Here is a 72,089-nt window from a genome sequence, read left to right on the forward strand (position 1 = left end):
CGGTCACACGCGCGGACATGTTAGGGAACGAGCGGGGGCGGGAGCGCGCCTCCGGCGGCGCGTGCTCGACCCCTAGAGGCTCTCAGGCGAGCGACGTAGTACTATGTCACTTTGCCTGTGCGGGGCTGACTGCCGCCGTAAATAGTCGTGCGGCGGTCGGCAAGTGGTTAAAACCTATACTATATAATCCAGCCAAAACTTTCTTTTGTCTTGGACAGAGTGGGAAAGTCATAGAACCCCTGTTGGGTTTTTACTGTTATCCAGGGCTCTCATTTTTGGTCAGCGTGACTGCAGTTTCACCAGACAGGAAGGAAAATTCTGAGGGGTAATCTCTCCAATGAAGCCCCATAGGGGCATAGGTTGCATATTCCAGGTGTATTTTGGCGTTTTTCAATACACGTTTTTGATCCATTGACGTCTATGGAAACAAAAACACAACCTGGTGGTCCCTGGCCCTTTCCATAAAATGCACAGAATGTGACTCAGAAAGGCATGTTAAATGGACTGTAGTGTGTTTCTACAAAACTGAAAACTCACTAAAAAATGCATAGGTGTGAACCTAAAGTATAAAAAATGTACAGAGCTAAAAAAATCCCTACCTGAACAGACAGTATAAAGAAATTCAGCAGTAATGATGATTGATGCATTTATTCTGATTGGGAGGGATTTTTAGTATTTGTTTTTTACTCATATCCTTATGATATAGTTACAGCTGATTTTTAGGTTTCCTGGTTAGATGGAGCACAGAATTGCTTTGGTCTTAGCAGTAAGTTGTTTTAGGCCCCTTTCACACGTGGAAAACTTTGGGAACGACATGTTGTGCAACTCTGATGTCCAAAGTTGCATGACAAGTTGCACACTTGTCATGCAACTTTGGATATCAGAGTTGCATGACATGTCGTTCCCCATGTTTTCCAACGATACCCATTCATATATGCGCAACTTAAAGTTGCAGCAACTTCAAAGTAGTTCATGCACTACTTTGGTTGGACTTTCATGCAACTTGAGGGCCATAGACTTCAATGGTAATCCTCAGACGTGTGCAACAGTTGTCCATTAACTGGTCAAAGCCAAAGTTGTATCCAAGTTGCACCAATCCAAAGTTGCACTCCAAAGTTGGCGCAACTTTGTAGCAGTACAAGTGTGAAAGGGGCCCTAATCCTTCCCTACTCCATCCAAAGTTTTGCCAGGACATAAGCGTTAAACTTTCATAAAATATGCAATTGGAATCCAATTACGATAAAGACTTGGGCTCCTTTCAGACTTGTGCGACTTGGGATCCGACTTGTGAGACCCCAAGTCGCAGGACATGTAAAATTATTATCATAATATAGGATTTATATAGTGCAACAGTATGCGCATCGTTTTACAGCATGAGGACAGACAGTACGGTTACAATACAATTAAAATACAGGAGGAATCAGAGGGAAATGCCATCTATCTCTATGACAGCCATTCCAATTGACACAACTGAAGTCGCTGCAACTTCAGAAAAGGTTCCTGCGCTACTTTGATCTGGCTTTGACACAGCTTTAGTGTAAGGCTCCAGACTCCAAAGTTGCGCTGACTTTGGAGCGCAACTTTGGATTGGTGCAACTTGGATACGACTTTTGCTTTGACCAGTGATAATGGACAACTGTTGCACACAAATTGCATTGAATAACATTCAGATAAAAATTTCATGCAACTTCTGAGGGTTAACATTGAAGTCTATGGCTCTCAAGTTGCATGAAAGTCGGACCAAAGTAGTGCATGAACTACTTTGAAGTTGCTGCAACAGTGCCTTGCAAAAGTATTCACCCCCTTGGCATTTTTCATGTTTTGTTGCCTCACAACCTGGAATTAACATGAATTGTTTGAGAATTTGCATCATCTTATTTACAGAACATGCCCACAGCTTTGAAGATGTTTTTTTTTTTTTTTTTTTTTATTGTGAAGCAAACAACAAATAGGACAAAATAACAGAAAAAGTCAATGTGTATATCTATTCACCCCCCTTAAAGTCAGTACTATGTAGAGCCACCTTTTGCGGCAATCACAGCTCCAAGTCGCTTTGGATAAGTCTCTATGAGCTTGCCACATCTTACCACTGGGATTTTTGCCCATTCCTCCTTGCAAAACTGCTCCAGCTCCTTCAAGTTGGATGGTTTGCGCTTGTAAACAGCAATCTTTAAGTCTGACCACAGATTTTCTATTGGATTGAGGTCTGGGCTTTGACTAGGCCATTCCAACACATTTACATGTTTCACCTTATACCACTCAAGTGTTGCTTTAGCGGTGTGTTTGGGGTTATTGTCCTGCTGGAAGGTGAACCTCCATCCTAGCCTCAAATCACGCACAGAGTGGTACAGGTTTTGCTCAAGAACATCCTTGTATTTAGCACCATCCATTTTTCCCTCAACTCGGACCAGTTTCCCAGTCCCGACTGCTGAAAAACATCCCCACAGCATGATGCTGCCACCACCATGTTTCACTGTGGGGATGCTGTTCTTTGGGTGATGTGATGTGTTGGGTTTGCGCCAGACAGCATTTTCTTTGATGGCCGAAAAGTTAAATTTTAGTCTCATCAGACCAGAGCACCTTTCTCCATACATTTTGGGAGTCTCCCACATGCCTTTTCACAAACTCAAAACGTGCCATTTTGTTTTTTGCTGAAAGTAATGGCTTTCTTCTGACCAGTCTGCCATAAAACCCAACTCTATGGAGCGTACGGCTTATTGTCCTCATATGTGTGGATACTCCAGTCTCTGCAGCTCCTCCAGGGTTACCTTAGGTCTCTGTGCTGCCTCTCTGATTAATGCCCTCCTTGCCCGGTCTGAGTTTTGGTGGGCGGCCGTCTCTTGGCAGGTTTGCTGCTGTGCCATGTTGTTTCCATTTGGTTATGATAGATTTGATGGTGCTCCTGGGGATCATCAAAGATTTGGATATTTTTTTTATAACCTAACCCTGACTTGTACTTCTCAACAACATTGTCCCTTACTTGTTCGGAGAGTTCCTTGGTCTTCATGGCAGTGTTTGGTTAGTGGTGCCTCTTGCTTAGGTGTTACAGCCTCTGGGGCCTTTCAAAAAAGGTGTGTATATGTAATGACAGATCAGGCGTCACTTAGATTGCACACAGGTGGACATCATTTCACTAATTATGTGACTCCTGAAGGTAATTGGTTACACCAGAGCTTTTTATGGGCTTCATAACAAAGGGGGTGAATACATACGCACATGCCAATTTTCTCTTTTCTATTTCTAAAAAATAGTTTTATGTATATATTTTTCTCATTTCACTTCACCACTTTTGTGTTCTGATCCATCACATAAAATTCAGATTAACAAAACATTGAACTTAAGGCTGTAATGTAACAAAATAGGTAAAAGGTCCAGGGGGGTGAGTACTTTTGCAAGGCACTATATATGAATTGTTTTTATTGGAAAACACGGGTAATAACTTGTCGTGCAACTATGATGTCCAAAGTTGCATGACAAGTCGCACAAGTGTGAATGGAGCCTTAAGAAGTAACCAATGCAATAACTGTTCGCCCCCTTTCACACTTGTGCGACCTGAAAGTGGCGCGACTTTGCTGTGATTTTTTTGCTGCAACTTTGACTGGATTTGAAGCAATGACTGTGTAATCTTGAGGTCTATGAACATCAAGTCATATCAATGTCAGGCCAAAGTAGTGCAGGGACTACGTTGAGGTCGATGTGACTTGAAGTTGCACATATTTGAACGGTACTCATTGGAAATCAGGGGGTAGGACTTGTAATGCGATTTTGCAATCCCAAGTTGCAGGACAAGTCGCACAAGTGTGAAAGGGGCCTAACTGAGATATGAAAAGTGAAACTTAGGCCCAACTCAAAGAAATCTACCTCCTTGAACCAGCTGCAGGGAAATTTCCCTATGTGCTGGTCATGATCTTCGCTTCTATATTACTGCTCATTCACTGGCTTATGTAAAAATCCACTTCTTGCCGTTGAAGCTCATTATAATCACAGTAGGTGGCTGGCACAGCTTTAGGACTTTGACTTTAAATATATTAAAAGTACATACAGCATCTAGTTTGAGGAAATAAAAAATAAACTTTGGATCAAAGTTTAAAACATAACATCAGTCCATCAGCAAGAGGTAGAATACTTAAAAATATACGAGCGTCTCGTAGGATGGCTTCATTCAGTTGATGCATTCCCTGTACACACTCAGTCTTGGGGCTCATTCTCAGTACACCTCCACTGCACAGGACCTGCAAAATAGTAGAAAAGACTTGAATGGACAACTTCTCAGTAGGAAAAAATCATTCAGTAAACTGTCAATGCTGTTCTAGAAATACTGCTGCTATGGCAAAACTGACAATATTTTCCCATGATCCCTAGCAGCCAAACTGATCATGGCTTTTAGAGTGCTCCTGGGAAGGATCGCAGACTATTGGAAGCCATCCTTTGCAATCTTCCTACTTTAACATTTGTAGCTGCCCACGCATGTATGATTCAATTGAGATGCAGATTAGAGTATGTTTTCCCCACAGTAGTTTCAGATTGGCAGAGTAGAGAGATTGAAGTAATCTAGCCTGCTCATTTGCAGGCTAGATAACGGCCAGAACCTGAAAACTAGGTTACAAGTGACCACAGGGATTTGCAGGGTGGGTAGTATGAAGATCAGACTATCAGGAAGAAAATTAGAGAAACTAGAGAATGTTCTTCATGTCTATATGAATGGCAGATCTCCATGTTCACATGTTCAACCACCTTAATACCAGGCAAATTCTGACACTTCTCACATGTGTGTAAAAATCTACTGTGTAAAAAAAAAAAAAAAAAAATTATTATATATATATATATATATATATATATATATATATATATATATATATATATATATATATATATATATATATACACACATACATACATACATATATACACACACACACACACACATATATATACATATACACACACACACACATATATATATATATATATATATATATATATACATACACACACACACACACACACACACACACACTTACACACACACTCTAAATCACAAAACCTCAACACATTAATGGCTAAACCTCTGGCAACAAAAGTGAAAATGTCCAAACTGGGCCCAATTAGCCATTTTCCCTCCCCGTTGTCATGTGACTCGTTAGTGTTACAAGGTCTCAGGTGTCAATGGGGAGCAGGTGTGTGAAATTTGGTGTTATCTCTCTCACTCTCTCATACTGGTCACTGGAAGTTCAACATAGTACCTCATGGCAAAGAACTCTCTGAGGATCTGAAAAAAAGAATTGTTGCTCTACATAAAGATGGCCTAAGCTATAAAAAGATTGCCAAGACCCTGAAACTGAGCTGCAGCACGGCAGCAAAGACCATACAGCGGTTTAACAGGACAGGTTCCACTCAGAACAGGCCTCGCCATGGTCGACCAAAGAAGTTGAGTGCAGGTGCTCAGTGTCATATCCAGAGGTTGTTTTTGGGAAATAGATATATGAGTGCTGCCAGCATTGCTGTAGAGGTTGAAGGGGTGGGAGGTCAGCCTGTCAGTGCTAGGACCATACGTTGCACTCTGCATCAAATTGGTCTGCATGGCTGTCATCCCAGAAGGAAACCTCTTCTAAAGATGATGCACAAGAAAGCCCGCAAACAGTTTGCTGAAGACAAGCAGACTAAGGACATGGATTACTGGAACCATGTCCTGTGGTCTGATAAGATCAAAATAAAAATGTATTTGGTTCAGATGGTGTCAAGCGTGTGTGGCGGCAACCAGATGGGGAGTACAAAGACAAATGTGTCTTGCCTACAGTCAAGCATGGTGATGGGACTGTCATGGTCTGGGGCTGCATGAGTGCTGCCAGCACTGGAGAGCTACAGTTCATTAAGGGAGCCATGAATGCCAACATGTACTGTGACATACTGAAGCAGAGCATGATATCCTCCCTTTAGAAACTGGGCCGCAGGGCAGTATTCCAACATAACGACCTCAAACACACCTCCAAGACGACCACTGCCTTGCTAAAGAAGCTGAGGGTAAAGGTGGTGGACTGGCCAAGCATGTCTCCAGACCTAAACCCTATTGAGCATCTGTGGGGCATCCTTAAAACAGAAGGTAGAGGAGTGCAAAGTTTTTAACATCCACCAGCTCTGTGATGTCGTCATGAAGGAGTGAAAGAGGACTCCAGTGACAACCTGTGAAGCTCTGGTGAACTCCATGCCCAAGAGGGTTAAGGTAGTGCTGGATAATTTGGATCCAATAGTCGCACTCCCAGATTGCGGCTCTCTGGATGCGTTTAGGAAGTAGAAAAGTGCCACATCCTTTTAACTAGGGTTGAGTTGGTTAGTGGACAAAACATGGACTTTATCGGCACAATAATATGATAAAAATAAACGTTTTATTATTATATGTTTAAAAACAAACACAACGCCTGTAAGGCAACCATATGCCAGCAGTTCTGTGATTGACAATCAATGTAACACAAATACAGTATACATAAACACATAGATAAAATTATTATTGCATGGTTATCTGTGATGAGATCCACATGACAGTGATCCGTCAGGGAAGACAGGTGGGTGAGGCTGTCCTACGATGGAATCTGTCGATGTGTTCACCACAAGTACATGTAATAGATAGAATCTATTGAGCTAGAACACTCAAAATGTTTCGCAAAATTGCTTCATCTGGAGTTTTAGATTAATTTCTCTGTAATATCCTTGCAATAAATGTATTCAAAGAAAAACAAGGGAGGTGAGACCAGAGGAGCCAGGAACTAAAATTACTAGGAATCATGGACACTGATTCCAATTATAATATGGACTCATGAAAATCCATGGCCTGAATGTCACAGATATAGCCCACTCAGAGAGGAGAGGGTCGGTGACGTTTATTGCCAATAGTCTCCAAATATCTAAACTGGGGTAACACGAATATGTAAAGAAGGCTATAAAAACCTTAAGCTGGCTCCTATCTGTCTTATCCACATCCCCAGGGCGGGGGGCTTGCCACTAGTGGCAACCTGGAAAGCTCCGATGAACTCCAGGCCCAAGAGGGTTAAAGCAGTGCTGGAAAATAATGGTGGGCACACAAAATATTGACACTTTGGGCCAATTTGGACATTTCCACTTAGGGGTGTACTCACTTCTGTTGCCAGCGGTTTTGACATTAATGGCTGTGTGTTGAGTTTTTTTTTGAGGGGACGGCAAATTTACACTGTTATACAAGCTGTACACTCACTACTTTACATATGAAAGGATATAATAAAATATTTACAAAAATAGGAATGAGGAACTAAAGTAAGTCTACTTCTGTGACCCAAAAGAGAAGTGAAGTATAGCCAAATAAAAACAAAAAACACTTTGACCTTACTTCTCTTTAGGTGTTTTACACACTCAAAACCATCGTCCTTGTACAGTATAAAGGCAGACAGTTAGTATTCCGTGAACAGCTTAAGGAATCGGAGAAACCTGTCACGGCTTGTGTTCATTTCTCTTGCAGTAGGAATTTGGCAGCTTTTCAGGTTACCTGCATACAATATACCTAAAATATATATAAAATGGAAGAAAAGCTGCTTTTAAGCTGGCCATAGACAAATCGTATCTTGACTGATTCCTACTGAATCAGCTTCAATTTGAGCCATGAGTGACCCTGTCAGCACCACGCAGCTCAACACAATTCATTTTAAAGGATACCTTTGGGGACATGTTACATGTTGCACCCACTTTTATGGTGAAACATGTAACATGTTCCCACTCCTGCAACGGCTCCCTGATCCCCCGTTCTGTGACAGTGGGTCAGGGATCCTCTCCCCGGTGTCGCTATTTGAAAAAAGTGCAGCCGTGCGGGCTCCGCCCACATAGCTGCATCATTCATCCACAGAGTTCTGTGAATGAATGAACTACAAGTACTGACAGCCTTTGCGGCTGACAGGTTGTACTTATCAATGAACTGGCAGGGCGCTGTAAAGGCGCTCTAGGTAGTTCATTGATTCTTCTTTTCATTGTGTTATCTGCCTTCCCATACGAGGTACGAGCAGACAACTTACATTGACAGTCTGCAGGAGCCCTGCTTTGCACCCACCATCTGCTGATTACTGGTGCAATGATTTCCATACTCCTACAGAAAAAAAAAATTGTACATGCATATTTTTTTTTACCTGCAAAAAAATGTGCACTTATTGATTTATTTTTTTTAAAAAAAACTTATCCTTGAAAGCTAAAAGGGGTTGTATATAAAAACAACAAACTGCCTATACTTATCTGCTCTGTGCAATCATTATGCACAGCGCAGCCCTGATCCTCTTCTTCTTGGGTGCTCCCCCCCCCCCGGCGCTTCAGGGCCCTACTCTTCATCTGGTGCCCCCACGGAAAGCCGCTTTCCATTGGATCAACCGTGCGGGCTTGCTCCTGAGTCCCGTTGCTGCATTCATTGATGCAGAAAGTGGGACTCGGCCCGCCCCCCGCATCACTGGATTTGATTGACAATGGCAAATGGCTCCTGCTGCTATCAATCTGTCCAATGAGGAGAGAGAAAGCGGCTGGAGCTGCTGCACTCGTGCACATCGCTGGATCGGATCGGGCTCAGGTAAGAAAAAGGAGGGGGGGGGTGGAGCTAAAGCACCTAGAATGCAAGGAGGTAAAAAACCTTGAGGCTTTACAAGCACTTAACCACTTGCTGACCGCTTACCGCATATATACAGCAGCAGTGTGGCTCTCCCAGGCAAACCGACGCAGGTATACGTTGGTCGCCTGGTGGCAGCTAGGGGGCGAGTGCGCTCCCGCTCATCAGCGGGGAAGGCAATGCAGCGGGCAGGCGGCTCCGATTGCCGCCTGACACCGGCAATCGTTCCCCACTGAGAGAGAAGGACGGTCAGCTGTTGTAAACACAGCCGACCGTTCTTTTCCCTGGAATAATCATAGAGCCCATGTGATTCTTGCTATATAGGATCACATGTCTCTATTGTCATTTTAGAAGCCCCCCCCACCCCCCCACAGTTAGAATCACTCCCCTAGGGTCACAATTAACCCCTTGATCACCTATACTGTTAACCCTTCCCTGCCAGTGTCATTATTACAGTAACAGTGCATATCTTTAGCACTGATTACTGTAGTAATGTCACTGGTCCCCCCAAAAGTGTCAAAAAAGTCAGTTAGGGGTCAGATCTGTCCACTGCAATGTTGCAGTCCCGCAAAAAAATCGCAGATCACCGCCATTACTAGTAAAAAAAAAAAGACAAATTTTAATGTAGTTAGTAGACACAATAACTTTTGCGCAAACCAATTAAAATATGCTTTTTGCGATTTCTTTTACCAAAAATATGTATCAAAAAACAAATTGGCCTAAAATGTTAAAAAATTTTGATTTTTAAATATTTTCTTTTGGGAATGTCATATAGCAAAATGTGAAAAATATATATATTTTTTTTTTCAAAATTGTCGCTATTTTTTTTGTTTATAGCGCAAAAAATTAAAATCGCAGAGGTGATCAAATACCACCAAAAAAAAGCTCTATTTGTGGGAAAAAAAGGATGTAAATTTTGTTTAAGTATAGTGTCGCACGACCGCACAATTGTCCGTTAAAATAACGCAGTGCCGAATCACAAAATAGGGCCTGGTCAGGAAGGGAGCAAATCCTTCCGGTCTTAAAGTGGTTAAAGTTTAGCTAAAAAAAAAAAAAAAACCTACAGCCTTAGTCACATCACTTACCAGCAAAGAAGTATGTCCCACATTAAGCAGGTTTTTTATATCCTGGATAAATCTTCACTGCAGGGATGCCGGTCCTCTTCTTGTCTCTGAACTTCTGGCACTACAATGGGTTACAGCTTCACCTCTTTAAGAAGAAGAACAGCAGTACAGATGGTCTGATGCCCCTTCCTTCCTTTTCCTTCATTGAGAGAATTTCTTTCATTGAATAAAATCTGTGAATGAGGAGAGAAACCTGTGTATGAATCTCACCCATTCACAGATTGCTGATTATTGTTACAGGCAGTGTAATCAGTGAAAGAACCAGATCTTCTGTACTGCTGTTCTGCCTGAACACCTATTAACCATTGCAGCACTAGAAGTTCAGACACAGGAAGAGGACGGGCATCCCTGCAGTGAAGTTTTCCCTAGAATCAAGCTGCCTGAAAAGATGTGGGGCATTCTTCATTACAGGTAATATGACTAAAGCTGTAGGAAGTTTTTTCTTTTTTTTTTTTTTAAGCTAAACTTCAAGTGGTAATAAATTAAAAACCAAAAATGTTATATTGTGCGCTTACCGATCATTAGATGTGGTGGCTGCATTGGTTTTCTTTTGTGCGTGTTTCCCTTTGTTCTCACCTGGTGATCTGGCCAGTAACACACCTCCTGTATTAGAGCACCCCCACTGTGAAGGAGCATAGGGCGCACCAATGGACAGCAGCATTGCCATGGGGGAAGGGGAGTGTTCGATGTACTAGCAGATTTAGATACACTAACACATTGAAGCCAAACTAATTTAGAAAAAACAGTTTTGTTCCTTTTGGGATAAAGGATTGCAGAAATAAAAGCTGATCATTGTATGCACCCCTATCAGTGTTAAAAAGTTTCTCTTATCCCTTTAACTGGTACATGCAGAAGAGCTTGTTCTTTTGAAAAACCACAGACTTACTAGCCAGATCACCATTTGAAAATAAAGGAAAAAGTAAAAAAAAAAAAAAAAAAAAATGAAGATAGCGATCACATCCAAGAATTGGTACGCTGCAATATAGTCAATGTTTGCACGTTTATTAGCTTTAAAAATTTGACTGAAGCAAGTGGAATAGCGACTGCATCTTAAAAGTTCTTTAGGTATTAAGGCAGCCAACTAAAAATCTACAAATTAAAGAGACAGTATGAATATGTATAAACCAATCATAACAACCAATGAAAAACATGCAAAATATTATTTACAAATTATATACATTTTTTTTTGCAACTAACTACTTAACTTAACCACTTGCCTCCTGGGCAAAGTGACGTACCGGTATGTCACTCGCCCACGAGCCTCTAGGGGGCGAGCGCTCCCGTCCCCGCTCGTTCCCTGACATCCCCGCGCGAGTGACCGGCGGCTCTGATGTCCGCCGGCCACTCGTGATCTCCCGCTGGAGAGGGAGAAAGGCAGACGGCTGATATAAACAAAGCCGCCTGTCATTCTCCCTGATGTAACTGCAGAGATCATACGATCTTGCTACGTGGGATCGTATTTCTCTGCGGTTACATCACAAGCCACGCCCCCCCCCCACAGTTAGAATCACGCCCCTAGGGACACATTTAACCCACTGATCACCAATAAAGTTAACCCCTTCTCTGCCAGTGTCATTTTTACAGTAACAGTGCATATGTATAGCACTGATTACTGTAGTAATGTCACTGGTACCCCCATAAGTGTAAAAAAGGCAGTCAAGGGTCCGATCTGTCCGCCGCAATGTCGCAGTCGCCACCATTACTAGTTAAAAATGACATAAATCTTTCCCGTAGTTATTAAATGCAATAACTTTTGCGCAAACCAATCCAAAAACGCTTATTGCGATTTTTTTTACCATAAATATGTAGCAAAAAACAAATTGGCCTAAAATGTTAAATTTTGATTTTTAATTTTTTTTTTTTTTGGGGAAATTCATATAAAAAAAATGTGAAAAATATTGTTTTTTTTTTTCAAAATTGTCGCTCTTTTTTTGTTTATAGCGCAAAAAGTAAAAATCGCACAGGTGATCAAATACCACCAAAAGAAAGTACAGTGTCGCACGACCGCGTAATTGTCCGTTAAAGTCACGCAGTGCCGAGTCGCAAAATAGGCCCTGGTCTTTGAGCAGCCAAATCCTCCGGTGCTTAAGTGGTTAAATAGTTGCAAACAGTCCATAGCAATGGACTATAACAATACAATTTCAAGATATGGTAGCAGTAACTTCATCACAGTCCATATAAATAGTAAGCAGTCCTATGTAAGGGAAATTCTTTATTAAAATCCAGCAAAGTGGGAGGAGGGGGCATTGTGGTGCATCAGATTTTCTTTAGTTTTGATTCGAGGACCACAGGCCTCAGCTCCAGGCTAGGCCTCTACCCCGAAAGGAGAGAATCCATACAACCTTCTACATCCCAGTTTCTCCCCTCCTGTACTACATTGCCATACAAAATATTTGTATTACATGTGCAGCAGGGAAGGGGCAGAGGGCAGTTAAGGGAATCTTTTTTGTTATCATGCAGGATTAACCACCTGAGCTCCGGAAGGTTTTACCCCCTTTGTGACCAGGCATTTTTTTGTTATTCAGCACTGCGCTCCTTTCACTGGCAATTTCGCTGTCATGAACACTGTACGCAATATAAATTTGTATCATTTTTTTTTTGGTGGTATTTGATCGCCACTGGTCATTTTGATTTTTTGCAATAAATGAAAAAAAGACCAAAAATTTGGAAAAAAAACCCCAATATTTTCCTTACCTTCATGACCAAGCCCTGTGGGTGGGGCAAAACATGTTGGAGGGTGTGGCCTGCATGGAGTTAGGTTAAAGCCCCGTATACACGCTACGAATTTCCGCCGACCGGTCGTCCGTCTTTTGTCCAGAGAGGTGTCTGTTGGTTGGAATGTGCTCTAGACTGCACACAAATTTTCCCGTACGACAGAATTCTACTTCAGAAGTGATGTCATGTGTTGGATTGCTTTCTATGTGTTCTTTAGTCTCTGAGCATGCCTGGTCTTGCTCATAAGATCTTTCCCCGTCGAAATCTGTACTAATGAGATGAAAATCGGACGTGTGTTGACAGAAGACAAAAATTTTAATGCCTGCACATCAGGATTTTGTCAGCCGAAAAGTCGGAGTCGGCTGTCAAAAGCACCATACTAACAATCCGAAAATCGGCAGATCGGTCGTCGGACGAAATTCCCCTTCCGAATTTCTTATCGTAAGTACGGGGGTTTAGGCTGTTATCACCTATTATGCGCTGAGCTTGTATGGTGTGCAGTGGCTGAGATTTTTCTCTCCTTGTTCTGCAGATTAGATGGAGTCACGGTGGACTCCTAGCCTGACCTGCACCCTCAGTGGAATAGACTGAATAGGGGACATAGATGCCAGAGACCCTAAAGTTGGCTAAGACTATAGTTTGAAACTCACCCCTGAAGCAACAGAAAATGGCAAGACCCTCAACTGCAGCTGCCATGACACCAATCCTTGCCACAAACTTACCTGTGGCCCAAAGGCCCTCCTGCCATCAAGCTGGCAGATTAAACACATGAATCTGTTGCCTCGCCAACACACTCTTTCATGCTGTCGGCTGACATCACAGAGTCGGTCCAGGCTCAGGAAAAATCGCGACCACGTAGTCAGGATCTGCCCACATGCCTGGACTAGTACCCGGCTCAGCCTCTCAGTCAGTGAGCCGCTGAGAGCCTGAGCCAGCCGCTCCCACCCCCTCCACAGCCCAGCACTCTAGTAAGTGCTGGGGGGGATGATGCATCCACCTTGGTAAGTATGATTAAAAACACATTTCATACTTCTCTTTTAAGCTACAGTCTCACCCTCAACTGTGTAGGCCATGGCCCTCCATCATACTCCCATGAACTTTTCCTTTCAGTCAAAGTAGTAGACCTGAATCCTTGTTCTAAAGCTGGTTTTGAACCCACAAAAGGTATGCATTCACAACCTTCTGTTTACCCATTGGCTGCCTTTGCCAACTCTAACTGAGCACTCTGCAAATAGACATCTATAAAACACAGGTGTGGATCCTATTCCATAGTGTCTGAGCCATCTTGATGCCCTCTCTTTCTCACATTTCAGATAGATTTCAAAAACAAATCTGGGAAAGTTACATTTTATTTTTTCATAAAATATTCAAAATGGGAATTTAAACTTAATTTGTACCTATTTTTGAAGTTTTGACTTCACTAAAGTGAGCCTAAATGTGATTGTCTGGTGCTTTTCTAACAAAGCTGACTGGTTCAAGACTGGGTGGATGATAACCCTAAGAAAAGTGATACCAATTTTTGTTGCTTAAGACTCCGTTCACTCCGTGACAAGTCGCGCTCCCTCGCGGTCCATGCACTGCTACAGGACCCGTTCTAATAGGAGTGACACAAGTCGCTCCGACTTAGAAAAAGGGTCCTGTACTACTTCGGGGCGACCTCGGAGCGACTTGCATAGACTTCCATTATGTGAAGTCCTTGCAAGTTGCTCCGAAGTCGTGGTGCATGGGAATGCACAAGTCGCCCCCGAAGTAGTACAGAGTCGTGCCGCCCCAGTGTGAACCGAGTCTTAGAGTTGAACTTCCACCATCTTCTGAGATGAACACTCTTACTAATTAAAATTATAATGTGTACGGTTACAGCAATGGTACTTTAACATACCCCATCTATAGCTAGTATTCCTCCACTCCTCAAGAGACGCAGACATTTTTCATAGCATTTTCTGCAATTCTGTTGATCAGCCATATTGATGGAAATGAGGTCAAATGTACCAGCTTGTCCAGTAGAGAGTAGGTCATCTATACACAAAAATAGAACATTTTAAAGCACTGAAACCTTTAAACACTACTTTTACAAACTGATCTGATTTATTTTAACTAGACAAACTTGTTTAAGATTATAGGATCTGACATTATAGGATCCTACTCACACCAGCAATTTTTGAATAACGAGGTATTCGTAAAACGATGATGAAGAGTTTTACAACTCACAACATTCTCATTAATCATATGTGTGACAATAACCATACAATCCAGATTTTACTGCAGCTGCCGTAAAATTCTAAATGACTTTGCTGAATAAGTGATAAAGTGTTCTTTGTCAAGTGAAAAAATGGGGGATAACCTTTCCTTCAGAAAATGTTAGTTTCCTGGCTGTTCTTTTGATGCTTTCTAGTCATTGACCCAGTGAAAAGTAAAATGTTTAGAGAATAAAAGATAATAGTAATAGGAAATAATAATAGGAACAATAAGGAATTCCAAATTTTCTCCAATTTTCATTTGCTTATTCGTTTTTTTTACTAGGATTTGACACAGAAATGTAAAACTAGATACAGCTGGGGAGCTATCATTTTCAGATGAAAGGCAGCTATCACTCTCGTATGCACCTTAACCGAAAAATGTCCCCACTGCAGCTGGAGGTTTTGCAGAGCAGCGTTGTCATCTAGTGCACATGCTCAGTTTTCAGAGTATTTTCTACCCTGAGCATGTCCTTCCTATCACATCTGAGCAGTATATTGGACTTTAAAGTCACACAGTGGTAAATGACAGCCTTCTCCCTCTCTCCTAACCAGGGGGTTGGAGATTACATCTTGATTGACGGAGGCTTCGCCTCCCTCTTATTCAAAGACATAGGCTGGAGAGGCGTAACACAGCCTGTGACTGGCAGAAGTCTGCCCACACCATGTTATTGCCAAAAAATAATCAATATTTAATTTCAAATATATACTTGTATGACAATTAAAAAAATAATAATATGAATTATTTATTTTTACAGCTGTGATCAGCAGCAGAAGACTAGAAGTTCCTCCTGCCACTGTTTTCCTACAGACAGGTTGGGAAAGAGCTGGGTCATGTGACAGCTGCATATTGATTAGGAAAAAGGTATTTAATGTTTTTTATTAAAAAAAGTTACAGTGCCATCATCTATATACAGAAAGAGAAAGGTGAATGTAAATTTACCAGTGTGTGTTTGCTTAGTATCACTTTAAGGATAACCCAGCCAGGGCAACTTGACAGAGCCAATGTGTGATAACCCTGTTGCAGATACTACAAAAATAGTTAATGTTGGCTGGTGTTGAAGCTCAAAGGGCGAAGTAACATCTCACCCTCTGCTATGTGACAATGCTGAGGCCATTAGGCCTGAGCAAGGCATTATGGGAGAAGGTCACTTGCACCCCCATACCTGGAAGCATCACATGCTTTGCTATGGCAGCCACAAAAGGAGAGGTGGGGGGGAGTGCAAGAAAGAGTATATAGTGGCTGGGGGGGTGGTATACCGGTTTTACACTGACAAGCCACTGTGCCCTGGATGGGCAAGGTTACAGAGTCTACTTAAGTATAGAAACTCTGGACATACTAAGGTAAGAATATTTCAATCTGGCTGCAGAAATGCACATACAGCTTTAATAAAAAAATACCATTTATTCTCCATTTTACCCTTGAGTGGGCAGTACTAGGGTTAGTTGGACAGGATGACCAAGAATTCTCTAATAGCTCCGGACACCTAACTCTTACCCTATTAGCGGTCAGCTGAAAAACAATTCTTTAGAATTGGATCCTACAAGATCCTTCTCTACATCAATTCCAACAAAAACTCCAAAATACCTTTTAAATAGAATGGGTAGAGGTCGTTCTAAATGAACAGACCCTTACAATATACTTTTAAAACCATAGAAAACCTACATTTTCAGATACCAGTCTACCTAGTATCTAAAAAAAAAATGTATTACAGATGTGTCAATATTTCAAGAATAGTCTGACACATATGTTAATATTCTTAGAAGGCAAAATAATAGGGCCCTTACATACACAATACCCCAGTGAGTAATTATTAATGTCTAGCTACATACTGCCTTATTTTTGCTTACTGTTCAGCTATACTCCAAACAAAAACTATAATGTGTGCACAATTAGGCAAGTTGTATTTTTAAGGATTACCTTTAATATTGAACAACTACAGTGCCCTTGGTCAATCCAAAATGTTAATAAACCTCAAACCTGAATATTTAAGAAAGTAAAAGTATACTTTTGGCTTTCTTAGGAGAATATCTATGTGTGCACAATTATTTTGCAACTAAATGAAAAACAAACATTTTACCATCTCACTTGTTTATTTTCACCTTTAAGGCTCGGTTCACACTGCCACGACTTGGGATCCGACTTGTGAGAGCCCAAGTCGCGTGACATGTAAAATCCCATGTTAGTCAATGAAAGCTGTCTTAATTAACACTACTGAAGTCGCTCCGACTTCAGAAAAGGTTCCTGTACTACTTCAAGGATATTTCTATCCGACTTTTAATCTCTTCTCTTCTATAGTTTTATCAGAGTAATACTCAAGTCCCCTGGCAAAGTCGAACTGCAAGTTAGGGATGCACCGAAATTTCGGCCACCAAAATTTTCGGCCGAAAATGGGCCTATCCCATTTCGGCTGAAAATGGGTTAAAAATGCCGAAATTAATGGCCGCCGTGAGGAAGGAGGAGGGCGCATCGCAGGTTTGAAAAGTCCCGCCTCTGGCCGGCCGCCCGCCTCTCAATGATGTCCCTACTACTACGATCTGTTCATGAATGAACTAACAGACCGGGCGGGAGGGCGGACGAGCGGCCGCTAATAGCTGTATGTGAGAGCTTCATTTCACTTCCCTGTCAGCGGACGATGTGCATGAATGAACTGAACTGACACACCGGACGGGAGGGCGGGGGGAGCGGCCGCTAATAACTGTAACTATGTGAGAGCTTCACTTCCCTGTCAGGCATGTATCTCCTCTGACAGGGAAGTGAAGTGAAGTGAAGCTCTCACATCCTTACAGCTATTAGCGGCCACTCGCCCGCCCTCCCACCCGGTATGTCACTTCATTCATGGACAGATCGTAGTAGTAGTGACATCACCGGGAGGCGGGCCGCCGGCCAGAGGCGCGTCTTTTGAATGAAGGACACCGGAGGAGCACAGTGAGTAGGAGAGGACGCTGAGGCGGGGGGGAGGGGGAGGGTGTACTGACGAGAGGGACGCTGAGGCAGCTTACTAATGGTATTAGTATTAATTATGCAGCATGAGGGGGTTAAGGTATTGTCACTGCTGGTCACTGATGCATTAGTGACCGACCAGTGGCAGTTAATTAACCCCTTTGTGCTGCATTAGTGCAACCAGTATCAGTGCAACCAGTGTTAATTAACACTGATACTGGTTGCACTAATGCAGCACAAAGGGGTTAATTAACTGCCACTGGTCGGTCACTAATGCATCAGTGACCAGCAGTGACAATACCTTAACCCCCTCATGCTGCATAATACTAATACCATTGGTAATTAAATTAACCACTTGCCAACCCATCACAGTACATATACTGTGAGAGGGTGGCAGCGACAGGTGTACGTCGCTGCCTGTTTTTGGTGTATGCCCCTCTTCTATCTATTTTAAAATTATTTGGGGAAAAAAGTAATTTTCGGTTTCGGTTTTCGGCCAAGGGCATCTTGCATTTTTGGTTTCGGCCCAAATTTTTCATTTCGGTGCATCCCTACTGCAAGTCGCACGGCTTTCAGGTCGCGGCAGTGTGAACCGAGCCTTAAAGTAAGGATAATATCCAAACAACTCAAAATTTACAAATAAAAAAAAAAAAATAAAAAATAAAATCAGTGACCAATATAGCCAGCCTTCTTTTCAACAGAACAGTCATAAGCCTTCAATTCATGGATTCTTTGAGTTTCTTGATCTGGTGATGATTAACTTTTTGTGCAGCAGCAACCACAGCCTCCCAGACACTGTTCAGAGAGGGAGGTGTACTGTTTTAATTCACTGTAATTCTCCCATTTAAGGAGGGCCCACAAGTTCTCAATAGGGTTTAGGTTAGATGAGGAAGGGGGCCATGTCTTTCATCTTTAAGGCCTTTACTGGCTAGCCACACATTGGAGTATTTTAATGCATGTGATGGAGCATTGTCCTGCATAAATATCATGGTCTTCTTGAAAAATGCAGACTTTTCCCTGTACCACTGCTTGAAGAAAGCGTCTTCTAAAAACTGACAGTGGGATTGGGAGTTGATTTTGAGTCCATCTTCAACTCTAAAAAGGTCCAACTAGCTCATCTTTAGTAATACCTGCCCACCTCCATCTTGCTACCATCTGCCGAAGAGGAGCTCTGTGCCAGTTACTGATCTAGCCACAGGCCTATCATCTGGTCTGTCAAGAGTCACTGTCATCCCATCAGTCCATAAAACTTTTGAAAAATCTGTCTTCAGATATTTCTTAGCCCTGTCTTGATGTTTCAACTTATGGGTCTTGTTCATTGGTGGTTGGGTTTCAGCCTTCATTACGTTGGCCATGTCTCTGAGCACTGAACACCTTGTACTCCTGGGCACTCCAGGTAGGTTGCAGTTCTGGAATGACAGCACTGGAGGATAATGGCTTCACGTTTGATTCTTCTCAAATCTTTGGCAGGTAATTTGTGTCTTTTTTTCTCTCTCAACACGTTTCTGCGACCCTGTTGACTATTTGCAACAAAATGTTTGATTGTTCTGTGCTTACGCCCTAAAATCTTAGGAATCCCTCTGAAGGACTTTTTACAATTTTTGACTTTTCAGAGTCAGTTAAATCTCTTTTTTGGCCCATTATGCCTGAGGAAAAGAAGCTGCCTAATAATTATGCACACCTTGATATAGGGTGTTGGTCTCCTTAGGCCACACCCTCCCTCATTACACAAATACACATCACCCGATATAGATAAATCCAATAAACAATCCAGTTTATACAGCTTGGAGTTGGACAATATGCATAAAAAGGATGATTTGGTCAAAATACTCACTTGCCTAATAATTGTGCACACAGTATACTTATCAATAATTCTCTGTGAAGCTTTTGAGATATGATAACTTTGCTTGTCTTTTTGAATAAATATTTTGCTTGAATTACCAATTTACCACAATAAAAATATTTGGTAGAACATTACTATTATTCAGTCATCGTAGTAAAATAAATTACCCAGGGTCTGCTCTTCAGGCTGCACTTTAACATCAATTTTATCGTCCACACCGGCCTTTGAAAAAAATAAAAAAATAAAAAAGTGATTTTCAGGTACTTGAAAAGTCGCAGATTAGAAATTTAAAAAGAGAAAAATCAATAAACGTCAATTTTATTTTTACTATTTTGAGTTAGGATATTTTAAATAGTGATCGACCAATATCGGTTTTTCCTTGCCCGGGTTTCCAGCTGGGACAGAAATAGGTAATCTTTCTTCTACACTGATGTGGGCTGAGGAGGCTGCACTGATGGGTACTGATAGGTGGCACGAGAGGTGTGGTTCATGCAGGACGTCCATGACCACCCTCCCGGAACTGGAAGCCCACGCTGTAGCCATCTTTTGGCTATAGGTCGGTCAAGAAGTATTTAAAAAGGTCCTAAAGGCAATCAGTTTTATACTGACACCTCTCACGATCCAGCGCTGTCCTGGCCGGCAGCCCCGCGCTTCTGTCTCTCTGGATTCACAGGTTGTGCAGAGCAGTGGGAGCCATTGACTCCTGCTGCTGTCAGAGGAGAGAGCGGGTGACCTGGCCGAGCCTCACTGTATGTATCTACGGATCCACAAAGCACAGCTTGGGATTGTGCCCATGCGGGTCCCTACACAGCACAGGGCTTACTCTGGGGGCACCCACAGGAAGAAGGGGAGAACAGCACCGGCAGGGAACTGCCAAAAAAGGGGTAAGGGGCTGTTCTGTGCAATATTGTTGCACAGAGAAGTTGAGTTGAAACCTTTTTTTTTTTTTAATAAAAACTTAAAAAAAACATCACTATTAGCCTTTATAACCACTTTAAACCAGGGTGAATCCATTTTTCAGATCCTTCTAAGTTTTCTAAACAGAATACAGCAGTAGCTTGATGGTCTCTCTCTAATATAATCTCCTTCTAAACAGGGCAGGCATAGGAAAACAGCGAGGTGGGGTAGAGGGTTAGAGGAGTTTGTCACCCCAGCTGTTTTTTTAGCAAAGAAGTTAGAGCAGAGCTCAGGATATGCATCTATATATATATATATATATATATATACACACACACACACACACACACACACACACACAGATACATACATACATACATACACATACACACACACACACACACACACTATAGTCTAAACAGAGAGGCGGCTCTCGAATTAGGCAAATTAGGTGGTCGCCTAAGGCCTCGTGCTCACAGGGGCCTTGCGACCACCTAATTTGCCGAGTTAAAGAGCCAGGCTGGCTCTTTAAAGAGGTTGTAAACCGAAAATTATTATTTTTATTTTTTCTACCCTGAAAGTGAAAACACATAATAAGCTAGTATGGACATGTCGCCCGTCTTCCGGGATCGCGGCATCCGGCCATCTGATTGGCCGGAGCCGCTGTGATGTCACTCCTGCGCACGCGCGCGGGAGCCGACGGTTACGGCACGGGGCTCTGAAGGAACGGCACTGGCGGCCGTTCCTTCAGAGCGCATGCGCCAGTGACATCACTGGCTGCATGCAAGGTAAATATCTCCTAAACTGTGCATGTTTAGGAAATATTTACAGTACCTATAGGTAAGCCTTATCATAGGCTTACCTGTAGGTACAAGTTGCAGAGGAGGGTTTACTTCCTCTTTAACTCCCTGGATCTCCCTGCCATCAGCACAGTCCCGGCCGGTCTGTAAGTGGTACAATCCGCTACGATTCGGGGCTGCAAACAGAAGCAGCTCACCGAGGAATGCGGGCTCACTGACAGCTCCGGATCACAGCTAGATACTGGAGCCGTGGCGCTGACACTTCCCCCTCCCTCACAGACCATAGACGGGGGAGGAGAGAGAGATGCTTCTGCTCCTGTCCTTTCCACCTGTGCTTGCCCCGCCTACACTCCCCGACAGTTTTCTCCTCAGAGAAGATGGGGTGTGGGCGGGAAGATTGCAGACCAGCAACCAGAAGAGGAAAGATGGCGCCCAATCTATCCCTTCTCCTTCCAGTGAGTACTCTGATGTAAGGGGCACCCTTCCTCCATCTCTCTCCATTCCTTTCTTTCTCCCTCCCCTCTTTCTTTCTTTGTTTCTCTCTTTCTTTCTCCCTCCCCTCTTCTTTTCTTTCTTTCTCCCCTCTTCCTTTCTCCCTTTCTCCCCTCTTCCTTTCTTTCTCCCCTCTTCCTTTCTTTCTCCCCTCTTCCTTTCTTTCTTCCTCCACTCTTTCTTTCTCCCTCCCCTCTTTCTTTCTTTCTCTGTCCCTCCCCTCTTTCTTTCTCCGTCCCTCCCCTCTTTCTTTCTCCGTCCCTTCCCTCTTTCTTTCTCCTTTCTTTCTGTCTTTCTCCCTCTACTCCTTTCTGTCTCTTTCTCCCTCCCCCCCCTCCCTCCCCTCTTTCTCCCTCCCCCCTCCCCTCTTTCTCCCTCCCCCCTCCCCTTTTTCTCCCTCCCCCCTCCCCTCTTTCTCCCTCCCTCCCCTCTTTCTTTCTCCCTCCCTCCCCTCTTTCTTTCTCCCTCCCTCCCCCCCCTCTTTCTTTCTCCCTCCCCTCTTTCTTTCTTTCTCCGTCCCTCCCTCCCCTCTTTCTTTATCCCTCCCTCCCCTCTTTCTTTCTCCCTCCCTCCCCTCTTTCTTTCTCCCTCCCTCCCCTCTTTCTTTCTCCCTCCCTCCCCTCTTTCTTTCTTTCTCCGTCCCTCCCTCCCCTCTTTCTTTCTTTCTTCTTTCTCTCTGTCTTTCTTTCTCCCCTCTTTCTTTTTCTTTCTTCCTCCCCTCCTTTCTCCCTCCCCTCTTTCTTTATTTCTTTCTTTCTCCCTCCCCTCTTCCTTTCTCTCTCTCTCCCCAATCCTTTCTTTCTCTCTCCATTTTTTTTCTTCCTTTCCTCCTTTCTTTCTTCCTGACCCCCCTCCCCCCTTCTTTCCCTCATGCGAGCACAAATACTTCTTTTTTTATTGCTATACAGAAATTCTGCCTAAGGCCTCACAAAGCCTAGCGCCGCCTCTGTCTAAACACCAGAGTCCATGTGTATCCTGATTTGAATGTCAGTGTGCTTTGTGTATTTCTTCCAGATCGGTGTAGTAATTCAGTATGAAACTTTTCCTGTGTGCAGGGGACTCCTATAATAAAGACCGGCCTTGTGCAGGGTGACTGGTCTTGTCTGAGGGTCCCACCCACAGCTCTGCACAGGCTATGTGCAGCATAGTGATGATGTCAGTACTATATTTGCAAGTTAATATCTGTGTTTGCAAAGACATTTAGTGCACACAAAGTGGATTTTTATTCTTTGTGGCTACTGATGAATATATTGAAATTAAAACTTTTGTGCCCGGAGATCAGTAAAAGGGATATTAGCTGATTTAATCACTTACCAAGTATGCAGCTTCTTCATCTTGTAATCCTTGCCTATGTTCCTATTTAAGCTGGTGCCCCGACCACTGCCTCGGGTTTTCTGTTTGAGTGGAAATTTTCTCTTGAGTTAGAGCTGTGCCTCCCTACACTATGTGCATCAACAGAAACACACAGCCCCATTGCCTAGGATGGCAATACCCTGCTTGTTCCTCCTTGTTCTGCCCCATCTCATCTACAAGCTAACAGACTGACTGGAGACTTCACTGTTCACTGTTATAGTGGAAGTAAACTTCATTTGCTGCCTTTTACCTAAAGGTAAGGCTATAATAAGGACTTTACATTACATGCAGGCAGTGAGATCACTGGCGCATGCGCTCTGAAGGAATGCTCACCTGTGCCTTCCCTTCAGAGCCCTGTGCTGTAAACGGCGGCTCCCGTGTGCATGCACGGGAATGACGTCATCGCGGCTCCGGCCAGACCCATAAGCAAAACAGGTGAAGATGGGAGTGCCTGCAGAGCTGACTTCTCGGTGCGGAAAGGCTTCTTTTTAAGGTAAGTTTAACATAATGTGCATTAAGATTTTACCTTGCAGGGTAAAAAAATAAAAATCCAGCGCTATACAACGGCTTTAACTCTTTCCTGCGAAGACTGGAAGTTCATGGAAGTGGCAAAGACCCAAAGATTTCCCAGCACACTAGCCTGCAAAACAACCAAATTGGCCCTGTCTAACAAGTCACATTAAAAACAGAGGATTTTGTTTTCACACATTTGCAAATATATGCATAAATTGCAGTGCCCCCGTCTATCCACTGCATTATGTGCTCCAACTTGGGAGACTCTGAAAATGATAGAGTTAGGATCACAGTATACAGAGGTGCCTTGATGTGGGCACTGCGGCTTATACATATATTTGCAAATGTGTGAAAATAAAACCCTCTGTTTTTAACGTGATTTATTAGACAGGGCCAATTTAGTTGTTGTACAGGATGGCTGGTAAGTGTGCTGGGAAATTCTTGTGATGTGCATTGCCCTCCAAGTGCCCCTTGCTACAAAGGCTAGTTATAGGTGGGGTGCCACTTTCTTGTAAAGCAGCACAGAGAGTAGCATTGAAAGTTGTAAACTGCATTGCCACCTTAGAGGCGGCATACAAAGTGCAATGGTGGTACTGGGTTCCAGGACGTATTGCCTGTGCCATCCGGGCTTTTAATGATTGTTGCTTTTTGGTTGCATGGCCATCCTGGAGATATTTTGCATATATGGTGGACCTGCCTGCGATTGGTGGGTTCCTGGTCCCGAGTGTTTGGTTTGCTGTATTCTGTTTCATTTGAACATCCAAAAGGAAGCTAAACTTGCTTTGCTACATTGCCTTATCCCAGGCTTATTCACTCGTCAGCAGAAACTGGCAACCTACTTGTTTATAGCTGCTAAAAGGATGATTGCCCAGGCATGGAATAAACCTACAGTCCCTTGGAAGTGAGAGACCACTTGACATCCATGATGGTAATGAACAAGTGTCCAGTATTCTTAAGAACACTCATGCTAAGTTTCCCAAAGTTTGGGAACCATGGTTGAAGTATGCCTTCCCCGATCTCTCTCTGGCAACTGAAGGTCAGCTTTACCTGGTATATGGAGTGACCCCGGGTCCCCCTATTCTTCCACACTCTCCTTTACTTTGTCCTTTTCTTTCCTCCCTGTTCTCCTTTTTCTCCTGTTGGGTTTTAAGCCATCTTTAGTTGTCTACAGATGCCCAGGACTATTTACAAAAAAGTTATTAGGATTTGGGTCCTGGACTTTTTTGCACGCTATGGGGTTAACCCCAAACTATATGTATGTTGCACTTGATTTTTGTGCTTGTTTAGATGGGAGACCTTCCCTTCTTGGTTTGTGTTGTTTATTTTGTGTTCTTTATGCCGCCAGTCATAGCCCCTGCGAGGGCATACTTGGTGCTTTTGATATTACTGTATGTGTTAATGGCATACCTACAGTAAAAATTATTGAACAAGAAAGTTGTAAACTGCAAGTGCTGGGGTTAGAATTTTAACAATTAGTTTACTGGGGGATATTTATTTTATTGTGCTTGCTGTGGTAATGTAAAAGTCTGGTCCAGACCTACTGGATCTAAAACATGCTCCCACCTCCATTCCATACCCTATAACAGGGGTCTTCAAACTATGGCCCTCCAGTTGTTTAGGAACTACAATTCCCATCATGCCTAGTCATGTTTGTGAATGTCAGAGTTTTACAATGCCTCATGGGATGTGTAGTTCTGCAACAGCTGGAGGACCATAGTTTGAGGATCCCTGCCCTATACTAACTAGCCTATAAAAGGAAAGATGTGCATACTTTCCTAAACTAAGCACACTCCAGTCCAGTCATGTGATTGGTTCCCAGCGCCGGCTTCAGGGAATAGCAGAGAAAGTGGACAACAGATGCCCCATAGTAAGTCTAAAGAGGAAAGTAAATTATTTTCTGCCCACCCCAGGATTTTTGTTGCCCGCAATGGAAGGGCCTTGCTTCTCGTGCTCCCCCTGCTTGTTCTAATAGGCCACGGCAGGCGCATTGTCTGATAAAATCTGCACATGGGACCCCTGGAGGTTTGAAGAGAAGGCAGCCAACGTTAAGGCGACTGCCTTTAACTCTTTCCATATTTCTTAATTTCTACTAAAAAACACAGCCAATAAAAAATTTTTAAAAATCTAATTTTCTCACCAATTTAGGCCAATATGTATTCTGCTACATATTTTTGGTAAAAAAAATCCCAATAAGTGTATATTGATTGGTTTGCGCATATGTTATACAAACGATGTGATATTTTTATGGAATTTTTATTTATTTTTTTTATACTAGTAATGACAGCGATTTTTTTCAGGACTGCAACAGTGCGGTGGACAAATCAGACATCTGACACTTTCTTGCTAAAAGAAATGCACTGTCACTGCACTAATGACACTGGAAGAGAAGAGGTTAACATCAGGGGCAATCAAAGAGTTAAGTGTGTCCCTAGGGGGTGCACTAATTGGGGGGAAGACAGAGATCTGGGTTCCTGTCTTAGCAGAAACACAAGATCTCCATCTTGTCCCCTTGCAGAACGGAGATCTGCCTTATTTACATTGGCAGATCGCCGTTCTGCCTCTCCCGGGGATGATGGCGGGTTGCCGGCGGAGACCCACTGATTGACATCCCGCTAGTCAATCCTGGCACAATTGCACCTCTGGTGGCGCAATGGCACCCTCTAGTGGCTATTGAACAAAAAGACGTACAGGTACGTTGTTTCGCGCAATAGAGCCACACTGCCACAGAGAATACATGGCGGCCGGTTGGCAAGTGGTTAAGAGAATCTTGTGGGGACCCCTAGGTCACCAGAACTAGTCTCCTCATTGGAAAATCTCCCTCTATTACTTTTCTGGGAACAACCCAAAATGATAAAATGATAATAGTAAACAGGACAAATACTAGAAAGAGTGAATCTCCTTAAAGCGGGCCCCGACAGCAATAAAAACCTGACATGTATTCTAATCCATCTCCCCTCTATCCAGAACTAAAAGAAAGTTTTGCCTTTTGGTACACTTTAATTGAACAAGCTGAAGTTAGAAGCTGATTGCCTACCATGCAGAGCTGCACCAGATTTTGCACTCACCGGTTTTAGTAAGTCACCCCCAATGCTTTCAATGGTACATTTAAGGGAGCACATAAGAATAGGTTTTTCATTTACCTTGATATTTTAAATAAACCTGAACAATTCGCTGTCATAAACATGTATGGTTATGTACCTCACTCCAGTATTCCTTCGCACTGCTGACATTCTCTGTGTATCGAACATTTGCCACAACCTTTCCATCAGATGGAAGTACCAATGCCAGGATCAAAGGATTGTAACCATAGCTCCACCCTTAGCAAAAGAGAAGACGGAGCTGGTTAGCAAAGAGATTTAAAAATATTACATGTACTTTTACACAGTGGCGTTGCGTGGGCTGTCAGCGCCCGGGGCAAGGTAAGTAATTTGCGCCCCCTACACAGACCACTACAGAGACCTACCTTATTCCTACACTGACCTACCTGATTACTATACTGACACCTACACTGACCTACCTGACCACTACACAGACAACTACAGAGACCTACCTTATTCCTGCACTAACCAACCTGATCACTACACTGACCTACCAAAATTCTATACTGACACCTACACTGACCTACCTGACCACTACACAGACCTACCTGACAATTACACTGACCACTACAGAGACCTACCTGATTCCTACACTAACCTACCTGATTACTATACTGACAATTACACAAAATGAAATGAATGGGCTGCCTACATGCAGAACACAGGTAGCAATGTTATAAACCTAGCCTCATATCCTTCACATCACATTCTGTCATTACATCAGTGTTCTCAGCCCCCTGCACATCACAACCCCCCTTTCACATTACTGTCCTCAGCCCACCTTCATATCCCCCCCCCCTCACATCCTTGTCATCACCCGCCCCCCTTTACATTCCTATCCTTATGCCCCTTTATATCATGCCCCTCCTCCTTCACATTTCTGTCCTCAGCCCCCTCTATATCACCTCCCTTCCACCTTTACATTCCTGTCCTCACCCCTTTACATTCCTGTCCTCACCCCCCCCACCCTTTTACATCCCTGTCCTCATCCCCAGTACCCCTTTACATTCCTGTCCCCCACTACCCCTTTACATTCCTGACCCCCACAACCCCTTTACATTCCTGTCCCCAAAAACCCCTTTACATTCCTGACCCCCCACTACCCCTTTACATTCCTGACCCCCACTACCCCTTCACATTCCTGACCCCCACTACCCTTTTACATTCCTGACCCCCACAACCCCTTTACATTCCTGACCCCCACAGCCCCTTTACATTCCTGACCCCCACTACCCCTTTACATTCCTGAGCCCCACTACCCCTCTACATTCCTGACCCCCACACCCCCTTTACATTCCTGAGCCCCATTACCCCTTTACATTCCTGTCGACCACTACCCCTTTACATTCCTGACCCCCACTACCCCTTTACATTCCTGACCCCCACAACCCCTTTACATTCCTGACCCCCACAACCCCTTTACATTCCTGTCCCCCACAACCCCTTTACATTCCTGTCCCCCACAACCCCTTTACATTTCTGACCTTCACAAACCCCTTTACATTCCTGACCCCCACAACCCCTCTACATTCCTGACCCCCACTACCCCTTTACATTCCTGTCCCCCACTACCCCTTTACATTCCTGTCCCCCACTACCCCTTACATTCCTGTCCTCAGCTTTACCCCATCTTCAGATTCCTGTCCTCAGCCCCCCCCATCTTCAGATTCCTGTCCTCAGCCCCCCCCCCCCATCTTCAGATTCCTGTCCTCAGCCCCCCCCCATCCCCCATCTTCAGATTCCTTTCCTCAACTGCCTGTCCTCAGTTTCACCTTCACAGCACCCTCAGCTTCCTTCACAATGCACATTACTCACAGAGGAGACAGCAGTGGAGTGGACAGCTCTGCATGGATGGCAGCAAGCATGAAGCTGACATCAGAAGCAGGACAGCTCTGGAAGGAGGGCGGGATCTACACAACTTTTCCCGGTAATCAGCTTGTGATTGTTTGCTAGCAACCAATCACCTGCGAGTTAACTTGAAGTCCCGCCCTCCATCCGGAGCTGTACTGGCTTTAATATCAGCCTCTTGCCTCCCGAGTCCCGCGGTTCATGCAGGGGCTTGTTCAGGATGGCTGAGCAGGCTCCTAAATGGCAGCATTACACTGCGCCCCCCCAGATTTTGCGCCCGGTGCGGCTGGCCCCCCCAGCACCCCCCACGCTACGCCACTGCTTTTACAGTTAAAAAACAATTAGCTAAATTAACATTTTTGCAGTGGACAATGAAAATATGTCATATACCAATGTTTGGGATTTTTTTTCTTTTTTAGAGAATCATACTTACCTAGCTGGATGCAGCATTGGTCTAAAGCTGCATCTGTGACACATGGCTCTAACACTGAGAACCAAGCGATTATACCCTGCCGATCGCATGGTTCTCAGAGCTCCCTAAAACGGTCAGTCTCTGGCTCTCTGCTCTGCCCCCTCCCCATTCACTGGAGCGCTGAACTGTGGAGGGGACGGGAGCCGCTGGCTCAGGCTCTCAACGGCTCGCTGAGAGCCTGAGCCAGATGCTGGTCCAGGGATCTAGGTGGATCCGGACCACGTGCTCATGATCCTTCCCAAGCCTGGATCGGCTCTCACATCAGCAGACAGCAGACTTTAGCCCACAGTCTACTGAAAACAGCACATCTCTCCCATGTAAGGAGTAAGTATCTCCAATGGTATAGAGAGGTTGGGTTTATCCTTCATTTTATGGATAGTGTAGGACCCACTGACAATGGGGTACTTTGACGTAGTGGTGGGCTTGAGGACGATATGGCCATATGGTGGGACTAAATCCCCATTTTTACTCATTTTAAATGTCTTGTTTTATTTGATAGTCATTTCCTTTGCATGTGTGCGCTATCCACTGTAGATATATACTGTATGTATGAAGAAAAAAGGGGGAGGTATATGGCGCTGCCTGTGAATCACTTACTACCAATTGGCATGGACCTAGATAAAGTGCAATATCCTTAAAAAATAATACAATATATAACTCCTTAAAAATGAATAAAATGTGAAAGTTTTAATATTGTGAGAATAAATAATGTTGTGCTGTGCAAATAATATGTGAAAGTGCTCTGTTGTCAACCAAGTATCAAAACCTAATATCTTCAATAACTAGGTTTGGTGCGATACTCTAAATCGCTGTGAGAATGGTGCAATTAAAAAAATCAATAATAATGAATAACTATGTGCAATGATACTGTAAAAGGTGAATGGTGCTGCTAGGTAAGTAAATATAAATAACACCCCTAAAAAGATAAATAAAAATACAAAGGTGTATATAAATCCTATTCCTAGGTTTAGCTAAGTAGAAAACGATCTGAGAGATACGCAGTATAAAAATCAGCAGGGAACCACATATGAATAATAGATAACATACATATTAAAAACTAGCAGAAATTAGTATCAAAAGGCGGGGATGACGCCACTCCTGATGACGTCGGGCAGACGAAACGCGTAGAGCGTCATCACATCACATCCGCCTGGTTGGAACACATATCTGGTTTGTGGTACGCATGGCGTCCCGAAGTACGCGATCGCTATTGTCTTTTACCTGCTGTTTGATATTGTTACAATTGTATTATTTTTGGATGTAATAAACTTTTCTGGATCATACAATACTACTCTGTGAGGCCCTTTCTTCCCCATAAATACCCGTGGATTACATATGTAAAGTGCAGAGAGACCAGACCCGGGCAGGTTATAGCTAAGATATCCAGAGGACAGCCCCCTGAGCTTGTAGGACCGTCCAGGGAGACCAAAGGGCATCCGAGAAGCATAAGAGGCAATACTATTCTAAGGCCTGTTACCCCTGCAGGGGTAATTAATTCTGGTGAGTGTGGTCCTGGGGGTGCGAGGAGCACAGAGTGATCACCGTATTTGGCACCCTTGAGAGATATATTAAGGCACCTGCACTGAAGTCACTTTTGGAATATATCATCTTGCACTGAAGTCACTTTTGGATATTCCCTTGCACCTTACATTTTGTGATATACTTGAAAGAAATTGATTGGACTTTTTGGACTATATATTTTTAATACAATAATGTTGGGATATTTTTGATACTAATTTCTGCTACTTTTTAATATGTATGTTATCTATTATTCATATGTGGTTCCCTGCTGATACTGCGTATCTCTCAGATCGTTTTCTACTTAGCTAAACCTAGGAATAGGATTTATATACACCTTTGTATTTTTATTTATCTTTTTAGGGGTGTTATTTATATTTATATTTACTTACCTAGCAGCACCATTCACCTTTAAGGCTCCGTTCACATCTAGGCGTTTTGGGGCGTTTTTGGGGCGTTTTTCTGCTCTAGGATCAGCTCTCAAAACGCCCAACAAGACAAATCCTATTCATTTCAATGGCCCCTGTTCACATCTGAGCGTTTTGACGCTGTATACAAAACGCCCAACGCTCAAAAAAGTACATGAGCTTCTTTTTGGGCAGATTACAGGCGTTTTCCATTGATCTCTATTCAATCTAAAAACGCCTGCACAAAAATCGCGGTAAAAATCGCGGTAAAAAACGCCGCAAAAATCGCGGTAAAAAACGCGCGAAAAACGCTACGCTCAGGTGTGAATGTAGCCTAAGTCCCCGTTCACACTAGGGCGACCTGGTCGCCTCACAGGTCGCCTCCCATAGGGAAGCTGCGGACCCGTTCTAATAGGAGCGACACAAGTCGCTCCGACTTAGAAAAAGGGTCCGGAGCTTCTTTGGGGCGACCAGGAGGCGACCGCCATAGACTTTAATGTTATGAAGTCCGTGGCGGCCACTCCGAGGTCGCGGCGCGCTGCTCGCACCGCGACCTCGGAGGTCGCGGTGCGAAGTAGCGTCGCCCCTATGTGAACGGGGCCTTAGACCCCGATCACACTGGGGCGACCTGTCAGGCGACCTGGACCTGTGGACCCGTTCTAATAGGAGCGACACAAGTCGCTCCGACTTAGAAAAAGGGTCCAGAGCTTCTTTGGGGCGACCTGGAGCGACCTGCATTGACTTCAATGATATGAAGTCTGTGCCAGCCGCTCCGAGGTCGCGGTGCGCACCGCGGCCTGTGAGGTTGCCCCGGCAAGTAGCGTCGCCCCAGTGTGAACGGGGTCTTACAGTATCATTGCACAGTTATTCATTATTATTGATTTATATAATTGCACCATTCTCACAGCGATTTAGAGTATCGCACCAAACCTGGTTATTGAAGATATTAGGTTTTGATACTTGGTTGACAACAGAGCACTTTCACATATTATTTGCACAGCACAACATTATTTATTCTCACAATATTAAAACTTTCACATTTTATTCATTTTTAAGGAGTTATATATTTTATTATTTTTTAAGGATATTGCACCATTGCACTTTATCTAGGTCCATGCCAATTGGTAGTAAGTGATTCACAGGCAGCGCCATATACCTCCCCCATTTTTCTTCATTCTTTACTATATATCCTAGGATTATAGTTACAGAGGTAGGCTGCAGCCGGTGATAGTTGGATTCTACTATATCCTAAGCGCGGATTTTTTTATACATATACTGTATTTATATTGGTTTTTAGAGCAGCACCAGCTTAAGAAATGCATGTTCAGGGTGTGCCCCCCCCCCCAACCCTTTGTCTGCTGAAAACAGGTCACATGAGTGCAGAGCAATCTGCACCTCTTGTGGTCTATAGGAGAAGTACAGTAAAATGAGCTTTGGCTTTATTTCTCCTCCAACTTCAGTCCTCAAGTATATCCAACAGGTCATGTTTTCAGAGTTTCCTTTACCTCGCACCAGTAGTCTAATCGGTTTGGTAGATGTAACAGCCATTTCATGGAAGAGAAGGCCTCACCACATCACTTGCTGGAACTACTTGAACATTGGAGTTGGGAAGCTCTGCTATAGGGTGTGCAAGAGTGAAGCGGCTATGGAAGAAGAATTGTAGTAATAAAATCCAAGAAAGTCAATACAATAATCTAGGGCAAATGATAATGTGTATTTGTTCTATACAGCATGTGACAGAGCCAATCAATATTACAACACAGGAAATTTTTATGGAATTTGTACTCTCACAGATGGTCACAGAGGAGGTCCACAGTCAGGACAAGGTAATTAATACAAAGGTACAGGTGAAACAAACTGAATGATGAGCTAATCTGATATAGGATCAACTCTGGGATCAAGGTACGGGATAGGAAGGAAATGAGCACAAGGCAACACATAAAAGCAGGCCATGCAAGATAGCTAAGCAAACCAGCACAAAAAAGAAATGAAAAGATGAGGCCGATTTACTAAAGCAGTTGAGAATCTTCACACAATACAATGTGTATTTTCACTAAAATCAATCAATAATATGAAATACAATTTCCTATTTACATATTTCACTTGCACATCATTGGATAACTGAAGTGATCATTCACACAATTTATTACGGGTGACGATCCTCAACCTAATAAATCTGCCTCGTCGTGCCACAAAGAAATATATGTATGTGTTTGATTTAGATTTTCTGGCAATGTTCTATGCATCCTTACCCATATCTAAAATCTTCTTGGATTTAATTATTTTAGCCAGGTTTGCCAATAGTTGGATGGCATCGCTGCTTATATCCTGTGGAGTGATCCTTGAAAGATGCTGAAAACACAAGTCATCATTACTTTACAAGGTATTTTTTTACAGGAGAAAGCTGTCATGCATTTTTTCCAAGGGAACTCATTAAAAATTAAGCATGTCGATTAAACGCCTACCTGTGATGTGTCATAAATACCTTAAGAGTAATGTCAGGCAAGGGAGCTGACATTCAGCTCTACTTAATAGAGGAACGTGGTGTGTCTGACTCCCACTGTGCTACATAAGCTTCCCGCTGAAATAAATTGAGATTGCTCTCCCTTCAAGTAAAAGTAAACCAAACCGAAAACTAAATTTCTAAAGCACAATAGGGTCAATTCACGTGGTGAATATCGACTGGAAAAAATGTGTTAAAATATTGCATGCAGAAACAATTGTACAAATGTTGAATTCACCAAGAATTTGCTGGTAAATAGCTCATGTGGTAAAATAACGGTAATGTGGTAATTACCGCATATTTTCATACGGTATATTATTGCATGACAGTTGGTTGTTTGAGCGGGCCAGGAAACGACGCATAACTCATCAGCTGTCAGTGGTTTTCCCGGAAATTAAAAATTCTGAAACAAAAACAGCATGGAGGTCACCCCCCCATTACCAGGCTATTCAGGTTAGGGATGGATCATAAGGAGCAGGACCACACCAGTATAAAAATGAAAAATAATGGTGTGGGACCACCCCTAAAATCCATACCAGACCCTTCTCCGAGCATGCAGTCTGGCAGGCCGGGAAAAGGGGGGGATGAGCAAGCACCCCCCCCAGACGATACCAGACCACATGCCCTCAACACGGCACCTTGTGGGGATGACCACAACCCTGGCTGGTGGCTGTTGGGGGTCTGCAGGCGGTGGCTTATAAGAATCTGGAAGCCCCCTTAAATAAAGGGGACCCCCAGGTCCTGCCCCCCCCATGTGAATAAGTATGGGGTACATAGTACCCCTACGAATTCACCAAGAAAGTGTAGAAAGTAAGTAAAAAAACACCACAAGTTTTTGACAAAACCTTTATCAAAAAATCAAAAATGTAAAAAAAAAATAAAAAATGTCCCCCGGTGTAGATCCACCGCTAATCACCCACCAGCACGGCCGACTACAAAAGCGCACTTTGAATTGCGCAGTCAAGTGACACTGTACCCATATTAAACTTTTATTCTTTTTTTTCCCCCACAAATAAAGCTTTCTTTTGGTGGTATTTGATCACCACTGACTTATTTTTTTGCGCTACAAAATTTAGAAAAAAAATGTTTCTTTGTTTCTGTTATAACATTTTGTAAATAGGTAAGTTTTCTCCTTCACTGATGGGCACTGATGAGGAGGCACTAATATGCAGCACCGATGGGCGCTAAAAGGCGGCATTAATATGCAGCACTGATGGGCAGCACAGATGGGTACTGATAGAAGGCAATGATGGGCACAGATAGGCGGCACTGATGGGCAGCACTGATGAGGAGGCACTGACAGGCATTACTGATGGGCACTAACTGGCATCCCCGATGGTCACTGATTGGCATTACTGGCAGGTACTGGTGGGCATCACTAGTGGGGCACTGATGGGCAGCACTGGTGGGCATCGCTGATGGGTCTGCACTGATAATCAATGCGCTAATTATCAGCGCAGACCCCCTGTCAGGAACTGCTGATCGGATCTCCTCTACCTGCGCCTTGTCAGTGCAAATGGAGGAAAGCTGATAAACAGCACTTCCTGGTTACCATGTGATCAGCTTACCATGTGATTGGACACAGCTAATCACATGGTAAAGGGCCTACATCATAGGCTCTTTACCGAGATCAGAGATGCAGTCTGCCAGTTCACTTGGGGGGCACAAGCAGCTTATCCTGCTGGATGCCAAATGACATCCAGTAAAGATAATAGAATCTCCACCTGGCCGTCATTTTGCTATAGGCCGGGCGGGAAGTGGTTAAAGGGTAACTCCACTTTCGTGGGGAAAAGAAATAGCCAAAAAAAGACACAAGTCACATTGTAATTAAATGTTATTAAAAACTACCTTTCCCTTTAAATCTGCAGCTCTGTAATTTTCTGAAAATGCAATGCAATATGGCTACCTGGATGTGTTTTGTACTGACCACACCCCAGAGACATAATTTCCTGCTTATGTGATTGGCTCATTGATTTTCCCAGTCTGAACTAAAGCCTCGTACACACGCAACGAATTTCCGCCGACCGGTCCTTCGTCTTTTGTCCAGAGTGGTGTCTGTTGGTTGGAATGTGCTCTAGACTGCACACGAATTTTGTCGTCCAACAAAATTCTACTTCAGAAGTGATGTCATGTGTTGGATTGCTTTCTTTGTGTTCTTTCATCTCTGAGCATGCCCAGTCTTGCTCATAAGATTTTTCCCTGTCGAAATCTGTACTGACTGCACGAAAATCGGACGTGTTTTGACGGTGGACAAAAATTTTATAGCCTGCACACCAGAATTTTTTCGGCCGAAAAGTCGGAGTAGGTTGTCGAGAGCACCATACTAACAAGCCGAAAATCGGCAGATCGGTCATCGGACGAAAATTCCCGGCCGAATTTCAACTCGTGTGTACGGGCCTTAAGATTCAAGTCAGATATCAGGTATCCCCTGCAACAAAAATTTCATTTTTGGTGAGATACTCCTAATAGGAACACGTCCAAAAGGGATGCAGGCCCTGCAGATTTCCTCATTAGTGCTCCCATTAGACCCACTCAGCACAGAGGAACAAACAAACAATGATTTCTTCAGAATAACAAAAGTTAGGAATCTGCAAAAAAGTTTGTAATAATCTATGTAATATACAGAGATCACCCAGAGGGGAATGTTTTTTCTCTCAGCAAAAGTGGAGTTACGCTTTAATGTTTTGTTGGTATAAAAGAAGAATGTATTCATATTACAATCATAACAGAAGATGCTTACGTAGCATCATTGAGAAACAACAAAGAGAATTAGAGAAAAAGGAACATTTCTACATAACATCCTCCCTGTGATGCAGTACAGTTTTTTTTTTTACCAAATTCATCAGAGTAGTTCAATCTTACCATAATGACCATAGGAAGTGGCGCTGCGTGTCCTTAACCCAGAAGAGGCAGTATGACTTACATGTACGTGATCCTGCCTGCCAGTGCCGCCCTGCTGCAGTAAATGCACTGTGGCCGCGCGGCAAGCGCTTAAAGTAGAACTGAAGGCAATTTTTTTCATTCTGGATAGAGTAAAGGAGGGTTAGGACACCTGTTAGGGTTTTTTGCCATCTGTGTCCCCATTTTTTCCATTGGTAAGCATGATAGGAAAAGAGAGGAAATCCCGCCAATTTGAGGGAATTTTCTGGTGGTCACCAGAACTAATGACCACCCAAAGTTTGGAATTTTTACTTTTGGCGACAATGGTCACCAGAACAAATAGCGAGGGTGACTCTAAATAGCAGGGGCACAGACAGCAATAAAAACCTGACAGGTCTTCTAATCCCTCAGTACTCTAATATTAAAAAGGTTGTGTAATGATATCCTGCACTGGATATGCGAAAGCTGTCGCAGGCAACCATTTTGTTTAGAGCAGCCCTGACAGGCAGACCAGATATACTCAGTGATTTTCTCTCCCCCCTCTCTCCCTACCTCAATTAACTTAAGGAATGCAGGAGGCTGGCACTTTAAAGAAGCCGTTATCTGAAAAGATGTCTGGACGGATATCTGTTCTGATACTCAGGCCAGTCGTAACGCCATAACCGGGCAAAGAAGGATAAAGGCTAATGGGTCATAAAACAGAGCTATTCAAGAGCTCTGTTAATTGAACACATTCACACACAAATTCATAAAACTTTAAACACAAAACAAGATATGTCTCTAGAAAGTGTATAGTTAAATGCAAAATAAAATACTGAACGGAACGAGATCATACATGACCACTTTAGCTCCTATGGAAGACAAGCTAGCTGTCAGATGCCTTACGGGTCAGAGGTTACTTTGAGATAGCCTGTGTTTGGTATCTATGGATATACAATTCAATGCTGCACAATAATCTATCAGTTTCAAGAAGGCAACTGGTAGATATTGGAAGATATGAATTATGTTATAAGTCTGTCTATATGGGAGGTTCCTTGGTATTGTCGTAAACCTTAGGGCAGCCCATGGCCACTGTGTTTATTGGTCAGGGACATCTGTAACACCCCCTGTGGTCTCAGAGAAAAGAGGAGAGAAGCAGATGGGGTGAGGGTTCTCATGGTAACATCAAGAAGGAACATCTATCAAGTTTGAGAACTGAGCATAACTGGCTCAGCTTCTGAACTCTGGTAATACTCAGGACATTGAATGCAAGTATTCTCATTTCCCAATTCTATCTTATTTCTCTAAATTGCTGAATTGTGTCTCTATTTCTTTGAAACACTTTTTCTGTAAATATTTTATTTTGCACCAATTTTAACCTTTTTATTATTAAACCTTATTTTGAAAAGTGTTCTTGTCCCTAAGCTCTTAATGCAAACTAACAAAGAACCTGTCTCTTGAAGAGTGTTACTGTATAGAATAAATCCTCTGAACATCCCTATCTGTGGTGACAGTGCGTGTTACAGATGATTATTCTAAAGTCTAAATTGGCATTTCTAAAATTACGAGCGTCGGCTGGGCTCATAACGTAGCGGTGGTGGCAGTGAAAGGGTTAATTGCTTAATTAGCCCAGTGACAATCGCTCTCAGCCTGCTGGCATCTAGATTGTGGTCCCGCAAGCTAGCATTGTTACGCAAGTGACGGCAGGGCGTGAGATTGCCTGGTCCTTGGTCACGAGTTATTGAGAAGGGCAGGGATCTGATAACCGTCACAGGTTGGTCTTCAGTTATACTTTAAAGCCTCACTTTGGAATAGTTCACATTTTTCCCCTATAACCCACCTACCTCCCCAGTCCTGAGCTTCTCATTGTCCATTTACAGGGGTTCTCTCAGGATCCAAAAGAGGACTGATGTCAGTGGAGAGGACCAGTGGTCTTGGATGCCATTTCAGCTCTGGATAAGCGGTCCCCTGCACTGAAACTGGTGACGGCAAGGCACCTGGACCGAGTGGAGTATAGCTGGCTTTACCAGATAAGGGGATTAAAAAAGCCTTCCAAGATGGGTTGGGGGGGGGGGGGGGTATAAGCGGAACAATGCCTGCCTGCAACCCTGCCTCCTCCACAACCAAAAATGACATAGGCGAGGAAACCTTCAAACAAGGTGTTCTGCCTGGAGATTGGTTTAAATGTTTTTATGTGGTGTGACATTTCTGCTCTTGTTCTAATGAAGTCTTCCACAAAGCTTTCAGCTTCTTCTGGTTTAGCATGCTGAATATCTCTCCTAGACATCTCAGAATTTAATCAAGTGCAAGCAGGCAGATCAGAAAGGCAACTAGAGTGGAAGTACCCACAAACCTTACATCATATCATAAAATTTTATTTTGCTTTGAATAAAGTATCCTCATTACAAACCAATTTACCATTCCATACCTGTCTTAGCTTCTTCGCAGATGGGTGCTCTCTAAGGGAAAGGCGAAGCAAGTATGCTCTACGTGGGTCATCCTGTCCATCAAACATTTTCTGTGACTTTTTCCTTCTATACATAAAATATTTTTTACCTAGGGGAAAAAAAAAAAACACGTGTAATATAATGGTAAGTTCCTAAATGGGGCCATTATCACTACTTTATACACTTTTACCTCTCTAAATCAAGTATTGAGTGCATACTATACTGTACATGGACCTACTGTTCAGTAAGCCAAAATGTCCATAGTAAAAATCCTTTTTTTTTTTTTTAATTGGTCTTACGTAATATTCAAATTTTCTGAGATACTGAATTTTGGGCTTTCACTAGCTGTAAGCCATACTCATCGAAATGACACGAAAGAAATGCTTCAAATATATCACTATGAAACAGAAAAAGTGTGATATTGCGCTAACCAAATAAAGACAGAGCTGCCAGCACTAAACAACTGAAAATACAAATTGCAAAAATAAAGATAAATAATAAGTGCAGCGCTAAATGTGATAATATATATATATATATATATATATATATATATATATATATATATATATATATATATATATATAGTAACCTTGACAGTCCCATAGAATGTTGTATGTAATACATACAATAAAATGACTGAAATAAAAATTATTGTGACATCAATTAAAGTCCCATAAAAAGTGGTAGGAAAACCATAAACAGTCCCAAAAAGGGAAGGAATGATCCAGCTCAAGAAAAAGGTGGTAGAACTATATTCAGATCCCGTCACCAGATGGAACAAATAAAATGGGCACTCACCGGATAGTATGGACCTGTAATGTCATATGACATACAGGTCAGACAGGCTTTACAGATAAGCTTTTAGATTCCTCCTTAGGATGACCTTGGATGTTATTCCGGGCTCACAATTAGTGGAGAGGAGGAAGAGTGAATCCCTCATTCACCATAACGCATAAAAGCCAAAAGAAAAGGCACATAGTGTAAAACTGCTTAAAAGGCAATTTATTAAAAAGCAGGCGTGCACTTACAGACATCCAAATGGTAAACCAGCAATACAGTCAAGACAAATGGTCTACAGGGAGATACCGACGCGTTTCGTCTTAGTAGACATTCTCAAAGGCTATTGCTCCTCCCCTCCTCTCCCATATTTGGCATGCCATTTTTTTTGGGGGGGGGATGGGAGGCAGAGGTTACCTAGTTTTGACAGGTACTCGCTCCCACTTCTGCTCAGATTGCATAGGTGTTCCAAGTGGAAGCCCCCCCCCCCCTGCAGTCTTTTTCGGACACGTCACAAGTACCGGAAGACTGTGGGACCACTCACAAAGCGCAGCCCAGATTGTGCTTGCGCAGCCGACTGCGAAGCCAAAAGCAGCATAGCCGGCTACCTTTAGTTAGCATGCCGGTGCTGGGAACTCGGAGGCTAGTGAAGAACTAGCCCAGTGAGGACGGCACTGGATCCCTGGACAGGTAAGTGTCCTTTTATTAAAAAGTCAGCAGCTGCAGTATTTTGTAGCTGGTGACTTTTAATTTTTTTTTTTCCCCAGAATGAACAACTGCTTTAAGTCATAAGTAGATAACCTCCTGTGTCAGCACTGCCGAGACAGTCTTTTCGTAAGGCCAACAGTATATAGGAAACAAACCCATATGTTAACATGAAATGTGAAAAAAGGGGGAAAAGAAAAGACCCCCCAGGAAGTCCAAGCGATATTTACTTCCCCAGCTATAGCTCGGAGAGAATCAGAAAGTAAGCACTAGGAAGAAAAGCAAAAGAATTCAAGAAAGTAGGGAAAAGAGGAAAAATAGGAAGGGGTGGGCCCAGGGGTTATCCGAGTAGCAGCACCGACCGTAATTTAAATCACACAGAATGTCTCCAGGCTCCAAAAGAAAGTCTGGGGGCAGGAACTTAACCCAGGGATTCAAAATAATTGTATACTTGTGGATTCTACCTAGTAAGGTGGTTTCATTTTTAGCATGCATCATTGCTTGGGTTACCCTATGCTTGGTAGCAAGAATACAAAGTGTTGGCATTTTCCAGGATCTGGTAATTGTTTACTTAGCAGCTGTTGTGATTTGGAGTAGGAGTTTGAATTATTTTTTGGTCAACTCGGATGGGCAAATGTTTGGCAGCGCAATCTGAGGGTCCGGTCGGATATCAATTTAAAATAATTGGGAAAGGAGTTGGAATATTTTAGACCAGAAGGACCGCACCTGTGGGCTGGACCACCAAAAAAATATGAAGATATGAACTGGGTTATTCACAACCACTGAAAGAGGTGGACGGGTAACCTGGAAATCACTTAGCTAGTCTTGTTGATACCATCAGATAGTACTTTGTAGGATGTTTCTAGTGCTGAAATATTCAGAGACGATTTATAGGTGCTAGATTCAGATCAGCTGTCCATCATATAACACAGGTTGGGGGTTGGTTCCTAGGCCTAGTTAGGAGGGTCTTATAGAGCTTTGAGATCACCCCTTTTCTGTGTGGGTCTGCTATGCATAGAAGTTCGAACATAGTCATACTGCCAAGGTCAGTTTGTGATTGAGTTTTTATGGTGTAGAAATGCTGAACCTGAAGGTAACACAATACTTCGGAACTTGGGAATTTATGCTGTCCTTGCAGTTGTGAGAGGGGCTTAAAACCAGAGGAAGTAACGGAAAGCAGCTGGAGAGACAAATGCTGGAGAAAATGCCAGGTTGCAAAGAAAAGAGAGCATCAGATTATGTGGAGATAACAGCCGCAATGTGCATGTTACCCTGTCCCAAAGACTTAGCGAAATTTTCGACCACTGCACAATGCAAAATTCCTTTATTTTCTTACATGAACTGCCCATTTCAAATAATCCCAAACATTTTAGCGGGGATCAAATAAGGGCTTTGGCTAGTGTAGTCCAGAACAGTCGATTTCTTCTTCTTGAGCAATTCCTTGGAGGTTTTGTGAGTATTCTTCAGATCATTATGGTAGTGAAGGACCGATTTCTAGTTCAACTTTAACTTTTGGACAGATGGTCTCACATTCTCATCAAGCACATTTTGTGATGATGCAGAATGTTTAGTTGACTTAATGACCTTGAGCTGCCCAGGCCCTTAAACAGCAAAGCAACCCCTGATCATAACATTTCCACCAAGATGATTCACAGCAGGAGCCGGGTTCACATAGGCGCGACCCGACTTTGCCGGGCGACCTGTGAAGTCGCGGTGCGCAGCTTGCACCGCGACCTCGGAGCGGCATGCACGGACTTCATATCATTGAAGCTCCAGGTCGCCCCAAAGTAGCTCAGGACCCTTTTTCTAAGTCGGAGTGACTTGTGTCGCTCCTATTAGAACGGGTCCTGTGCTAATCTATGGCAGGCGACCCACGGCGACTTGTCAGGCGACCAGGTCGCCTGACAAGTTGCCCCAGTGTGAACCGGCTCTCATGAGGTCCTTATCCTTAAATATAATGGTCAGTCTGTTACTGCGACTAAAAAATTCTATCTTTCATTCTTCAGTATGTTGCTCCCGCCCTGGAATACCTTCTTTTTGGGCAGCAAAGGTGTCAGGAACCTCAAAAATGTCAGGAACCAGCCATGCTCGTTTTTCTGCGCAGAGATGCACACATACCCATGAGCATAGGGGATTGAGAAGATGTACAAGATTGAGAATGCCTGTGCCAATGTACATGCATGCACAGCTATGCCGACAGATCCTGGCGACCAACAGCCTACTTAGACCTGAAGTCTGCCTAGCATTATCACATTGTCTTCAGCTCTTATCCCTGTGTTTTGTATTCCTGAAAAACCTGCTGATATTGCCACTGACCCGACTATGATACTTCTCAATGGTCTTCCTTCGCCAGCTATGCCTAAAGCCTCGTACACACGAGTCGAAATTCGGCCGGGAATTTTCGTCCGACGATCGATCTGCCGATTTTTGGCTTGTTAGTATGGTGCTCTCGACAACCGACTCCAACTTTTCGGCCGAAAAAATTCTAGTGTGCAGGCTATAAAATTTTTGTCCTCCTTCAAAACACGTCCGATTTTCGTGCAGTCAGTACAGATTTCGATGGGGAAAAATCTTATGAGCAAGACTAGGCATGCTCCGAGATGAAAGAACACAAAGAAAGCAATCCAACACATGACATCACTTCTGAAGTAGAATTCTGTCATGGGGGAAAATTTGAGTGCAGTCTAGAGCACATTCCAACCAACAGACACGCACTCTGGACAAAAGACGGACGACCGGTCTGCGGAAATACGTTGCGTGTGTACGAGGCTTAAAGCTCATCCATGTTACTGTGACCCAGGTCTGGAATTTTGACTATGGCTGACTTTGTACCTCACTGCTGGCACATTGCCGACCCTTGCCTGTCCCTGATTTAGAACCTGATCATGATCCTGCATCCATCTGCCTGGCCCAGCAGTCAAATGAAACCTATGCCACTTGTAAATTAATTGACTTACAGTGGAATGATTCATTTTAAATAATTTGGAAATCTTTTAAAATCCCTTGTTAGGCTCATAGGCATCTACAACCTACTTTCTGAGGGCCTAATGCCTCGTACACACGCATCGATTATTGGCCGGGAATGTTTCGGCCAACGTCCGATCGGACGATTTTCGGCTTGTTAGTATGATGCTTTCGACAACCGACTCCGAATTTTCGGCCGAATAAAATCTGGTGTGCAGGCTATAAAATTTTTGTTGGCCGTCAACACAATGGCCGATTTTCCGTCAGTCAGTACAGATTTTGGCAGACAAAAATCTGATGAGCAAGACTGGGCATGCGCAGAGAGAAGAAAAAACACACGGAAAGTAAACCAGCACATGACATCACTTCTGAAGTAGATTTTTGTTGGCCGAGAAAATTTGTGTGCAGTCAGGGCACATTCCAACCAACAAAACACCACTCTGGACAAAAGTCAGACGATCGGTCGGCTGATAATCGTTGCGTGTGTACGAGGCATAAGAGAGTTCTGTTGATCTTGGTATGATGACATCACACATGTCAATAGCAAAGTGAACACCAGACCTTCGATATCTTTTAAATAAAGATGTTCTACCTGCATATGCCCCAAGGAGGTTCAAATTATTGGCTCCTGGATTCAAATTTCTCGACTGGATATAAACCAGCATGAAAAAAATAAGAGTAACAAAATTACAAAACTAACTAGTTTACTCCTGCATTAACGCCCAACAAACACTGGACACGCTAGATGACATCTGTAGGAACAGCATCACAGCACCAATTCCAATCCAGCTAGACCCAAAAACCATAGTTACATAGTCAGGTTTAAAAAAAAAAAAACAACACCTTGTTCAGCCAATAGAAAAAAAATAAATAGAATAAGCAAATAAAACCCATACACAGAATTCTATACCCCACAGTTGATCCAGAGGAAGGCAAAAAAAAACCCGTATGAAGCATGATCAAGCGGAAAAATAAATTCCCTCCTGAGTCCCTGAAGGCAAAAGGATTTTCCCTGGATCAACAATCTCTGGTGCTATTACCTTTAAACATTAATATCTGGTTATATTTTTCGCATTTAGGAATGCATCCAGCTCTTTTTTAAACCAATCCTCTGAGCTTGCCAGAACCAGATCTTGAGCGAGTCTATTGCACATTTTCACAGCTTTTACTGTAAAGAAACCTTTCCATATTTGGAGATTAAATCTCTTTTCCTCCAGACGTAAAGAGTGCCCCCGTGTCCTCTGTAATGACCTAAAACTGAATAGCTCTGCACCAAGTTACCTATGTGGACCACTTACGTATTTATACATAGTGATCATATCCCTCCTTAAAAGTGGAACTGAGGTCAGTTTCTTATAAACCCCTTACAGACCGGGTTTTTATATCAGAAGAGACCCTCACCCTAGTAGTCTGCTCTATCATAAATGCCTCCTTCTGCCTGTCCGTAGTAATGTGGTCACATTTACAGAACATGATTTGTGTTGTGATGATGTGACTCCCATGGGCATGTGCAGGAGTGATGTCATCTCAGCCTGGCCATTGATGAAGCCGATCATACAGAACCCAGAAGGAAGACCGGGTGAAGATGGAAAACCCCCCGGGACCTGCAGAAACGGTAACTAGAGCGGGACGGCACATTGTGGCAGGTTATTCGCTGCATACTAGCGCCTTATGGCATTAACCACCTGGAGGCCCATTTTTTAAGAAAAATGTTCCTGAACTTATTACCGTTTTTTATCTTCTCTTCCCAAGAGAATTTATTTCTTAGTGCTATACCTATGATTTCTACAAACGGAACCATGTGCCATCCTTCTGTCATACAGCATTGTCAGTTTTATTTTGAGATACGTATCTGGCCCTGCCATGTTCATATGCACTCACCAACCACTTTATTAGGTACACCTGTTCAATTGCTTGGTAACACAAATTGCTAATAAGCCAATCACATGGCAGCAACTGCATTTTGGTATCTAGATGTGGTAAAAACGACTTGCTGAAGTTTAAGCTGAGCAGCGGAATAAGGGTAGAAAGGGGATTTAGGCGACTTTGAATGTGGCATGGTTTTTTGTGCCAGACAGGCTGGTCTGAGTATTTCAAAAACTGCTGATCTTCTGGGGTTTTCATGCACAGCCATCTCTAAGATTTACAGAGAATGGTCCGAAAAAGAGAAAATATCCAGTGAGCGGCAGTTGTGTGGAGGAAATGCCTTGTTGATGTCAGAGGAGAATGGGCAGACTGGTTTGAGATGATAGAAAGGCAACAGTAACGCAAATAACCCCTTGTTACAGCCAAGGTATACAGAATACCATCTCTGAATGCACGACACAAAGAACTTTGAAGCAGATGGGCTACAGCAGTAGAAGACCACACCGGGTGTCACTCCTGTCCCCTAAGAACAGGAAACTGAGGCTACAATCGCACAGGCTCACCAAAATTGGACAATAGAAGATTGGAAAAACGTTGCATGCTCTGATGAGTCTCGATTTCAGCTGTGACATTCATATGGTAGGGTCAGAATTTGGCATAAACAACATGAAAGCATGGATCCATCCTGCCTTGTATCAACTGGTGGTGTATTGGTGTGGGGGATATTGATCATGCTGGTGGTGCGTTGGTGTGGGGGATATTGATCATGCTGGTGGTGTATTTGTGTGGGGGATATTGATCATGCTGGTGGTGCGTTGGTGTGGGGGATATTGATCATGCTGGTGGTGCGTTGGTGTGGGGGATATTGATCATGCTGGTGGTGTATTGGTGTGGGGGATATTGATCATGCTGGTGGTGTAATGGTGTGGGGGATATTGATCATGCTGGTGGTGCGTTGGTGTGGGGGATATTGATCATGCTGGTGGTGTATTGGTGTGGGGGATATTGATCATGCTGGTGGTGTATTGGTGTGGGGGATATTGATCATGCTGGTGGTGTATTGGTGTGGGTTGATATTGATCATGCTGGTGGTGTATTGGTGTGGGGGATATTGATCATGCTGGTGGTGTATTGGTGTGGGGGATATTGATCATGCTGGTGGTGTAATGGTGTGGGGGATATTGATCATGCTGGTGGTGTATTGGTGTGGGGGATATTGATCATGCTGGTGGTGTATTGGTGTGGGGGATATTGATCATGCTGGTGGTGTATTGGTGTGGGGGATATTGATCATGCTGGTGGTGTATTGGTGTGGGTTGATATTGATCATGCTGGTGGTGTATTGGTGTGGGGGATATTGATCATGCTGGTGGTGTATTGGTGTGGGGCATATTGATCATGCTGGTGGTGTATTGGTGTGGGGCATATTGATCATGCTGGTGGTGTATTGGTGTGGGGCATATTGATCATGTGGGTGGTGTATTGGTGTGGGGGATATTTTTTGGCACACTTTGGGACCCTTAGTACCAATTTAGCATTGTTTAAACACCACAGCCTACCTGAGTGGGTATTGTTGCTGACCATGTCCATCCCTTATGACTTCAGCGTACCCATCTTTTGATGGCTACTTCCAGTAGGATAATGCAACATTGTCACAAAGCTCAAATCATCTCACCACAGGTTTCCTGAACATGACAATGAGGTCACTGTACTCCAATGGCCTCCACAGTCACCAGATCTCAATCCAATAGAGCACCTTTGGGATGTGGTGGAACAGGAGATTCACATCATGGATGTGCAGCCGACAAATCTGCAGCAACTGCGTGATGCTGTCATGTCAATATGGACCAAAATCTTTGAGGAATGTTTCCAACATCTTGTTGAATCTATGCCGCAAAGAATTAAGGCAGTTCTGAAGGCAAATTGGGGTCCAACCCAATACTAGCAAGGTGTACCTAATAAAGTGTCCGGTGAGTTTAGGTCAAGCTGGAAAGAAAATATTCAGAAACATATTGGTTCTAATGTATTTTGTTCTATCCTTTCTCTCTTTTCTTTTTAATAAAATAAAATAATATATGTATCTAAATCTGATACGAAAGCAAATGCCCAACTCACCCAAAATCAGCTCTATTATTTATTAGGGGAAACTACAACAGAAACATGTTTAACACGTCTCCAAACCTTAAAAGCGCACCGGCACACTAGGAGTTAAAGATTATTAAAGGCACTGGGAGTGAAGTGGTTAATAAAGCGGTGCCGTGTACTCACCAATGTAGACGCCAGCCACAAAGGTGGCCCCCAACACAGCTATGCCAGCCACAGCATCTCGGGTGCCAGCAGAGAGGGGCATGACTGCAGAGCCAGGAGCAGGTACAAAGGACAGCAACAGTCAATGAACATTGCACATCCTCTCATTGCTCTGCAATCTGCATTGGCTTCACCTGTCACATGACCTTCTCCAGGAGGAAGTGGAGAGTCAGGAAATTAAAACAGTGTGCTGCTTTGTTAGAAGACAATGGTTGGTGTTATGCTGCCACCTTGTGGTATATTTGAGGTAATACATCTTTGCCAAGTACTGATAGTCTTGTACTGTTCATGCCAGCTTTTTTCAACCCTTTTAACATTAAACATTAAGGAACCCTGCAAATAACTTTATGTGCATTCCTTGGGCACTATAAAATTTTATAACGCCCGAGGAAGGAACATACAGAAGGTCCAGAAAGCTTGCATCTTTAAATCTAAACCCAAAAACAAAAAATGTGTCTTACTGCAGATTAAAAATAAATAAATAAATAAATACAGTAGGCACTCTAAGATATACCCCTAGTCTCACATACCATGTGCTTTGGTGAGAAAAGTGGCTTAAAATGGTGGGAGTATGTTGGTAAAGTAACTACTGGAAACCCTGAGATAAAAAAAAACAGATTTATACTTAAAGCGGAGTTCCGGCCTCGGAAACGTTTTTTAAATAAAAATACCCACGGGACAGTCAGGGCTAGTGCATTTCATAATGGATAGCCTCTGTACTGTCACTTACGTTTTAGAAGAAATACTTACCTTGAAAATGTCTTGTCCAGCGCTGCCATCTCAGGTGTGGGCAGCCGAAGCCAGAGCATCCTCTTCGGTGTGCTCTTCGGTCACAGAATGCCCTGCACTGGCCCCGCTCCTCACTTCCAGGGCAGGCGTGTCATCCCTTCACAGCTTCTGGGCATGCCCAGAAGCTGTTAAGCAGGGAATGACGCGCCTGTACCGGAACTAACGAGCGGGGCCAGTGCAGGCGCATTGACTCCTGGGATCGATGACGTTCAGCTCCCAGGAGTCAATGCAAGGAGGAAGAGACGGCGTGGGCCGCGGCCGCAGAGGGAGGAAGTGGAAGAAAGGTAAGTATATTTTCTTCAATAACAAGGTAAGTAAACAAATAAAAAAAATTGGGACTATCCATTTCTTTTTCAGGTGATTGTCAGCAAGCGGATGGCCCAAAGTGGTTTTTGAGGCCGGAACTCCGCTTTAACCACCCAACACAACAAGTGTACTGTATGGATATATAAACGATGCTCACTGGGCTACAATACATTTTATCTTTAATTATTCAAAAATATCACAAAACAAAGTGCAACAAAAATGCAAATATTAAAATGGTACCAGGACGCACATCACACACACACCTAAAACGTACGCTCAACCACCCCTAACACTCCATGTATCCATTTGGGCTCATGTTCATAGGTGTGTGGAATAATCAAGGAATAAAAGGAACAAAAAAATTCAATAGATTGGTGATGGTGTACCCATAAAGAGAAATCGACCTAGGAAAAGGGAGGAGCTCAATGTTGATGAAAGACAAACTAATTAGTTGTTTAGTAAAATGTGATGGAAAGTCTCCTTAGCATTGATGCTTATTGTTATAGAATGATGAGGATATTTCTGTGGTTAGTTCATAATTGGTGAATATATCCCATCTGTTGTGGAGGAAAGTAATGTATGTGCTCCAGAGGAGGCATATTGTTCACCAAAAAGCACAGAACCCCAAATTCCTGGCACACTGACCATGTACCACAAAATCCCTAGTCTCCTCATCAGGAACACCTGGACTGGCCGACTTGCTCCTTTCATCCGACCCAGTGTTGCCACCCCCCGGAGTGAAATGTACTGACAGAATGCCAACATTTACAAACGGCACCAATTTTCTACTGGCACTGCAAAAATGTACATAAAATTGCAGTTTTCAGTGCTAAACCGTGCAAATATGAATACTTAAACTATAAACATGTAGCTAGTGCTATTAGCAATGTGTTTAAGTTAAACAAAAGTAAAAAGCATACTTTTCATTTACATGAAGGTCAGATTAATATAACCCAGCCAGCACAGAGTTCCCCCATATATCAGAGTGTGCAGGATTCCCTCTAACAGTGTAACTCTGACGTAAAGTGGAATGCTGCAGATCTTGATTTAAAGGGGGGAACTCTGGTGTAAGTTGGTGCTCTGGTGACCAGAAACCACCTTATATCAGAGTCCACTGCATTCCCCCTTACATCAGGGTCTGCAGCATTGCCCTTTACATCAGAGTTCCCTTTTACATCAGGATCTGCAGAGTTCCCCTTGCACTGTAAGGGGAGAATCCTGCAGACTCTGATGTAGAGAGGAATTTTAGGAACCCTGAGGGGGGGGTTCTCTGGTGACCAGAGACCACCTTCCACAGATTAATTACACTAAGGTAAGGGGGGGGGATTCCCTGCTATAAGGGGGAAACCTTTATATCAGTTGCCCCTTACATTATTACATTCACCCAGCCCTTACATCAGTGACCCCCCCTTAGACTGGCCTGGCGGCGCTGTCACTTACCTGAGGGTGGTCAGAGGCTGCAGACATGATACGGGAGGTGGTCAGATGCTGCGGACATCATAAAGGAGGTGGTTAGAGGCTGCAGACATGATACCGGAGGTGGTCAGAGGATGCGCGGACTTGGTACATGAGGTATTCAGAGGCTGCAGACACCCCAATTCCCCCCCCAACAGTAGTGTCCTAATCTGCCCCCATTCACCCTCCACATCAGTGTCCACCTCTGCCACCCTTTACATCACCCTCCCACAGCAGAGTCCTCCTCTGCCCACCTTTATATACCCTCTACAGCATTGTCCTTTTCTGTCCCCTTCAGCCCCCACAGCACTGTCCTTCTCTGTGCCCTTCAGCCCCCACAGCACTGTCCTTCTCTGTCCCCTTCAGCCCCCACAGCACTGTCCTTTTCTGCCCCCTTCAGCACTGTCCTTCTCTGCCCCCTGCCTTTAGACCCCCACAGCACTGTCCTTCTCTGCCCCCACAGCACTTTCCTCTGCCCCCACTTCAGCCCCCACTGCACTGTCCTTCTCTGCCCCCACTTCAGCCCCAACTGCACTGTCCTTCTCTGCCCCAACTTCAGCCTTCACTGCACTGTCCTTCTCTGCCCCCTGCCTTTAGCCCCCCACAGCACAGTGTCCTTCTCTGCCCCCACAGCACTGTCCTTCTCTGCCCCCCGAATTTAGCCCCCCCACAGCACAGTGTCCTTCTCTGCCCCCACAGCACTGTTCTTCTCTGCCCCCACTTCAGCCCCCACAGCACTGTCCTTCTCTGCCCTCTGCCTTTGCCCCCCCACAGCACTGTCCTTCTCTGCCCCCTGCCTTTAGCACCCAACAGCACTGTCCTTCTTTGCCCCCTGCCTTTAGACCCCACATTTGCCCCCCCACAGCACTGTCCTTCTTTGCCCCCTGCCTTTAGCCCCCACAGCACTGAGCACTGTCCTTCTCTGCCTCCTGCCTTTATTCCCCACAGCACTGTCCCTTTCAGTACTGTCCTTCTCTGTCCCCAGTTCTCACATGAGTCTCCTCCTCTTCTTCTCTAGCCGTGGCGCCAGTGAGATAGTCTCATTGTCTTTCTGTTAAAAATGGAGCCAACCATCGCCAGTTCGTCACTGCGCATGCGTCCGCCCAGCCGGAAATAGGCAAGCTTTTCCGAGCCCGACAGGCTTCGGAACGGTGCATGCGTAGTTGCGCAGCGGCCGTTCTGCCATGTTTTTTACGGGCGCCGCTGCCCGTAACGGGCATTTACGGGCAGCCCGAAAATGGGCTAAAATTTACAGGCTGCCTGTAAATTTACAAGCGGTTGGCTGATCCGACCGCCAATCCCACTCGGCCTCTTCCTCTGACCTACAGGCATCAATCCCCTCCTCCAAGCATCCGTAACGATGCTGTAAGCTAGGAGACCCCACGTCAATGGTCCCAGCCTCTTTATCACTGCTCACACTCACAGTCTTGGCCGTTGCAGGCCATCGACTCCCCTCTGCCTTTGTAACAGAGGATCGGGTTTCTGTCACTGCAGTCTTCTGTACATCAGGTGGCCGCTCCCCGGCCCTCACTACCTGCATGCACACAGCTTTGGAAGTACGGGTCACTCTCACCTGGCACACTGTAGTACTGGCAGATATCACTGATCCCAGTTCCATCAGAACCTTGAGCACTCCTCTTCCTCTGCCCACAGAGATTCCCAGTTCAGAAGCTGACAGAGCATGAGTGACCCCGGTCTCCCACATCATATTCAGTCTCCTGGGCTGACCATCACTCTAGCAGATTGCCACAGTGCCCGCACTGATCCCACACTTGTAGCCGCATGGTGACATTCAGACACTGACTACATACCAGGCCCAAATGCTCCATGCCTGCTCCGGTACACAACGCCAGTCTTCCATCGGGCACCAATCGCACCCAGTGTCCCACAGGGTCGATATCGGTATTCCGGTCCGCTCTGCAGGATCTCCGCCAACACGTGGGATAGCCTCTGTGCTCCGGCTCACTCCGGTACTCACCATCTTGCTCCTCCACACACGTGTCTTCCTCTCACCTATATCCGAAAGCGAAAGTAATTTGTAGGCTCCCTTCCTCTTTCCTATACTCACCCTCTTGAACCCATCTAGGAGGGTGCTACATAAAGAAAGCATCCGATACATTTTCAAGGCCCTTCCTGTTCTATACCCTGGAAAATTGGGGCTTCGGACAGTAATTTCTCAAATAGACATGCAGTCTAGATGCCTCTCAGAAAGTCTTACTCTGGAAACACTGAAATAATCTGACTTCAAATCTCCTCCCTTCCCTATTTTCCAGGGAACTAGGCAGGGATGTCCACTATCTCCCCCCCCCCCCCATATTTGACCTAAAGCCTCTCACACAAACCATCCGTGTGCCTGGATATAACTGGCTTGCAGATAGTTTCACATCACTATAATTTGAGTCAATTTGTGGATTACAATATTATGACTGTTTCAAATCCTTTAATCTTGTAACCTTACTTGCACGCCTTCTAACTCATTTCAGTATGACCTCTGGAATGAATTTCCTGCAAAGTCTTGGATGTCTCTCTGCCTCTTTTGCTACTACAAAACCTTGAACAATCCTTTCCATACCATTGAGAACCCCATAGTTTGCCATATCTAGAAGTTTATCTTACTAAGGACTACTCCTCCCTATATGAAGCGAACTACTCATCTCTCCTTCACAAACTCCATACCTTACTGGATACTTGGGACCATCTTTCCTGGTTGGATTGAATTGTGGCTAAAAAATTACAAATTACCTAAGCTGCTATAGCTCTTAAGGGTGCTGCCAGTTTCAATCCCCCTGCTAATGTTGTATAAGGTACAGGCATGCGTGATTCATTTCATTTGGAGCAATAGGAAACCCCGAATCCCAACCTTGACCATGTTCCAATCGTAATCTCAAGGCGCATTATGGGTTCTCAACTTTTTCAGATACTACTATGCCACCCACAATAGACCAAATATCATGCTAGCCAGGAAACCCCATTATGGTTTGGCATAGAAGCCCTCAATTGCGCTCCGCTGTCGATTCAACTTGCTATAGCTCCCGCCCAGGGAAAGGAATAATTTGTTGAACCCGATCACACAGCACTTGTTGCATCTTTGGGATAGTCTCAAATATTCCGGTGGTCTCTTTTCCTCTCTTCTTGCATTATTATCTATGTAGCACCCTACAGGTAGGTGCTAGGTAAATGTATAGTGGGCCTTGTCTGCCTAACAGCAGGACTGTGATTTATTTAGTTAGGGTGTCAGGGCTTCCAGATGTGCCTGCTGAGGGGAGATGTATCCCCACTGGCTCCTGTGAGAGTCTTCTCATAGGGCAGTGTGGGAAGCCCAATCAGGGGACACATCCAAGCTTGTAACTACCCCAGAAGGCAGATTAGGCTGCAAAGGATTCTAGGAGTGGGTATAAGTTTGGGGGAAGTGCATGACAGGATGTCTTTGGCGGGAGCAGAGTCCAAGGAGGGAGAGTACGGCTGTCTCTCCTCCTGTCTGAGGAAGCAGATGTCTCAGGGTGTCGCCTGAGAATCCAGAGAGTGTGGAGCTGAGCTGAGGGGATCCGGTGTGCCGAGAGCCTGCGGAGCGAGAGAGGGGTCCAGTCCCAGGAAAGCCTACACAGGTCGGGAGTACTGCAGATTGCCCCTGGGGGTCTGCCAGAGTCAGAGGGGACCACTCTGGAAGAGGTTCTGGGATCCAGCTAGCTGAAAGGGGGTACCTAGGTTGAGGACCCTAAAGAGTCAGAGGGGGGGAACATAGTCAGTGAACCCCGAAGAGTTCAAGGTTAAAGGGGGCACCTGCATATGGGCCCTGAATTGTACAGAGTGTTGAGAGTTGCAGCTTTACAGAAATCTACAGTGTACTACCTCAAGCCAGTGCAAGGTGGGAGGGGAGTATTCAGTGACTTTGCACTGTGGCAGTGTCAGTAATTCTACAATTCACAGTCTTGGGTCTTCTGGACTTATTGTCGAGGATCCAGCACCTATCAAGCTACAGTGTGTTCTCAGTGTTAGAGAGCGTTGACTGGCGTCGGCTGGCGTCAAGGAAGCGCCAATGGGCATTTTTCTAGGATTAAGTCCCAAGTGTAATTTAGATAAGCGTAAAGGAGTATCCCACTCATTCCCTTCTCCCATCCCCTTTTCTACAATAAAAACCACAAAACCAAGATGCCGGAGTCATCCATGTCTCACACCCAGGGTCACAGCTCACATGGGCTGGAGAGGTAACCGGTAACAATGGCAGACCCACATCAGGCCACAGGGCTGGAAAACCTGCTACATCTATAATATGCAAGCCATCCTCCCCACCCAACTACGAATCCCCCAAAGCTTGAAGGTAACTGACTTTTATACTCCGCTGACCCTGAAAGGCTTTAGGGCTTTTGCACACTTACAATCTCCGTGGTGCCTACAATAATCGGTATCGTTTTGTTACCTCTTTGTATTATCTACAGTACACGTAGATGGTGGGCCCCTGACCCTTACACCATTCCAAATGCAAAAATGATCCATACTCAGTGGGAATGATCCCCCTCCTATACAATCTTTTGACTACTAAACGCACACCCCACCCTTTGTCTTATGTTTCTAAATGGGAACGGGACCTGCAACAACTCCTAGATCAATTGCACTGGGTGCAAATTTGAGCCACCACCAAATCCTGTTCTAGAAATACCGAGCAGTGGGGGCTACTTATAAAGTATTATTTAGATGGTATATGGTCCCCAGTAGACTGCCGAATGTCTCCTTTGTCTCTTCCACCACTTGCTTTCGAGCTTGTCCAGAAACTGGAACCTTTTATCATCTTTGGTGGTCTTGCCCAGTGGTTCAATGTTTCTAGCAACGAGTGCATCAACTCCTAAACAAACTTTTTCACACCAACCTAACTAAATCACAAGCCAGTAGAACTCTCCAATTCCAGGTTCGCTCTCATGACCCACATACTGACTGCTGCTAAGCTAGTTATAGCTAAAGCCTAGCTTTCACCAAGCATTGGACCTTAATAAACAAAAAGTTGACAGCACACTTACAGAACACCATGCCCAAACTTTTGCAAAATCTGGGATCCTTGGGTTACAACATTCCTTCTGAGACATTTTTATCATAGTCTACAAAACCAACCCACTCGCTCTAGAAATGCTGATACCTGGAAGCCTCGCCATGCCTGACTCTTCCCCTACTCCTTCCCCTCCTATCGATCCCTACAATGCTGTGGATCACCCCCCATCTACCCTTCTTCCTTGTTCTTCCTTTCTTTCATGTCATTTCATTCCTCCTTCCTCTTCTTTACCGTACTTCAGAATCCCCACACAATATGGCGACACGCACATCTATAGTACTCATCTTTGTCTTCAAACAATACAATTAACATTAGTGACCTGAATCATAGCCATACTGTTGAAACTTCAAGCTGTGACGATGCATATTTTTTTTTATAAACACGCAATAAAAACTATTCAACAAGAAACGACAGATTAGGACCAGCACCTGAAGAGTGGGGGCACGCCTTCATTGTGAGGAGAGCTGGCTTGGTGGATTTGGGTGTCCATGGCGTATGACAAAATGAGGTGTTAAGCCAGGTTTGGAAATTGACACCTGGAGAGAGCGAAACGGTCCCATTAGCTGAGTAGAGCTAGTAGCCGTAGTAGCAGTAGGAGACCTTTGCTTTTTCTAATGTGCAAGGAGTACCTTTCCCCAGTGACTTCCTTCATGAATTTTATCAAGGGAGTCTCCAAATAGGAATTTACTGTCAAAAGGCATGTGTAGAAGATGCTTTTTACAAGCAGGTTCAGCAGACCAAGCTTTTAACTGAAAGATCCTGTGCATATGCAAAGAGATCAGGGACATTCTAGAGACTTGGCAAATTACATTCTCTAGATTCTCAACATAAAACAGTAATGCTGAGGGAATCAGCTACAATTGTTCCAAGAGAGCAGGGTCCTCAAAGACAGATACGGGGGGCCGGATTTAAAGAAACTGCAGCTTCAAACATCTATGACGTGTTTCAGTTTCGCCGCGTTCAAATCAATTAACTGGCGCTGCGGCGAATTGGCGAGTAAAACAGCAATAATGAATTCCGCCGTCAGCGGGATTCACTTACGATCGCGGCTTCGCCAATTCGCAAACTTATGTCTTCGTGCTTATAGCAGTTTCACATAGCGATGTGGGCTAGTGGATTAGTGCACACATCACATGTCTGTAATTCATCTCCCTCTGCTGTAGGTTCGAGGCTTACCATCTCCACCTACTTTTTTATTTTCTTTTTTTGTTTATATTGCTAAAATGTAACGGATTACATCATATATATTGCTAAATAATGTTACACTCAGAAGCGCTTGCAAGCTTACACCATTTTAAGTGTTTTTTTGATCTTGTCTGTGTGTCGAATCGATCTTATGAAGGAAAGTACCAAAGGCAAGTGACCAAACCCCTACCCTACTTCAGGGCAAGATGAAACCTCACAATTTTACCATGGTCTTCTTCCCACATTCCATACAATGTTTAGTTCTTTAGCTATATGTGCTTTTTAGCCTTAACACACTCCTTTTTTTCCACCATACAGCTTTATTCTGCACAATAGCTAAGTGCTTTGCAACTTCACTGCAGTTCACAACGTCATGGGTTCAAATCACATCACTACACTTGGGATCTCTTTTCACTCTCATTTTTTTAAACAGTTTTTTTAAACTATCTTGAATTTGGGGGGGGAGGGGGGTGTCCTACCCAAATTTCAAGCACATCAATGGAAACAACACAATTTTGATTTTATGAGTGTGGTCCTAGTTTTATCGAGATGCAATTCTTTACATATTTACCATGGTTCTTACAATTTCTTGACCAATAAACATAGGTGTCTGATATTGGACTCTCTCCATATTTCAACAACACAGACCCTCATAGTCCAACACTACATTTGCCTCACACCTCAACACAACACTGTCACATCCCTACTCTACATTACAACCCCTCACATCACCAGTACAAGCAGCATGCAAAGTGCAAAACTCCGGCCTTGGCAGCTTAATGGGCCATACACTAACAATTTGTCTAGACTTTTTCCTGTAGACTTAACCAAACCATATAATATAAGCTCAAACCTCAACACTTTCAATTTGGATGCAATCAGGCAGGCCCTTGCACTACATAGAAAATGTCAATCGGAAGGATAAAGTCTTCTCTAAATCTTACAGTGTGGATGGCCCTTTTGTCTGTAGGCACCCACACAAAACAAAAAAACACATGTTCAATTCTAATGTATTTATTTATTTGAGAATGACAGCAGAAGGAGGGATGCAGCAAAAGAATATTGTCACTCTCCAGTCCGTGTGCCTTTACAGCGCCAGACCACGATCTTTGCTCCATGGCTACGGGATTCTGATGTCTTCCACAACTTCCGGCAGAGTTCAGAATCCATTCTGCACCTCTACCAGCTCATAGGGGACAGGCATGGCAAGGTTGCTGGGCAGCTTCCAAGCCACTTTCGAAGTTCCAGGGTGTTCATGTTGGTCATTGGCCATGTGCCTTACCAAATATCCACTGACCACAAAAGAAAATGAGTGGAGTCCATCAAGGTGGGTTTCTACCACCTACACCCGCAAGCAGTACCACTCCTGGAAAAATAAAACAAAGGATAAGACATTTCATAATGAAAATCACATCTTAATGCCTGTTTGCTTCATTCTGAACTTCATTTAATTTCGACATCACGAGTGAAATAACACATTTTATGCCAACTTACACAAACCAGAAATCATTAATGTAAACATTTGAATACACACCTGTGACGCCAGACAGCCCATCACCACAGGCTTCCCATGGTACGTGCCATGATTCCAAGATGTTGATGTTCTGGAAAATTACAACACCATAAGATACCAAGCAGCCGTTCATGTTATCAATAACTACACAGGTGGCATAGACACAAATAAACACCTGCCAGCTCTTCTCAGCCCTTTACACTATTCACAATACCAACATGTTTATGGTTAGAGGTGCATGTTTTTGCTCAAGTAACACAATTTTACCAATGTTGACTACACTTTATCTACAATGGCAAGTGTCATTGGCAGATGATAATCACCCTCTGTCTCCCTGTGAGTGGCACCTCTGCTAACTAGCTAATTAATACACATGCCCTATCTTGACCGGTTACAGTACTTACATGTAAAGTGGCTAGCAACCAGGGTATTCCGGGTGGCCATACCGGCAGCGGTGCTCCGCCGCCTGGGGGCCGCCGGCTGACGGACCTCTGGCTCCCTCTCCTCCGTCAGCTCCCAAGAATCATCCCGGGCAACGCACATGTTGTGCAACACGCAGCACGCCAGGATGATCTTGGAAGCCTTTGTAGGAGAGTACAGGAGTTCACCCCCAGGCCGGGCCAAGCAGAGAAACCGGGACTTGAGAAGACCTATGGTCAACTCAATGATACTCCGGCTTCTCCGCAAGGCCCTGTTGTAATTCCTCTCTGCTGGGCCCTGGGGGTACCTGATTGGAGCCATCAGCCACGTCAGCTGCGGGTAACCAGCATCCCCTGAAAAATAAGAAAAATATACATTAGTTATTCATATCATGTGACTTTAGATGACTCCTCAAAATGGGAGACAATTAGGCATTTTACTAAACAACCTGCTCGTCTGTTTGCAAAAAATCATATGAAACATCTCAACTCTGTCTAACTGCCTAAATCACTAATACAAATGGGAAAAAGGACACACAAAGTGGTGGGTTTCTCTTGCAAGTTCCAACTTGGCCCCTATTTTGTTCCTATTACATTAGCCTAGGTCTTACTTCTGGAATATATCTGCAACTAGAGTGAGGAAACCAATATTGACTCACTTATGCAAAGTACTTTGGGGATATGGCAATACCATTGGAATCATTTGTAGGTTTTCTTTGGGTGGCTAGAGGACACCATTTACACATTGGTTAACCACCTTCATTGGACTCAAAGACAACTTTGCAAATCTTTCTTTTGTGAGCTGCTAAGCTGCTGATCTGGTTGTGTGTGAACAGCCTGACAACTCCTAACACATCCATTTTAGGTAGGCTTTGCTTAAATCAGGGTGTACACCGATGTAGCTTATTCCTATGTCTATGTAATCTTACAGTTTATGTTGTTAAGACAAAATACTTTACCAATAAGCCACCCTTCGGGCATTTGTCCACTTTCAAACACCTCGTACAGAGTACTTGTTCTTAACATACTGGAATCATGGCACGACCCTGGGTGACCAGTGTTGACACTCATGATGCGCTGTTTGGCGTCACACACTAATTGGACGTTCACGGAGTGGTACTGCTTGCGGTTCCGGTATTCACTTTCGTGGCTCCTTGGGGGCCTAATGGCTATGTGGGTGCCATCGATTGCCCCTAGGATTTGCGGCATGTGTGCCCGCCGGTAGAAACCCAACTTGACTTCATTCCACTCATTTTCATTCTGTGGCCAGTGGATAAAATTGGGCACTATATCCACTATGGCATTAATGACCAACATGAACACCCTTGAAACTGTGGGCTGGCTAATGCCCATGATACTTCCCGAAGTGGCTTGGAAGCTGCCACGCCCTAAAATATACAAAGTGGCCAGCAATCTGGCCATGCCGGGCACCGCATGGCTGCGCTGTGTGTCCGGGTCAATTTTCTCTGCTATGAGCTGGTAGAGGTGTAGAATAGTTCCTCGCTCGAGCCGGAACTTCCTCCTGACTAGATCCTTGGAGCAAAAATGCGTGGCTGGCGAGGTAAGGGCACACGGACTGGAGGTGCTGCTGCTGGAGGTGCTGCTGCTGCTGCTGCAGCTTCCCCACCTTCTGCTGCCTCCTGTGCCAGGGCCTCCTCAAACAAGGCACCGATAAATGCCAGCATTGCACCATCTAATGCGTCTGGGATATCGTCCTCCATTTTGAACGCGCAAATTCGCGAATGCGCAGATATATATAGAAACGGCCGCTAATTATCACACCTGTGAGCCAGCTATAAAAGGAGCACATGGCCAATATGGCTGCTGGATGTTATAGATCGATGTTTCTTATGTGCTAGCAAGACCCTGTGACCCACAACCTACATTATCTGGAGGTAAGACAATTGTATCTCTCTCTCCCAAAAAAAAGGAAGGAGAGAATTTGTACTTATCTTGGGTGTGCTTAAGTTGTCTATGGTGAATCCCCTCCAACCCACAATAGCTTGGGAACCCCTCAAGTGTCTTTTAATCATTGGCAGTTGGCCCCATGTGCATGTGGTTTGGACATGTGTTTTCTCATGTTTGTTAAAGGTGTGCAGTCTAGATTTGGCATCTAAACCTGCCCCCTTACCTTCCCAGCTTCCAAATACACCATTTTTGCTTTCCTGATAACTGTAATTTATTATGTGCACGTATGTAGGTCATGCGATTTCTCATGTATGTTTAATGTTTGCAGCCTCCTTTTGCCTATAAAGGATTACACCACCCCCCCTCCACCAAGTCTGTTTGTGCCATTAGGTAAGTGTTTGGAGGGCCTTGTGTGATTTGTACCCCTATGCGTTTTCTTATGTGTTTTTTTTTTCCATTTCTTTGCAACCTCTTCTGCTTTTTTTGCCACCACCACCACCACTGTGTTTGTGCCATTAGGTAAGTGTTTGGAGGGCCTCGTGTGATTTGTACCCATATGCGTTTTCTTATGTGTTTTTTTTTTACATTTCTTTGCAGCCTCTTCTGCTCTTTGCCACCACCACCACCACCACCACTGTGTTTGTGCCATTAGGTAAGTGTTTGGAGGGCCTCGTGTGATTTGTACCCATATGCGTTTTCTTATGTGTTTTTTTTTTTACATTTCTTTGCAGCCTCTTCTGCTCTTTGCCACCACCCCCACCACCACCACTGTGTTTGTGCCATTAGGTAAGTGTTTGGAGGGCCTCGTGTGATTTGTACCCCTATGCGTTTTCTTATGTGTTTTTTTTTTTCCATTTCTTTGCAGCCTCTTCTGCTCTTTGCCACCACCACCACCACCACCACCACTGTGTTTGTGCCATTAGGTAAGTGTTTGGAGGGCCTCGTGTGATTTGTACCCCTATGCGTTTTCTTATGTGTTTTTTTTTTTCCATTTCTTTGCAGCCTCTTCTGCTCTTTGCCACCACCACCACCACCACCACCACCACTGTGTTTGTGCCATTAGGTAAGTGTTTGGAGGGCCTCGTGTGATTTGTACCCCTATGCGTTTTCTTATGTGTTTTTTTTTTTCCATTTCTTTGCAACCTTTTCTGCTTTTTTTGCCACCACCACCACCACTGTGTTTGTGCCATTAGGTAAGTGTTTGGAGGGCCTCGTGTGATTTGTACCCCTATGCGTTTTCTTATGTGTTTTTTTTTTTCCATTTCTTTGCAGCCTCTTCTGCTCTTTGCCACCACCACCACCACCACCACCACCACCACTGTGTTTGTGCCATTAGGTAAGTGTTTGGAGGGCCTCGTGTGATTTGTACCCCTATGCGTTTTCTTATGTGTTTTTTTTTTCCATTTCTTTGCAGCCTCTTCTGCTCTTTGCCACCACCACCACCACCACCACCACTGTGTTTGTGCCATTAGGTAAGTGTTTGGAGGGCCTCGTGTGATTTGTACCCATATGCGTTTTCTTATGTGTTTTTTTTTTTCCATTTCTTTGCAACCTCTTCTGCTTTTTTTGCCACCACCACCACCACCGTGTTTGTGCCATTAGGTAAGTGTTTGGAGGGCCTCGTGTGATTTGTACCCATATGCGTTTTCTTATGTGTTTTTTTTTTCCTTTTCTTTGCAGCCTCTTCTGCTCTTTGCCCACTACTACCACCACCACCACCACCAAGTCTGTTTGTGCCATTAGGTAAGTGTGTTCTGTAACTGTTCACTAATTATACTGTATATGAAGAGCAATCTGCAAATCCTGTTTTTTCTGTTTTCTCTTTTGTCATTTCAGATTTAGGAGTTTGGGGCTCTTTGCTGCTGCTGGACAGCCAGATTCTCTGCCCACCTCGTGCTCCCATGGCCCCACCCACTGGAAGGATGAGAAGGGGCAGGGTGGCCAGGGGGGCCAGGGGGGCCAGGGGGGGCAGGGGGGGCAGGGGGGGCAGGGTGGGCAGATCGTCTGGCTCTGGTGTGAGGGAGGCTCCAGCTGTATCCATGAGGGAGTCCACCATCCCCATCCCGGAGGAGGAAGCCGGGGGAGGTGTTAACACACCAAGTGGACAAGCTGGCTCTTCTGACAGTAGTCCTGGAGCGGGTCCGTCCACCAGAGTCAGCTTGTCCACATTACCCCGGCTTCCCCGTTTCACCCACAATCAGTGCTGTGCCCTGGTCCACGCCTATATGGCCAGATATCAGGCGATACATGGGACCAGGGCCGCGTCTTACTCAGTAACAGAGAAGAACAGATTGTGGGATGAAATCCGGGATGCTGTAAATGCACTGGGTGAAGCACCTCGCCACCGTGACAGTGTGCGGAAGAAGGTCAACGACATCTGTGGGTCCGTTCGGAAGAAGCTAATTGCATGGGCTGCGGAGGGTCTTTATGACCGTCAAGGTCGGCTGGATGAACGTGCACGAAGTTCTCTCTGGGATTATCAATTACCTTTCTTGAACATCATAGGACCCGATACCATCTTTCCCAGAGAGGACTTAGATTCGGATGCTTTGCACCGAGGTAGGATATTATCTTGGATGTCAATTGTGTGAGTTGTTTGGAAAAGATTAACTACTATCCTATGTGTGACATTAAGAGAATGTGATACTTGCCCTTCCAATTGTCCTTTTTTTGTTTTCCCCAACCTGCAATTTGTTCATCTGTAGCACGGATCTCAGCCCCTCCACAGCCCATGCAGCTTGGCGAACCAGACGGACTCACAGGTGTTGACATCAGTGCTGACCCTCCTCCTGGTAGGTCCAATATCATACTGTGCCAAACAATGTAGATGTTTTTTTTTTCCAAGATAGCTCATATTGCTATGTCCTTTACAGAAGATCCGCAGCAGGGAACACACCCAGTGCAGCTAGGCCTGGAGGAAGGTGTTGGTATGTCTAGTCAAATAATGTTTTTTTGAATCTTATTAACCCCATTAACACCCATGTTTTTTCTTAGGAAAGAGTGTTGCCTTTTAGATGTTTACCCTGCAAAACACAGTTGACAGCATTAATGGGTGCCGTCATTAGTAGGCAGACCAAGCCTTCTTAACCTTTGGGAGGGTTTAGCAAGTGTCCTATGAGCCCAGGAAAGCACTTTTGAATGTTTGGCCTCAATGCTTCATTCATGAAGCTAGGAGGGCAATCTGGCCATAATCATTACTGACTAAGGTTATGTACTAAACATGTTTTTTTTTTTTTGTTTTTAAAAGAACATCAGGCCCCTCTTGACGTTGCAGCTGGAGTTGGATCAGGAGCTGGCGACGATTCTGCATCCAGTGCTGTGGTATGTGATATAAGGGAACAAGGTGCACATGTAACATTTCAATGGTAGCATTGATTTTGGACTAGATGTGGCTTACATTGTGTGTGTTAAATTAGTGCTATGACATTCTGACGATGCACCAGCACAACAAGAGTTCTATCTTGAACATCAGGGAATTATGTTATAATTTGGTGTGCCACTAATGTTCCAAAAACATCCAGGATCTTTAAAGTCCGGCCCGTCTTTGATTTTCCAGGTCCAAATTCATGGGTATCGTTTGGTTGGGTTGTCCTGTAGCCGATTGATGGCAAGATTTTAGACAACATACGTAGATGTATAAAGTCATTGGTGTAGTAACAGATTTACCAAAAGCATAAACAACCTACCACACCAGGGTTAATTGGGAACACCTTCATGTTGAATCTTTTTTGCCTTTGTCATATTAGTCATACCAATATAATATGTACCCATTATCAGAAGTGTTGCTAGCTTGGATAATCTTACAATGAACAAGTACTCATTAGAAGCACATCAAACTTTTCAACGTTCTGCTTGGGGTGTTAAGTTGTCAAACTAATCTGAAATATTTAGGCATGATGTTTGATAATGATTTGGTCTATTTCTTCTGCTTTCAGGTAGCCTTAGATGCAGAGGGATTGTCACCTACCCAACTTCGTCCATCTATGCTGGATGTAGCCAAGAGGCTGCTTGATGAGTATCAGGTCCAAAATGAGTTAAGGAGGCGTACTCAGCAATCTACTGAGGCAGTACGTCTGCTCGGGCTCATACAGGAATCTGTAGCAACAATGGTACAGGTTCACCAGGATATGTTACAGGTTCAACAGGATATGCGTAACAGCTTGGTAAGTTTAGCAGACCAGCATCAACGGGATCGGCAAAGTGTTGACACTCAGGTGCTGGCCACACGCCAATGCCTGTTTGGATCTGAAGATGCCCCATTGGCAGAGCCCTCCCAAACATCTCACTCACCTGCCACTGCAGGTTGTGGTAGTGGGAGGGTAATGCCAGTGTTGGCCACTTGTCAGGCAGCTGGGGATGGGACAATTCCTCCTGTAGCCACTCCTAGCACTTCACACTCCGTTCGGACTCCCACACCCCTCAATGAGCAATCCTCCTGCACAACCTCAATGCGCACTGGTTCCACAGTACCCCTTCCACCTGACTACATTCCCTCCACACCTTTATCACTTCACTCCTCCCCAGGCCGTTCTTCTTTTTTGTCACCAATGCGACATGTCGTTTGCCCCCGCACCGTGGACCACAACAAACAATCAACCACCACTCCCCACACATCTTCACAACCCTTGCACCACCAGCAGCATCAAATAGCCTTGGAGCAGCAACGATCCCATCTCATGGTAATGGCACACGTTGCCCAAATGCTTAGGCTGACCCCAGAGCAGATGACACTATTGGCAGAACATCTTCTGTCTGGGACATTTCCAACGTTCAACACCCTGCATCATCAGCAGCCTCAGACAGAAGATATGATCCTAATGGGCCACTTGAGCACAACTCTACAGTTAACCCCAGACCAGATGGAACTATTGGCCCACCATTTGATGGCAGGAAACTTAACAGTGCTCACCACACTGCTTCAGGCACGACCACCAACTTGATTTTTTGTTTTTTTGTTTAATTTGGTTTAGTTTTGTTAATGATTTACATTGGCCAATTTGTTGGGCCATTTTTTTTTTTAATTTGAGGGTGGCACAATATGATTTATTATAGTGCTTCTTTTGGGGATGAAATAAAATTTTATGCAAAATGATTAGTTTGTGTTTGCTCTTTGGTTTTTTAGGAGTGTTGGTGGCCAAGTAATGGCCCTGGTTAATGTAGGCATTTATACACACGTGCTTCTCTATCTCCAAACATATGATTTCATGTAAATTTAGATAACTCAATGTTCACATAACGACCCAAGAAAAGGTCTCCCTTCAAATGTAGCTTCAAAACAAGTCTCAAGGCTAACATAAACCAAAGCCAACATACTAACAATTACAGACCACACCACTCAACTAAACAAATACAACACAAAAGACATTCGATGTGTACACCAAAAAGAAAACTTGGGTAATAAAATAAATGTTTTAATAACACATGTGGGTGTCTACCAACTGTAGCGTACAAAAAATATATTACAATATATAATAGAATGAACTAAATTGCCAATGTAACATTTGTGTTGCAAAGAGCAACATACTTAAATTTAATTTAGATAAACATTTTAAACATTTTTTATGTTTTGACATCATTTTTTGGAAGGTTTTCACAAAAACAATTCTTTTTTGTAAACATTTGTGGTTTTGTCGTTTGCCCTAAAAACAACAAGGCTTTTTTGTAAACATTTTTGGTTTAGTTTGTTACCAAAAACAACAAGGCTTTTTTGTAAACATTTTTGGTTTAGTTTGTTACCAAAAACAACAAGGCTTTTTTGTAAACATTTTTGTTTTTTTCCGTTGCCAAAAACAACAAGGCTTTTTTGTATACATTTTTGGTTTAGTTTGTTACCAAAAACAACAAGGCTTTTTTGTAAACATTTTTGGTTTAGTTTGTTACCAAAAACAACAAGGCTTTTTTGTAAACATTTTTGGTTTAGTTTGTTACCAAAAACAACAAGGCTTTTTTGTATACATTTTTGGTTTAGTTTGTTACCAAAAACAACAAGGCTTTTTTGTAAACATTTTTGGTTTAGTTTGTTACCAAAAACAACAAGGCTTTTTTGTAAACATTTTTGGTTTAGTTTGTTACCAAAAACAACAAGGCTTTTTTGTAAACATTTTTGGTTTTTTCCGTTGCCAAAAACAACAAGGCTTTTTTGTAAACATTTTTGGTTTAGTTTGTTACCAAAAACAACAAGGCTTTTTTGTAAACATTTTTGGTTTTTTCCGTTGCCAAAAACAACAAGGCTTTTTTGTAAACATTTTTGGTTTAGTTTGTTACCAAAAACAACAAGGCTTTTTTGTATACATTTTTGGTTTTTTCCGTTGCCAAAAACAACAAGGCTTTTTTGTAAACATTTTTTTTTTTGGTTTGCCAAAAACAAGGCTTTTTTTGTTTTTTTTTGTTTTTTTGGGTCCCAAAAAAAGGGTTTTTTTAAATTTTTATATTTTTTTTGGTTGCCAAAAACAAGGCTTTTTTTGTTTTTTTTTGTTTTTTTGGGTCCCAAAAAAAGGGTTTTTTTTAAATTTTTATATTTTTTTTGGTTGCCAAAAACAAGGCTTTTTTTGTTTTTTTTTGTTTTTTTGGGTCCCAAAAAAAGGGTTTTTTTAAATTTTTATATTTTTTTTGGTTGCCAAAAACAAGGCTTTTTTTGTTTTTTTTTGTTTTTTTGGGTCCCAAAAAAAAGGGTTTTTTTTTAAACTTTTTTTGATTTTTTTGTTAGATTTTTGTTTATAATGGGCAACAATTACAAATGTGACATTTCTTTGTGTTGCAACGTGCAACATAAGTAAACAAACAAAAAAAAAAAATACTAGGATCTTTTTAAAGGTGTGACATTCCTAACGAATGGCTCCTTAGGGTCTGGATCCACGCCACAAAGGTGTTCCAAATAGAGAATTCGGTCTCCGCACCACCTCATATAATCCAGGAGGACCTCGTAGGTGAGGTGGGTGTGCCCTGGGTAGAAAAAAACATGACAATTAGTTTTAGGCAAAATGATCCAAACAAGGATTGTAATTAATGTGCCTCAACAAATATGCTTAGGAGTCTATTGGTTGGCTTTTATCAACACTCTGAAGCAAATATGCTAAATTGCTGTTGTAAACCTTAAACTCAAACTTTCACAGCAAATTGTTCAAAAGGTTACATAAGATGGCTTGGAATGTTAGTAGCAGTTCCACCAAAGCTAAGTAAAATGCTTTTCTGCATGTAAACACAAGCAATCATTTTGAAGAATGTAAGGTGTTTTGGGTTCAATTGGTCAACACGATACATGTGCACACATTTATCTCTATCACCATTGGAATCTGTGGAGCGTTCTCTCTCCCTCTTACTGTCTATAGATTGAACCTGACACATAGTAGAGACTCACCCTTAGGAATTTTGAGGGCCAGTTCTGGACGGAGCAGATGTGTCTGCTCCCCTGATCTCCTTTCCGCCATCCCAGCTGTGTTAAGAGAGAAGAAAAAGTTTCTCAACAAATGGACTCACGCTAACTGTAGGTTACGCAGTCATGAAAACGCTCTAACACCCACTCATTACCCCTCCACATTTCCCTGAAAGTTTTATTTAGACATTGATATGGTGGTGATGCAGATTTGTACAGTGCAAGCGTCATTCTTCTGGGTGAAGCTTGTAGCGTTAAGGATACGTACTCCCTGCTTTTGTGCTGATTGTGTTTTTCTGATGTTTTTGGTGCCTCAGCCCTGCCTGTTCTAAGTGTTGGAAACATATCATTTTGGGAGGGCTGCGGAAAACTAATCAGGTTAGACTTACACTCTCTAGGTTTTTGGGGACAAGAGAAATAACAATCCTCCTTTTTACATGGCCCCTGTACACACCTCTAGGCACCTCCCTCCTGTTGTTTGACCCCACAGCAGGCAGCTTGCTATGGAGGCACATGAGATGAAGCCAAGCACCCTGTGCCTGTTCAGGCACTAGGCTGTGAGCCAGCCTTGCCCCCCTCCCTTCCAATGGTCTCAATGATTAGGAGTGACAGCATCAGGAGGCAATATTGGCATGCGGTCACCTCAGTTAAGGAGGAGGGGGAGTCTGTTCCAGACAAGTATTAGTGCAAAAATTTGGACCGTAAAAAATGGTCCCAGTAAGTCTTAGGGGGAATATGCACACCTATCACTTGGAATACTAATGCATAGAATGCATTCACATAAAGAACCCGCTGCCTTTAGAACAACTTGAAGCCTGAGCGGGGACATACACAGTTAGCATTTCTCCACTTACTAAGTAGACACATTACTGGAAAAGCACACAACTTACCATCATCAGGTTTTTTGGGGGCCCCTGAAGTGGATGGCGTGGCTGGCTCTGGAGAAACTGCACAAAAAGAACACAAATTGTGAACTGGAATGTGGTACATTACCGAGGAAGAGTATTTATGAAAGATTGACAAACACACATTTTCAGTGTTGACTAAATCAGGACATGATTAAATTACAATGTCCCCTAAAAATTTACAAGTACAAAGCACACCATTTCCAATGTAGAGAAACTAACACCAATTTAGAATAGGGTGGCTTGAGATAACTTACAAAAGATAACATGTCCTGTAATGCTCCCCAAAACCACCTTTCAAACATGAAGGTTAAGCAAGAGTGTTTCATGACCAACCTTCCTGTCACATATAGCAAAACTACACTTGCTTTGACTCCAACTTAGATTATCCTAGATACACATCATCCTAGCACACACAATTCATGTGAGAATCTAATTTTAGGTACTTACAGACTAGTTCAGGGGAGCCTGGAGTGGGGGAGGATGGGGGAGACCCTACATGGGGGGATGGTGTCCCTTCATGGGGGGATGGCGTTGTATCTCCTAGAAACACAAAGACACAAATACAATCCTTGAACAAAAGCTATTTGATAAAGGCACACAGAAAGTAGTCTGGAAACATTGAAGGTAGTAGTTACAGTGGACTGGGTAAGCAGTGGCCCCTCTTCCCCAGTCCTCCACAACAAACATCCTCAATGTCAGCTGCTACAAAACCCCAATGTCAAAATATATATATTACAGCCCTTATATTTACCAGGACACATTGAACACACAAACACATGTAGAATACTTACTTCCCCTTTGAGGAGAGCCCAGGTCCTCATCCGAGTCGGACCAATTGGCCTCTTCTTGGCCAACAGTTTGTTCCTGGCCCGGATCCAGGCGACTTGGCCCTGCCTGAGGCTCCTCTCTTGCTGAAGTTACATCAACCACAAAAGAAAACAAAACAAACAATCATTCCTCCAAGTTCGACCTAATACACAACACACCAGCACATCCACATTACTTACAGGGGGCCTGAGAAGGCTGAGCCTCCACATCCTGATCACTGGTTTCTAAAATAAAAGAAAAACATTATATATTATTTATGGACACAAATAGGCAGTAACCTCTCATCATGCTAGCACCATACTCAATGCCCCTACAATTCAGAACATAGAAGTGCACTTACACCAATGAGATGCATTGACCATGTTTTAAAACAGGAGGGCACCATGCAAATTAAGCGGGCGCCTAAGGCCTCGCACCTACAGGGGCCTTGCGGCCAGTGGCGGAGCACCAACATTTCGAAGGGCGCAGTCAGGGAAATCTCCCAAGTAAAAGATTGCTTTCAATCCTCGGATCAAAAAGTTGCAGCAGTGTGCTGCAGTCCCTTCACTGCGTCTGCCAGGTGTCTGTTGTCCGCTGACACTTACTCCTCCTTCTCTGCCTGGGGATTGGCCGTCTGATCATGTTATCCTAAGATGTGGAGGAATCGGTAGGTGTGTACCTGCACCAGTAGGAAGTGACTGGCCGGTCAACTCACTCTGCTATCATCAGTTGTTGCTCTGGGAGGAGAGCTCCGCCCTGGACCCGGAACATACAGGTAACCAGGCCCAGACTTGATATTTTGCAGGCTGGTCATAGATTTGTTGTGTCCACTATGCAAAGTGGTTGAGTAGCCCCAGGGAAGTTGGAAGAGTCTGAAAATGGTTGGTGGAGGAGGAGGAGAAGAAGGCCCTGGGTGGCTGGGGGACAAGGAGAGGGCCCCTGGGGGTTTTCTAGAGGAGGAAAGATCCACAATGACGCCAGAGTCAATTGCCAAGGAAGAGAGTGGAGCTGAGCAAGTCCTGCCTATCTGACATGAAAGCCAAACATGGTGTAGATGGAGCCCTTTGCCCTACACAATGACAGCACCAGAGGTGGAAGGTGAGTGGTAGCGGGTCTTTGACATTATAGAGCATATGGACTCTGTCCATTATTGGTAGTTTTGTTTGGAGTTGTCCTTTAGATGTTTAACTGTGTTGTTTTTGACCCGAGCTGTGAGGGACTGAGGTATGACAGCCCACTATGCTGAGACTTATAGTGCCCTAGAATGTTGAGGACTGAGGAATCCTTAGTCCCTAACAGAGGGCACTACAAGTCTTAGCATAGCAGGCAGTATTTCCTCATTCCCCTACAGAGAGGATTACAAGTCCAAGCAGGTAGCCTTCTGCAGTGGGACTTGTTGTGCCCTTGACTGTGGTGGACTGAGGAAGGGAAGTGTAAGAGGGTCTCTGTAAGCTCAGATGTATGGGGGAGCTTTGGGGAACACAGAGTTCCCTTTTACACCAGAGTCCCCAGCTTCCCCCCTCAAATAATGGTTCCCAGAACTCTCCTTACATCAGAGACTTCACACTTCCCTCTTACAGTGTAGTAAGTCTGGAGACTCTGATGTAAAGGGGGCTCTGTAAAATGTGATTAGAGATTAGAAATTTCTATCATTTTTATTTTCTACTTACGATCCACAATTTTCAGCTGCTCAAATGGCTCGCTGCCTCTGATTGCGTATTGTAGTGTGGCCGTCCTCCTCCTCCCCTTCTTCACCAAAAGCACAAGAGGGTGCCGTCCGTCCGCTTTGGCTAGAAGCAGAAGAAAAAAAAGAAACATAAAAAATACGAATGTACATAGTAGTATTAAAGGTTGTGAAGAGACACTTGATGGAGGTAGGAAAGGTAGGAGCGAGAGGGAGGGGGGGGGGGTTGTTGGTATTAGTGTTGTTGCATAGCTAAACACATGTCCACCTACCCAAAAAATTGTAACCTATCTGGTCACATGTAATGTATATTTTTACTTACCGGAGATTTGCTCCACAGCCTTTAGCAGGAGCTTGGGTGAGCGCCTTTTGGCATCACTCCAGGCCCGCTGCAGATCCACTATATCAGGCAGGAACTGAAATCTCCGCTGCAGCCTCATCCGGAGACGACACATCATCTTGTGCTTTTGGTGAAGATGCGTATATACATTATCATACCCCCAGAGGAGGAGGAGCTGTGGAAAGAGCAGTGTATGTTTGAGTCCAAGTATGTCCAAAATAGTACAGTCTTCAAATAACATGCTAGGTCGTCTTTGAGATATTGTAGAACAAAGAATTCCATTTCTGGTGATACATATACATCGATGTCCAAATCTACCTCCATGACATAGGTTGCCCCACACTGGTGATTTCCTCTACATGATATAGCCATTTTCTCAATCGGCCTTTCATGACACACCCAGGGCCGCCATCAGGGGGGGACAGGCAGTCACTGTATTTACAACAACCTTATTGCTGTCCATTTAGCAGGGTGCAAGTAACTTTACACACATGTAGCATAGGTATCAACTTTTGTCACCATGTTAAAAGGACAGCAGTATGGGTAGCATTACAGTGACTGTTATTAGTCCAGGCTCACTAAACTAGCCAATGCTTGGAAAAGCAAGCCATGCAGATTGCTTTTCAGGTCCCTTTTAACACGAGCTGTCTGATTGGGTGTGGCTGTTAATTTTTGACGCAGACCTGATAAGCCCCTCAATTCTCCTTTATGGAGTGTTATATGTAAATGGGATTGCTTCATTTGAGATGCAGATTTAAACTGTGTATGGCCAGGCTGAAGGTACCCAAGTTGATTGGTCGATCACCTGGAGGACAACGTACAACCAGTCTGTCAGATTTTACACACACTTATCGCTAGCATCTCTTGTAGCCACTAGCAATAATCACTGTGTTTTCCTGGCAGGGGCAGCACCAGGAGAACACAATGGCTCCGCAGGAGGGTTTCCCCTGTCTGTGTTGATGGTGGAATCAAGGCAAAATGTTTTTCCTGCAAGCCACGGGACAAACAAAGATAGTTTTTTAATTAATCCATGATTTTGCCAAAATGGAAAAAAAAAGATGTTTGCTT

The 72,089-nt window shown here is 43.9% G+C and overlaps 1 protein-coding gene across 1 annotated transcript; it reads right to left on the reverse strand.

The window, feature by feature from the left end:
- Positions 1-3,910: 3,910 nt before the first annotated feature.
- COMTD1 (catechol-O-methyltransferase domain containing 1) lies at positions 3,911-47,405 on the reverse strand. Its single transcript, XM_082266859.1, has 7 exons — positions 47,256-47,405; positions 38,657-38,784; positions 33,119-33,218; positions 26,722-26,840; positions 19,636-19,690; positions 14,327-14,463; positions 3,911-4,232 (listed from the first exon to the last, which is right to left on the reverse strand). Exons 1-7 carry the CDS (start codon positions 47,335-47,337, stop codon positions 4,080-4,082), a joined length of 774 nt encoding a protein of 257 aa, XP_082122985.1. The 5' UTR covers positions 47,338-47,405; the 3' UTR covers positions 3,911-4,079.
- Positions 47,406-72,089: the final 24,684 nt, after the last annotated feature.

Source organism: Pelophylax lessonae (genome assembly GCF_965119305.1).
Source record: "Pelophylax lessonae genome assembly, chromosome: 9".
NCBI lineage: Eukaryota > Metazoa > Chordata > Amphibia > Anura > Ranidae > Pelophylax > Pelophylax lessonae.

Excerpts from the sequence above, each read along its gene's own strand:
- COMTD1 (XM_082266859.1), bottom strand. The coding sequence starts at position 47,337 with ATGCCCCTCTCTGCTGGCACCCGAGATGCTGTGGCTGGCATAGCTGTG. Across the intron at positions 33,219-38,656 it reads CTGCGAAGAAGCTAAGACAG|CATCTTTCAAGGATCACTCC; the intron begins GTATGGAATGGT and ends TTGTGTTTTCAG. Across the intron at positions 26,841-33,118 it reads CAAGAAGATTTTAGATATGG|GGTGGAGCTATGGTTACAAT; the intron begins GTAAGGATGCAT and ends TCTTTTGCTAAG.